Raw genomic sequence first — 70,982 nt, 5'->3', positions numbered from 1 at the left:
AACCATCCAGACGCAGGCCCTGGGGGAAACTGTTTACAGGTAGATCAGAGTGCACCAGTTATTTCAAATCCAATTTGTCTCATTTCTCTCCAAGTGTGAAGATTGTAGCCTTGTTCACAAAAGAACAAAACCAAACAAAAAATAAGTTTGTGCCAGTTCCCAGTTTTCTGATTGCTTATGAAACATAAATGAACGCAGATCACCCTCTCTGGGAAAACTTGTCTGTCTAACTTGAAGTGGGTCAGGCTTCTGAGGGGAGAGGGGGGGTTGAACTTCCTGAAGCAGGCTGGAAAGAGGCTGGAAGGAGGCTGGAAGGAGGCTGGAAGGAGGCTGGAAGGAGGCTGGAAAGAGGCTGGAAGGAGGCTGGAAGGAGGCTAGAAGGAGGCTGGAAGGAGGCTGGAAGGAGGCTGGAAAGAGGCTGGAAAGAGGCTGGAAAGAGGCTGGAAAGAGGCTAGAAAGAGGCTGGAAAGAGGCTGGAAGCAGGCTGGAAGGAGGCTGGAAGGAGGCCCTCCCGACCACCTGCATCCTGCTGAGAGACGTCCCTCTGGAGCAGCAGAATCACCAGGAGGACTTGACGACAAGGAGGACCTGCAGAGAGGGGAGTGCGTGTGTACATGTATGCGTCTATGCGCCTTTTCGTGCATGTTTGTGTGTAAATGTGTGTTTGCAGGGGGGGTATGTGTGTGTTTGTGTGTGCATGTGTGTTTGTTTGTATGTGTGTACGGGGGGTGCACGTGTGTGTGTATGTTTCCTAATAAAGGCCCTCCGGCTCATCACTCCCAGAATCCTCCTGGGTACTTTGTTATTGGCTGGGCCAATAAAGGAAGCACAGCACAGCTGTATGACATCATCAGCTGGTTAGTTCCTCCATGATAGATGACGGCAATCAGACAAACAGCCGGAGAGACCAACCATCAGGCTTTAATAGAGCAGGGATCCCTTCTCCACTGCCTGCTTGCCTGTCTCTGTCTGTCTGCCTGTCTCTGTCTGTCTGTCTGTCTGTCTGTCTGTCTGTCTGTCTGTCTGCCTGTCTGTCTGTCTGTCTGTCTGTCTGTCTGTCTGTCTGTCTGTCTGTCTGCCTGTCTCTGTCTGTCTGTCTGCCTGTCTCTGTCTGTCTGTCTGTCTGTCTGTCTGTCTGCCTGTCTGTCTGTCTGCCATTCCTAGGGATGAAGAACTGCGGATGACGAGGAGGGTCACAGGGGAGTCAGCAACACCCAGGGAAGCTGAGGTCCTTCTGCAGTCTGCCCCGGGGGGTGGGAAGGCGGCAGAAAGCGGGGGTGGGTGGGAGGGCACAGCTGTTCCTCTACCACAGCCCCCTCTCTGCATCCAGCCAACCCATGCTGTACTGAGCGGCTCCTTGGCAACATCAGAGAGAGAAGGGTAGGGGGGATGGCAGGGGTGAGATTGGGGAATGGGGAAGGTGAGGGTATGATTGTGAATGTGTTCTGGAAGAAAGGAACACCATCAGACTTATATTTCAAAGTGGAGCACAAAGTGTCCTCTACTCTCCCTCCTCTCCCCTCCACTCCTTCACCCACCAGCCCATAATAAAGCTATGCAACATGAAGAACATTCACACTCCCTCCCACCCAAAGAGTATAAGTGAGAAAAAGGCAGATATTTAGAGAGAGAAACAGTTCAAGACTGAAAGCAAATAAGAGACTGTTCGAGAACGAGTATTTAAAATAGCTAGATGTGGATGAAGAGAATGTTAAGATATGCAGAAACAGAGAGAGAGGCAGAGAGAGAGAGAGGCAGAGAGAGACATAGTTAGAGAGCAACACTCGTGGTCACAAGAGAGAGGCAGAGAGAGAGAGACCACAGAAGGAAGCTGTGAAGCTAGCCAGTGTTAGCTCTTGAGGCTGTGTAGCTAGCGAGTGTTAGCTCTTGAGGCTGTGTAGCTAGCCAGTGTTAGCTCTTGAGGCTGTGTAGCTAGCCAGTGTTATATTTAAATTACAATTAGTCATTTCGCAGACGCTCTTATCCAGAGCGACTTACAGTAAGTACAGGGACATTCCCCCGAGGCAAGTAGGGTGAAGTGCCTTGCCCAAGGACACACCTAATTTTTGCACAACCGGGAATCGAACCGGCAACCTTCTGATTAATAGCCCGATTCCATAACTGCTCAGCCATCTGACCCCAGTGTTAGCTCTTAAGGCTGTGTAGCTAGCCAGTGTTAGCTCTTGCGGCTGTGTAGCTAGCCAGTGTTAGCTCTTGAGGCTGTGTAGCTAGCCAGTGTTAGCTTTTGAGGCTGTGTAGCTAGCCAGTGTTAGCTCTTGAGGCTGTGTAGCTAGCCAGTGTTAGCTCTTGAGGCTGTGTAGCTAGCCAGTGTTAGCTCTTGAGGCTGTGTAGCTAGCCAGTGTTAGCTCTTGCGGCTGTGTAGCTAGCCAGTGTTAGCTCTTGAGGCTGTGTAGCTAGCCAGTGTTAGCTTTTGAGGCTGTGTAGCTAGCCAGTGTTAGCTCTTGAGGCTGTGTAGCTAGCCAGTGTTAGCTCTTGAGGCTGTGTAGCTAGCCAGTGTTAGCTTTTGAGGCTGTGTAGCTAGCCAGTGTTAGCTCTTGAGGCTGTGTAGCTAGCCAGTGTTAGCTCTTGAGGCTGTGTAGCTAGCCAGTGTTAGCTCTTGAGGCTGTGTAGCTAGCCAGTGTTAGCTTTTGAGGCTGTGTAGCTAGCCAGTGTTAGCTCTTGAGGCTGTGTAGCTAGCCAGTGTTAGCTCTTGAGGCTGTGTAGCTAGCCAGTGTTAGCTTGCGTAGCCATGGAGAGGTGATGGTGAGCAGCCAAGACCCTCCTGACTTCTTCATCTCCGGTGCCGGGGGAGAGAAGCCTCGTCTTGGCGGGACACATTATCAGCAGCTCTGCTAATTAGATTCAAAATATTGTTTAATACAGATGTGGCTTGGATTATGCTCACCATTGATCTGTGTGTGTGTGTGCGTGTGTGATAGAGAGAGAGATAGAGAGAGTGCCTGTTTGTGGGTAAATGTTTGTGTGAGTGGTTGAGTGTGTAGCTGAGTATGTGTTTGTGTGTCTCTAATACAGGGAGTGAGGTTGCAAGTGAGAAAGACAGAGAGAGCGAGGGAGAGAGAGAGAGACTAGACATGGTGAGGATTGAAGCCCCCTGTGGTTGTGGGCTGTAGGACTGCTGGATGTGTTTGTCAAACCGAATGGCACTTTTCCATCCTAAAACGTAAACAATTGTTATGCCCCACTAGGGAAGACAGACAGAGGGAGAAGAGGGACAGAAATAGAGGTTGGAGAGACGGAGAGAGGAGGAAGATAAGAGAGAAAGAGAGGGGAGGAAGATAAGAGAGAAAGAGAGGGGAGGAAGATAAGAGAGAGGGGAGAGATCGAGAAAGAGAAAGAGAGGGGAGGGATGGAGAAAGAGAGAGGGGAGTGATCGAGAAAGAGAGAGGGGAGAGAGGAACAGATCAGGAGTGGGGAGGGGGGAGGTAATCTCAGAAAAACACTGAGTGAGTGACAAAGCCTTATTGAATGTATTTGCCTGAGCTCTGTGTTGAGATGAATCTCATCTATTGTGTCTGACAGGGAGGGCAGATGAGAGAGGGAAGCGTCTCTGTAATAAAAAACGAGATTGTTCTACTGAGGAACATGAAGAACCTGATAAAGACCTCTCAGAGGGGGTATGCCCACACACACACACACACATATATACACTTACACACACATATACACATACACACAAACATATACACTTATATACACATACACACACACATATTCAGACCCCCCCCCCCCCCGCCACACACCCTCCTCTTTGTTGTCTGAGAGTGCTTATCAATACATCAGGTCAGAGGTCAGGGTCGTTGGTGTGTGCTCTCTGAACAGTCTGAACAGTCTGAATTGTTGTGTTTGGTAATTTCTATCGATTATACTTAAAACCAACAAAATGAAGAAGGGATGGAAGAGATCAAACATCTGTAGGCAACTCTCAGGAGCTAGAGAGGAGGAGGGAGAGAGAGAGAGGAGGAGGGAGGATGGGAGGAGGGCTGGAGAGAGAGAGGAGGAGGGAGGATGGGATGAGGGATGGAGAGAGAGGAGGGAGGATGGGATGAGGGCTGGAGAGAGAGAGGAGGGCTGGAGAGAGAGAGGAGGAGGAAGGAAGGCTGGAGAGGAGGGCTGGAGAGAGAGAGGAGGAGGAAGGAAGGCTGGAGAGGAGGGCATGGTTGATGCAGTCAGACACTTGAAAGTACTCATCCAGCCAAGGGTGAAACTACACAGCAATAACTCATCCCTTCTGCTTCCTGGTTTGTCACATTAGGTGACTCTCACTAACTCTCTCATTGGCCGGCAGATCTCCCAGGTGACAAGGTCTTTATTGGACAGAGCTCCAAGTGCAACAAGCTTCTGCTGCATTAACCTGTGAAGGAGTGAGTTCTAAATATTACCGACGCTTCCACCAGAGTGAGTTATTTTTTCAAAACGGAAGCTAGCTATCTTTAGTTAGCTTCCGTTACCTAGCAACCTAGCATAATACTCGTAGCAATGCTACTACCTGCTAGTGTTACTTGTTAACCTCCTAATTGTAAATTTTGAAGCCATACTATAGCGTTTGTCATATAGTTTTTGTCTATCGGAAAATAGTCGGTTGGAATGTTCAGAATCACACGTGTGACGGTACTCTGTGGGGCCCGCTTTCGAACGATCACATGTATGTGACGCTAATAATTAACAGGTTAAGACATTGTATTTATTTGTATGTTTATATTGTGTCTATTTTCATTTGATAAAAAATTATCAGAAGGGGATGGTGTTGATATATTGGTGGAGAACTGGAACAAATAACTAAACCCCTTTTACAAGGTCAGTTTGCACAGGAATACCACAACACACACACACATACCCACACATACACAGTCCCTTCCCTAAACACACAGTGGCAAACATGCCAAACTTGGTTTGTCTCTTCAGACACATTGCCCGTCATCTCATCTCCTCATCTAGAACAACGCCTGCAGATATCCATGGTTGCCGAGCAGCAAGCAGAGGATCAACAACATGTATCTTATTTAATGCTGCTGAGTGCTCATCTCCTTCAGGGGAGACGGGGACGATACGAACGTGAGAGAGACCAGCTGGCAGGAAACCAGCCGGCTCCACGCCTGCAGAGCCAGATTATCTTTGAGGACTGGAACATAAATCAACAAATCAGCAGCCTGGGGTTGTGCTGGGGAACATCTCCTTACTGCCCCCTCCCTGACAAGGTGTAAGAGCGCAGGAAGCCTGTAATGAAACAGTAAGACAGGTGAAACAGCCATCTGAAGAGGTGTTCATGCAGCCCTCAGGGAGAGAGAAGGAGGGGAGGAACCAAGGAGAGGAGGAGAGAAGGAGGGAGGACGAGAAGAGAGGAGGATAGGATAGGAAGAAGAGGAGGAGGAGAGAGAAGAGAGGAGAGGAAGGGAGGAGGAGGGGAGGAGAAGATGGAGCATGCTCAGACAGCAGACCTGGGTTTGATTCCTGTGATGGTCTTAACTATATGGAGGTAGTCACTGTACCTGATAGTCCTGTACTGACTCTGAGACCCCCCCTCCCCATTCAAAATGGCGTCCTCTCAGGAATGCGGCTGTCGTACAATGAGCAAACAAAAAAATAAATAAACATGTTACTTTAAATTACAGCTGGTGTTACTCTACCAGGAGACAACGCACTGGATGTATGTAAACCCTCTTCACTGAAGGCTTCCTGTTTCTGCGTGCTGCTCTTTCATGTTAAGCAGTCTGGGTCCTGGTCGAGGCAGTCTAAGTCCTGGTCGAGGCAGTTTGGGTCCTGGTCGAGGCAGTCTGGGTCCTGGTCGAGGCAGTCTGGGTCCTGGTCGAGGCAGTCTGGGTCCTGGTCGAGGCAGACACAGCTACGCCTTTTCAATCACTCTCATTTGAACCAATCTCACAGAATTCTAAATAATTCAATACCATGAAATGATCCGCTGGTGTTCACATGAATGAACCAATTAACACGCATGCACATTCACCACAGTCACAGTTACCAGACAGTCATGAGCGTTTCAGACGACAGCGAGATTCCCTGCTTCCCTGGGGGGGCAGGACGGGGGGAGGCGAGGAGGGCGGGGCTGGCTGGGGGGAGGGTGGGCGGGGGGGGGGAGGAAACAGCAGCAGACTTGGCAGGGTTGGTTCCTCCTCCTGAGACAACATGTGTGTTGGAGCCAGGCAATGAGGAAGATGATGTGTTTCTTTGTATTAGTGTGTGTGCTGCGTGTGTGTGTCTGTGCATGTGTGGGGATGCCATGGACTAGTCAGCAGGCTGGTCTCAGGTCAGATCTAACAGGCTGGTCTCAGGTCAGATCTAACAGGCTGGTCTCAGGTCAGATCTAACAGGCTGGTCTCAGGTCAGATCTAACAGGCTGGTCTCAGGTCAGATCTAACAGGCTGGTCTCAGGTCAGATCTAACAGGCTGGTCTCAGGTCAGATCTAACAGGCTGGTCTCAGGTCAGATCTAACAGGCTGGTCTCAGGTCAGATCTAACAGGCTGGTGATTCTCTGTCAAATCAATCGAGGGAATGATGACAGATAATGAATGTTTTCTCTGGACAGTAACTTTGTGAGGCTGTCCAGCAAGTGGAAGGGAACTACAGACCAGCTCAATGTGATGACAGACCTGTGGGGGAAACTGAACAGTATGCTCTTATGAAGTATGAAGACTCCTTCATTCATATTTGATATGACCGGAGGGGGGTGGAGAGGGTGAGCCAACAGGGGGAAACAGGGGGCCGGCTCCGGGACTCGGACCACCAACCTGGAGGGAAGGCTCGACAGTACGGAGGCTTGTTGATGGTGAATTAACATGCAGCTCAGCTTTATGCTGTTACATTTCAAAGGTTCTATTTTTCAGAAGTTTCATCACAACCCTTTAATCATTCATCAAAGCTATCTAATTTTATCCACCGCCACCATAAAAAAACTAAAACTTAGGGTTTTGATGCTGTGAAATATTCAAATAAAATATTCTTCATAAGTACTGGTTCTCTCTGAGGGGTCAGGAGACCTTTCAAGACCAGAACCCAGCACAACAGATCCCATGGCTGTGTCCGGGGGTTCTAGGAGGAACCTCAGAACGTTCTCCTGTTCTCCTCAAGAGGGGAAACGTCACATTCGCTGAGGTTTCACACACTACGCTTGGTGAGCTACGGTTGGGGGAAAGGCTTGACAGAAGGGAAACTCAAATGACCACCACAACCACAACTTAACCACAACCCTGACTTAACCACAACCACAACCCTGACTTAACCACAACCCTGACTTAGACACAACCACAACCCTGACTTAGACACAACCACAACCCTGTTTGAGGTAGTCCTACACAGCTACAGGGTTGTACTTTGTAAGCAGTGAATGTATACAGAGTTTTAAGGCTTTAAGATCCATTTCAGTTTTGTCAGTTCTAATGAATAATAATAATAATAATGTTATTTGTAACACACTTTACATTTGAAAACAAATCGCAAAATGCTACAGTTAAGATTATAAAAACAAGGTAAGAACATCAATATAAAATAGAATTAGATCATGAGGTTAATTAAAACTCTGCTAAAAATATAAATAAATTAGTCCTTCTGAGAGTCCTTCAGTTCTGGTTGTGAAAGACTCAGTAGGAGTAGAGATGAGTCAGCATTAATGACATTTCCTTGATGACACAGTCTCCTCTAGGCCAATCACATTGCTGGAAGGAAGGACTTCCTCTCCAATTAGCAGTGAAACCAAGGACCAGTTGATTCCCTCCCTCCCACCCTCCCTTTCATCCCTGGTACAGCAGGGGATGGGTATAGCTCAGTGGTAGAACATGGGGATGGGTATAGCTCAGTGGTAGAACATGGGGATGGGTATAGCTCAGTGGTAGAGCATGGGGATGGGTATAGCTCAGTGGTAGAGCATGGGGATGGGTATAGCTCAGTGGTAGAGCATGGGGATGGGTATAGCTCAGTGAGGGTAGAGCATGGGGATGGGTATAGCTCAGTGGTAGAACATGGGGATGGGTATAGCTCAGTGGTAGAGCATGGGGATGGGTATAGCTCAGTGGGGTAGAGCATGGGGATGGGTATAGCTCAGTGGTAGAGCATGGGGATGGGTATAGCTCAGGGGTAGAGCATGGGGATGGGTATAGCTCAGTGTATAGTAGAACATGGGTATAGCTCAGTGGTAGAGCATGGGTAGAGCATGGGGATAGCTCAGTGGTAGAGCATGGGGATGGGTATAGCTCAGTGGTAGAACATGGGGATGGGTATAGCTCAGTGGTAGAACATGGGGATGGGTATAGCTCAGTGGTAGAGCATGGGGATGGGTATAGCTCAGTGGTAGAACATGGGGATGGGTATAGCTCAGTGGTAGAGCATTGCGATAGGCATAGCTCAGTGGTAGAGCATGGGGATGGGTATAGCTCAGTGGTAGAACATGGGGATAGGCATAGCTCAGTGGTAGAACATGGGGATGGGTATAGCTCAGTGGTAGAGCATGGGGATAGGCATAGCTCAGTGGTAGAGCATAAGGATGGGTATAGCTCAGTGGTAGAACATGGGGATAGGCATAGCTCAGTGGTAGAGCATGGGGATGGGTATGGCTCAGTGGTAGAACATGGGGATGGGCATAGCTCAGTGGTAGAACATGGGGATGGGTATAGCTCAGTGGTAGAGCATGGGGATGGGTATAGCTCAGTGGTAGAGCATTGGGATGGGTATAGCTCAGTGGTAGAGCATGGGGATAGGCATAGCTCAGTGGTAGAGCATGGGGATAGGCATAGCTCAGTGGTAGAACATGGGGATGGGTATAGCTCAGTGGTAGAGCATGGGGATGGGTATAGCTCAGTGGTAGAGCATGGGGATGGGTATAGCTCAGTGGTAGAGCATGGGGATGGGTATAGTAGTAGTAGTAGTAGTGGTAGTAGTAGTAGTAGTAGCAGTAGTAACAAAACAATGTAACAAACAGATAGACGCAGGCAGACAGACAGACAGGCAGACAGAAAGAAAGACAGAGGCAAACCTGGATACCTCCTAGCCCTTAGACCCAGGCAGATAGCAAACACCGACAGCTTAGGTCATGAATCTCTAGTGGCTCCCAAGTGTCACTAGGGGCCACCAGGGGCCAAACACAGCCATGATGGCTCTGGTCCATCTGCTTTGGCAGCCAATTAGCTTACCCTCACAATCCATCTCCTGCATTCAGTCCCTGACTGGTAGCTGCGATCAATTCTGTAATTGAAAAAGTTTTTAAGGCTCTTCTTCCTAAGTGAGGGAGTGCTTGTTTTTCCGACAGCTCTTAAAAGTTACTGCTGCGACTTTAGAGCCTTGTCTGAGAGTGGCGCGGTGCATGTTAATGCTGCTCTGGTGAAGGAAAAATGGAGCGAGAGAGATGGAGAGAGAGAGAGACAGAGAGAGAGAGACAGAGAGAGAAGCAGAGAGAGAGGCAGAGAGCGAGCGAGGCAGAGAGAAAGGGGCAGAGAGGCAGAAAGAGAGCGAGGCAGAGAGATAGGCAGAGAGAGAGCAAGGCAGAGAGCGAGGCAGAGAGAGAGAGAGAGAAAGAAGGACAGAGGATGATCAAAAGAGAAAATTGAAGAGGAACCAGAGAAAATCCAGAACGAGGCAGACTGAGGAGAGATGGAGAGAGACAGAGAGAGAGAGACAGAGAGAGAGAGACAGAGAGAGAGAGAGAGAGAGAGAGAGAGAGAGAGAGAGAGAGAGAGAGAGAGAGAGAGAGAGAGAGAGAGAGATGGAGAATGCATGTTTGCACCACTCAGTTATAATTACTTGAGTGCATGTGTGGCATCACAGCAGGAAACAGAAACATTAGAGGAAAGCAATCGATATTCAGGCTCCTAATAAACACGCTACTGTGTTCAGCAGGCCTGCAGGCAGTGCTGGAGCCAGGATGCCGGAGCTCTCAGAGAGCCAGCCTGCTGGATCGGGTATCATGGAGAGGATGACAGGACGGCAGAGGGGACGAGCTGAGACGATCAGTGAGCATCACTCTGGCTGCTAATAGGACAGATCAATGGGATCCAGATCACAGCTGGGATCTTAACATGAAGTGGAGGTCTGGATGACAGGGCTACAGAGGGGCAGCACACCTGGGTGGAGTTATGCCCTGTTATTGACATGCGAGAATGAGATCGAGAAAGTAAGGGAGAGACTAAGACTAGCCTGCAGAGACGTTATTGGAGGGTAGTATGCTAACTAGCAGAGGAGACAGGAGAGTTGATGGTAGCTATATGCTATCTAGCTGAGAGATGAGAGAGTATATTATAGATACACTATCTGGCAGAGAGGAGGTAGCAGAGTAGATACTATGTACCTTTAGGGTTACCAGAAGCATTACCATGAACATGAGGACACTTGGGCCAAAAAGGAGGACAATCCCAAAAAGTTGTTAACCGAGGGGGAGGGGGGCCATTAGTATGAATTTAACACCACAACATTAGTTATTTTAGTAAGTCAACACTGTCTAAACTGCAGTCTAAACTCCTGTAAGAGTGGTGATGTTTCACAACATGAAATAATTTGGTCAGCTCAGCAGTGGTTGTTTTTTATCATCCGCTGTTGTTGTGTTCGGAGCAAAAAATGATGTTTAAGGAAGAGTGCCCATCAGAACTAGCATTACCCTTGTGCCGTTCTGTAGCTGCATGCCGCTCTAAAGCCCCTTTCCCCCTACTATTCACGTCTATGTCAATGCGACAGAGCTTACAGAAGGCATATTGATCTGTGCTGCTCTCAGTGGCAAAGTGGAATTCTGAACTCCAAGTAGGTTTGAAGGAGGTTGTTCTTTTTGGCACTGAAGCCCACGCGAGTGGTAAATTGTGATGGTGGGCAGGAAGGGTCAAAAAGGAGGACAAAAGGGCGAAAAGGAGGACACGCAACAGCGGTCCGGACTAAGGGCTGGAAAACCAGACTGTCCGGACGAAATCCGGACGTCTGGTCACCCTATGTTAATTCTAGCTTGCAGCGAGGAGGTAGCAGAGGTTGAACAGCTTTGGTTGGTGTGCTCTACTGCGTCGTTACTGCCAGTCTAGTAGAGCTGTCATGTCCTGCTGAGATCCAGACTGGTGACTGCAGGGAGCACTCACCCCAGGCTGTTGGGTGTAGGGGTTAAGCTAGACTGAGCTACTGTTGGATGGGTTAAGCTAGACTGAGCTACTGTTGTATGGGTTAAGCTAGACTGAGCTACTGTTGGATGGGTTAAGCTAGACTGAGCTACTGTTGGATGGGTTATGTAAGGTTAGGCTACTGTTGGATGGGTTAGGTAAGGCTGGGCTACTGTTGGATGGGTTAGGTAAAGCTAGGCTACTGTTGGATGGGTTAGGTAAGGCTAGGCTACTGTTGGATGGGTTAGGTAAGGCTAGGCTACTGTTGGATGGGTTAAGCTGGGCTGGGTGAGGACTGACTAGGCTAGTCTGCTGAGAGCTGTCTGATGCATGCTGGGACACGACCGTCGCAGGAGGAGTATTTGAGACGAACCAAACATCAAAGACCCAATCACTGGCTTCAGCTTCCTGCTACCATATTAGTCAGGATGATAAGGACCTCCACACTGTCCAACAACAGAGCAGATTAAATATAAAACAATCTTTTTCCTCACACAGAAACACAAGATCAATGTTTCTCTGTTCCTCCATGATTGAGGCATGGACCGTCCTTGACCATAAATAATATGTCTGACTGCCTTTTTCCCCTAATCTCTGTTCTCTCCCTCCCTCCCTCTCCCTCCCCCTCCCTCCCTCCCCTAACCCTCCCTCCCCTAACCCTCCCTTCCCTCACCCTCTCTCCGTCCACCCTCTCTCTCTTTCATGGATTCTCTGCTGCACTAATTCCATGTGTCTTCCCTGGAGAGTTAGCTACAGTTGAATATTTAGCACACAAATCCCCATTTTGATTTTCCGTTTCCCCATCAGAAGCTTGGCAGGCGTGGGGAGTTTCCATGCCAACGCGGCCCGGTGCCCCTCCCCTGAGAGCAGCGTCGTGGTATGAACCAAGCAGACTCTAGAGGAGGCATCAGACCATTGAGGGCTTACAAGATTAGTCCCCTAAATATCCTTATGGGTCCTGAGCTACACAACAAGCCAGATAGTTTATTTTCACACTTCCTAAGCCCCCTCTGCGCATACACGCACACACATGCACACACAAAGAGAAATGGTCTGAGTCTTAAGTCCTGTAGTTATCTGCACTGCTTAGCTTGACGCTATGATGGCCTGTGGGTCTCTTGTCTGTCTGGAGAGAGAGGAGGAGGGAGAGCAGGGAGGGGAGGAGGGAGAGGAGGAGGGAGAGGAGGAGGAGGGAGAAGAGGGAGAGCAGGGAGAGCAGGGAGGGGAGGAGGGAGAGGAGGAGGAGGGAGAGGAGGAGGGAGATGAGGAGGGAGATGAGGAGGAGGGAGAGGAGGAGAGCAGGGAGGGGAGGAGGGAGAGGAGGAGGGAGAGGAGGAGGAGGGAGAGGAGGGAGAGCAGGGAGAGCAGGGAGGGGAGGAGGGAGAGGAGGGAGAGCAGGGAGAGCAGGGAGGGGAGGAGGGAGAGGAGGAGGAGGGAGAGGAGGAGGGAGAGGAGGGAGAGGAGGGAGAGCAGGGAGGGGAGGAGGGAGAGGAGGAGGAGGGAGAGGAGGGAGAGCAGGGAGAGGAGGAGGGAGAGGAGGAGGAGGGAGAGGAGGAGGGAGAGGAGGAGGAGGGAGAGCAGGGAGAGCAGGGAGAGCAGGGAGGGGAGGAGGGAGAGGAGGAGGGAGATGAGGAGGGAGATGAGGAGGAGGGAGAGGAGGAGAGCAGGGAGGGGAGGAGGTAGAGGAGGAGGGAGAGGAGGAGAGCAGGGAGGGGAGGTAGGAGGGAGAGGAGGAGGGAGAGGAGGAGGGAGAGGAGAGGAGAGGAGAGGAGAGGAGAGGAGAGGAGAGGAGAGGAGAGGAGAGGAGAGGAGAGGAGAGGAGAGGAGGGAGAAAAAAAGGGAGAGGTCTGGAGGGAGAGAAGGAGGAGGGAGAGCAGGGAGGGGAGGAGGAGGTAGAGGAGGAGGAGGAGGAGGGAGAGGAGGGAGGGGAGGAGAAGGTAGAGGAGGAGGGAGAGGAGGAGGGATAGGAGAGAGGTGGAAGGAGAGAGGTGGAAGGAGATAGAGGAGGAAGAGGGAGGGGAGAGGAGGGAGAGAAAAAAAGGGAGAGGTCTGGAGGGAGAGAAGGAGGAGGGAGAGGAGGTTTGGAGGGAGAGGAGGAGGGAGAGGAGGGGAGGTCTGGAGGGAGGAGAGAGGAGGGAGAGGAAGGAGAGGATGAGAGGAGGGAGAGGAGGTCTGGAGAGAGAGGAGAGGAGGGAGAGGAGAGGAAGGAGAGGAGAGGAAAGGAAAAGTCTGGAGAGAGAGGATGTGTCTGCTCTACGCTGGCTGATACTGAACAGACAAGACACGCAGACGGACACAAGCGCACATACACCCATGCACACACACACACGTGCACACACACTCACGTGCCGTGGGTGACAGGACTGGAGTGCAGAGCAGATGTGACAGGTGTTTAGTTGTGACCTCAGGGTCCTGGTCAGAACCCAGACTACTGACACGACTGACACTGAAGGAGACCTTGTCCAGGGGTGTTTGTGAGTCTCCTTTCACTGGCACTGTCCCACTGTCTCGCTGTCCCACTGTCCCACTGTCTCGCTGTCATACTGTCCGACTGTCTCGCTGTCCCACTGTCTCGCTGTCCTACTGTCCTGCTGTCCTACTGTCCTGCTGTCCCACTGTCTCGCTGTCCCACTGTCCCGCTGTCTCGCTGTCTCGCTGTCCCACTGTCCTGCTGTCCCACTGTCCTGCTGTCCCACTGTCCTACTGTCCCGCTGTCCTACTGTCCTGCTGTCCCGCTGTCCTACTGTCCTGCTGTCATACTGTCCTACTGTCCTGCTGTCCCGCTGTCCCACTGTCCTACTGTCCTGCTGTCCTGCTGTCCCACTGTCCTACTGTCCTGCTGTCCCACTGTCCTACTGTCCTGCTGTCATACTGTCCTACTGTCCTGCTGTCCCGCTGTCCCACTGTCCTACTGTCCCACTGTCCTACTGTCCCGCTGTCCTACTGTCCTGCTGTCCCGCTGTCCTGCTGTCATACTGTCCTGCTGTCCCGGTGTCCTACTCTCCTGCTATCCTTACTGTCCTACTGTCCTGCTGTCCCGCTGTCCTACTGTCCTGCTGTCCCGGTGTCCTACTCTCCTGCTATCCTTACTGTCCTACTGTCCTGCTGTCCTACTGTCCCGCTGTCTCCACCCACAGCGACAGAGGGAGGGAGGGAGGGAGAGATGAGGAAGGGAGGGATGATGACTCTCCGAATCACTCTGTCGTAATGGGCCAGGTCCCAGACCTTGGGTGAAGGGGGAGGAGGGGGAGGAGGGGGAGGAGGGGGAGGAGTAGGAAGAGCTGGAGGAGGGGTAAAGAGGGAGGAGTAGGAAGAGAGGGAGGAGGAAGTTATGACATGTCATCTGGGCGTCTCATTACAGCAGCAGGAGGAGAGATAGAGGAAGAGAGGAAACTTCAGAAGATAGAGGAATGTTGTACAAGCCCAAAACTCGCCCTCTCCTTCCATCCTCCCTGAGCCCTCTCTGTAGACCAGGCAAGCAGGTGTGGGTGTGTGGAGGGGGAGTTATGGGGGAGAGGGGGAGTACAAGTTATCCGTCTTGGGTCGTCCTGTAGCAAGCCTTTCAGGCATTCATTATTTATTGGGGCTAAAAATACCTTAGAGGCAGCAGCAGCAGTTCTCAGAACAGAGCCAGCTACTAGAAAAGAGGCAGAACAGAGGCAGCTCCTAGAACAGAGGCAGAACAGAGGCAGCTACTAGAACAGAGGCAGAACAGAGGCAGCTACTAGAACAGAGGCAGAACGGAGGCAGCTACTAAAACAGAGGCAGAACGGAGGCAGCTACTAGAACAGAGGCAGAACAGAGGCAGCTACTAGAACAGAGGCAGCTACTAGAACAGAGGCAGCTACTCGAACAGAGGCAGAACAGAGGCAGCTACTAGTAGTAGCTACAGGATGTACAGTCATCTGCATAGATCCATGTTCCCCTACACAGACACAGTCATCATGATAAGGCTGCATTTCACTGTCATGAATACAGAAAGTCTAGTAACAGGCTTGACACACACTGGTGCTGAAGTGAGTAAGCAGTAAGCAGCAGAGGCAGAGGCAGGCCGGCAGAGGCAGGCCGGCAGAGGCAGGCCGGCAGAAGCAGGCCGGCAGAAGCAGGCAGGCCGGCAGAGGCAGGCCGGCAGAGGCAGGCCGGCAGAGGCAGGCCGGCAGAGGCAGGCCAGCTCTGGGCAGCAGCAGCAGCTCTCAGATCTGACAGTAATCTGCAGACTCACAGGCAGAGCACACAACACCTCAACACAATCACATTAAGAACCTGATGAGCCTCTCAGCCAGTCCCTACACCACTGGACTCCCTGGTGTGTGTGTGTGTGTGAGTGTGTGTGTGTGTGTGTGTGCGTACGACTGCATGTATTTCTTCCCCTGCCCCCTCTCCTTCGGTCAGAGGCGTCTGGGCTGGAAGCTGCTAATAGGAGATGTAGCCCATGAAATCAAACATCTCGCAGGTCACACATCGCAGGGCCCTCCTTGTTAATTGCATCAGGGACAGAATGTCAACTTAATTATTTCAGTCAGCACTGGAAATAATTCCCTGCAAATGTATTAGTCACGTATCCTATGCAAGTCATGTAGGTACCCCAACATGGAGGACACGGAGACCCAGGGGAGGAGGCGGAGAACAGACTACAACGTAAACAGGAAGTGAAGTGGTGGTCGTCTGCAACGCTGCCGGGGACTTTGAGGCTGGATGTGTAAATGCTAGAACAGCCGTCGTATTCAGATAGAACCACCTTCTCATGGGACTAGGACTCTTATCCAGGTAGAACCACCTTCTCAGGTCACTAAAACTCTTATCGTTTAGTCACGTTTGGGTTTAGTCATTTAGCAGACGCTCTTATCCAGAGCGAATTACATTAAGTACAGGGACATTCCCCCCAGGCAAGTAGGGTGAAGTGCCTTGCCCAAGGACACAACGTCATATGCACGGCCGGGATTCGAACCGGTAACCTTCTGATTACCAGCCCGACTCCTAACCGCTCAGCCACCTGACTCCCTTATCCAGATAGAACCACCTTCTCATGGGACTAGGACTCTTATCCAGGTAGAACCACCTTCTCAGGTCACTAAAACTCTTATCGTTTAGTCACGTTTGGGTTTAGTCATTTAGCAGACGCTCTTATCCAGAGCGAATTACATTAAGTACAGGGACATTCCCCCCAGGCAAGTAGGGTGAAGTGCCTTGCCCAAGGACACAACGTCATATGCACGGCCGGGATTCGAACCGGTAACCTTCTGATTACCAGCCCGACTCCTAACCGCTCAGCCACCTGACTCCCTTATCCAGATAGAACCACCTTCTCAGGGGACTAGATCTCTTATCCAGGTAGAACCACCTACTCAAGGGACTAGAACTCTTATCCAGGTAGAACCACCTACTCAAGGGACTAGAACTCTTATCCAGGTAGAACCACCTTCTCAGGGGACTAGAACTCTTATCCAGATAGAACCACCTTCTCAGGGGACTAGAGGAGCTGTGGTATCTGGGTTGGCTGGGTAGAACTAGGGATGTTCACCTCAATGACACCTATTAGCAACTAATCGCCAAGTGGCAGGAGTTAAAGTCTCTCGTCTTTCACGTATACACTCACAAACACGCACTCTCACACAGACAAACACATGACAAAACATGAGCACACACACACTAAGTGAAACCTACACATACACAGACACCCAGGCTACTGCAGTGTTTTCATCTCCAGTGACTCAGAGGTGAGAGGTCATCTCAGACTGAGCCTTCATGCTTCCTCACCTGAGCTCCTTCTGGAGGGTGCATGCACGTGTGTGTGTACGCACCCATTATGTGTTGCCGTAATGTGCCCGCACTGTGTGTTGTGTGTGCGCATGTGCGTGGTCTGAGAGAGTTGTAATCGTGCGTGCGAGTAGAGGAGATACGTAGCAGAGATTTGAAAATACATCAGAGGAGTCTGTCTTCCTCCATGATCCAGCCTCCAGTACAAGGCTGCTGCAGCCAGCCTACAGTCGTGTCTCAGAAGCAGCGAGCTCTCGCTGGGAGCAGCGCTACGGAGGAGCCCAGCGCAGGAGAGATGAAAACTTCAAAGCAGGAATGTGAGACGTCTGATCGCAGCGAGAGATCTACGCTGGTATCTCTCTCCTCTGAAGCACATGATGCCTCTCTCCCTCCTCCGTCACTGAACTCTGTCTACGGTGCCTTGCAGGAGTGTCTGATCTGAAGGGTTAGGGAGAGGAGGGTCTGATCTGAAGGGTTAGGGAGAGGAGGGTTTGGGCTGGGTGTGGTTCATTGTCCAGGTCTAAAACAGCAGGGTTGAGGTAACCAGGGTTGCAGTGATCTCTTACGGAGGAGTAAGCTGAGACAGAGGCACTAGAGGCAGTAGAGGCAGGGCCAGGCTGCTGCGCTTGTCAAGATGGCTGCTGTCTGCTAACAGCTCTGCTGCACAGCGGCCTGTTTATAACCCCTCCACCTCTCTCTCTCTCTATGTGTCTCTCTGTCTCTCTCCCTCTCTATGTCTCTTTCCCTCTCTATGTCTCTCTCCCTGCTGCCTCTCTGAACCCTGCCATCAGCTGTCCCTCAGGAAAACACACACACACACACCCCCTCCTCTCTCCTCCCTGTCCTGTGTAGATGTGCATTAAGAGAGATGTGAATAGAGGAGAACAACGCTCCACTGATCATCCTCCAGGGTGTGTGCTTAGACACACACACACACACACGTACCTATGTGCTTAGACACACACATTTCCCCAGGGCACGGACAAAAGAGGATAGAAGAATGTGTGTTATTGTGTATCTATGTGTGTGTATGTATATGTGTGTGTAAGTATGGGATGGGGAGGAAGAGAATAGAAAGGGAGGAGGTAGAGAGGAGGGAGGAGGCAATGGTGGAGGGAGGGGAGAGGAGGAGAAACAGGTACAGGGAGAGAGGGGGAGGGAGACAGGAGGAAGGAGAGGTGTAGGATATGAGAACAATTAAATTATATGTTATCAACCTTAAACCTGACTTTTTTTAATTTTTACTGAATACATCATATATGCCTTCCTTATCTCTTTCTGACTTCATATTACTCACCCACCCCACCCCACCCCTCCCCTCTTCTCCCCTCCCCTTCCCTCCCCTCCCTTCCCCCACAAGCCCCTCCCCTCTCCTCTCCTCCCCTCCCCTCCCCCACAAGCCCCTCCCCTCCCCCACGAGCCCCTCCCCTCCCCCACGAGCCCCTCCCCTCCCCCACGAGCCCCTCCCCTCCCCCACGAGCCCCTCCTCTCCCCCACGAGCCCCTCCCCTCCCCCACAAGCCCCTCCCCTCCCCCACAAGCCCCTCCTTCCATCCAGCCATCTCACAGATGTCGCCAGCAGGAAGAGTGGAGAGAATGTGATAGAGGAAAAAAAGATTGTCAGATCCATTGTCAGTCAAGGTCGATGTGCAGCTCAGTGCACCAAACCAAGTATTAACCCTCTATCACGGAGTAGTGTGTGTATGTGACTGCATGAAGAAAATGTAAATGTAAGACAGACAGACAGACAGACAGACAGACAGACAGGCAGACAGGCAGACAGGCAGGCAGGCAGGCAGGCAGGCAGGCAGGCAGGCAGGCAGGCAGGCAGGCAGGCAGGCAGGCAGGCAGGCAGGCAGGCAGGCAGGCAGGCAGGCAGGCAGACAGCTTCTTCAGAAACACAACCCTCAACCTAGGTCAGCACAATGAGCTGTTTATAGATGATTATTACGTACAACGCAGGTGTCACCGAGCACACCAAATGATATGTCGGTTTTGTTGCCATAGAAACAGGCCGCAAACACAACTTAGTTTAAACAGGGCGAAGATTTACTCTGAGATTAAGAGGGATTGGGACCGGTCATAGGAGGAGAAAGCCTGGTGAAGGTGAAAGACTGCAGGAAACACACACATTTTCTCCTTGAGGCAGACCTTAGTGAGCACAGCTCCTGAAACAGCAACACACTGTGATGGAGCTCTGTCACACTGCCCCTCCCCCTCCCCCTCCCCCTCCCCCTCCCCCTCCCCCTCCCCCGCTCCCGCTCTCGCTCTCTCTATCTACTGTCTTTCCCTCCCTCCCTCCCCCTCTCTCTGAGGCCCTTGCCCCGGGCCTGTCTGTCCTCCTAGAACCTGAACTCCAACGCCTCCAGGTTAGACTAAGACTACAGGTCAGTGTCCAGGAGGACAGGAGGGGAGGAGAGGAGGAGGTTAAAAGAGAGGAACTAGTAACGCCCTCTGCTTTCTCCAATAACACGTCAGTCCCAACCATGCTGCAAATGGCAGCACAGAGCTGGGGGTTGGGGACCTGGCATGTCCTCCACCTCCCTGACAGGAAGGTATGCTTGTCCAAACTGCTCAGCGTCAACACAGCAGACAAAGGTAGAGGCAGGGGCATGGGTAGAGGCAGGGCAGAGTACAGGCACCAGCAGAGTAGAGGCAGACCCAAGCTGGGACAGTCTCAGAGGTAGAGGGTGGCAATAGAACAGAATAGAAGTTGAGGTATTAGAGACAGGATGTGACAACGGCACACAGGTCAGACCGGTTTCTGCCTAATCGCCATGGTGATATAATCTTCCTGGTGATACTAGGCAGAGCAAACACATTCCTAGAATGTCATACAGAACGTTGTCTCCACCCTGGCCAACTCTTTTACAGTCAGTGAGTCAGTCTGTAAGACAGCCTGCCACACAGCCAGCCAGCCAGCCACCAGGCCAGCAAGGCTGGGTGACTGCTGCTAGCATGTACAGTGTTATCATGGTTATCTGGGTGGCTGTTGCCAGCATGTACGGTGTTATCATGGTTATCTGGGTGGCAGCTGCCAGCATGTACGGTGTTATCATGCTTATCTGGGTGGCTGCTGCCAGCATGTACGGTGTTATCATGGTTATCTGGGTGGCTGCTGCTAGCATGTACAGTGTTATCATGGTTATCTGGGTGGCTGCTGCCAGCATGTACGGTGCGTCCCTGAGAACTGTCGCATAACTTATGTTGTCTGTTTACATTTAGTCATTTAACAGACGCTCTTATCCAGAGCGACTTACAGTAAGTACAGGGACATTCCCCACGAGGCAAGTAGGGTGAACTGCCTTGCCCAAGGACACTACGTCATTTGGCATGGTGGGGAATCGATCCGGGAACTAGGGATGGGCATGATTAATCAACAATCGATTATTGATCATTAAGAATTTCGACGATGACATTATTTGTTCATCGATAAAACTAATGCGTGTTCTGTTGCGTAGTGTGAGTCTTGAGGGAATGCCATGGATTTCGCTATGTGGCAGCAATTAAACATATTACCAAACGAAGCCAATTTTGGAAAAGAAAACACCACAGGCCTATTCAGTTACTGGCGAGTTTCAATGTATTTCAAAAGTAAACATGAAGAGGTCATGGCGAAGTGTAGCGTAAGACCATTTTGACTTAAAAATTACTTTGTTCACTGCCAACACTGCAAAGCTGAGTATAAATACCAACTCCTCCACGACTCAAATGATGTACCACTTGAAGGACATACAGTGCCCTCCAAAAGTATTGGAACAGTGAGGCGAATTCCTTTATTTTTGCTGTAGACTGAAAACATTTGGGCTTGACATCAAATAATGAACGTGAGACCAGAGATCAACGTTTCAGCTTTTATTTCCAGGTATTTACATCAGGATCTGATGCACAACTAAGAAAATATCACATTTTGTTTGAATCCACCCATTTGTCATGTGATCAAAAGTATTGGAACAGATATACTTAAAACATATTTAAGTGAATAAGACTTAATATTTAGTTGCAAATCCTTTGCTTTCAATAACTGCAGCAAGTCTGTGACCCATTGACGTCACCAAACTTTTGCATTCTTCCTTTTTGATGCTTTCCCAGGCTTTCACTGCAGCCTCTTTCAGTTGTTGTTTGTTTTGTGGGGTTCCTCCCTTCAGTCTCCTCTTAAGCAGGTAAAATGCATGCTCTATAGGGTTTAAGTCTGGAGATTGACTTGGCCAGTCTAATACCTTCCATTTCTTGCCCCTGATGAACTCCTTTGTTGTTTTGGCAGTGTGTTTTGGGTCGTTATCTTGCTGCATGATGAAGGCTCTGCCAATCAGTTTGGTTGCATCTTTCCTTAAATTGGCAGACAAAATGTTTCTGTAGACTTCCGAGTTCATTTTGCTGCTGCCATCATGTGTTACATCCTCAATAAAGATTAATGAGCCCGTCCCAGAAGAAGCCATGCAAGCCCAAGCCATGACATTACCTCCACCGTGTTTCACAGATGAGCTTGTGTGTTTGGGATCATGAGCAGTTCCTTTCTTTCTCCAAACTTTAGCCTTTCCATCACTTTGGTAAAAGTTAATCTTTGTCTCATCAGTCCATAAAACTTTGTCCCAGAATTTTTGAGGTTCATCTCTGTACTTTTTGGCAAATTCCAGCCTGGCCTTCCTATTCTTCTTGCTAATGAGTGGTTTGCATCTTCTGGTGTAGCCCTTGTACTTTTGTTCATGAAGTCTTCTGCGAACAGTAGATAGTGATACCTTCACTCCTGCCATCTGGAGGTTGTTGCTGATCTCACTAACAGTTGTTTTAGGGTCTTTCTTTACAGCTCTTACAATGTTTCTGTCATCAACTGCTGATGTTTTCCTTGGTCTACCTGTTCGACGTCTGTTACTTAGTACACCAGTAGTTTTCTTCTTCTTCAGGACATTCCAAATGGTTGTACTGGCTATGGCCAATGTTTCTGCAATGGCTCTGATTGATTTTCCATCTTCTCTAAGACTCACAATTGCTTTTTTTTCACCCAAAGACAGCGCTCTGGTTTTCATGTTGTTTTCACCTCTGAATACAGTCTGCATAGACAAAACCTATCTTACCCAATCTGAACCTGAGTGTAGACATTCAGTGGTATTTATTGATTGAATAATGTATGTAATAGGACACACCTGGGCAACAAAACACACCTGTCAGTCACATGTTCCAATACTTTTGCTCACGTGACAAATGGGTGGGTTCGAACAAAAAGGTGATATTTTCTAATTTGTGCATCAGATCCTGATGTAAATACCTGGAAATAAAAGCTGAAACGTTGATCTCTGGTTTCACGTTCATTATTTGATGTCAAGCCCAAATGTTTTCAGTCTACAGCAAAAATAAAGGAATTGGCCTCACTGTTCCAATACTTTTGGAGAGCACTGTACATCCGACCCTGGTTAGTGGCGGTGCATCCTGCTCTCGGTGCTAGCACGGAGGAGCTGCGATGCACAACGAGCAGAGACAATTACCCAACGGATCTGCAAGTCTATCGAGATGGATATGCTACCCTTAAATATTGTTGAGGGTGAACGTTTTTTTGAAGCTTTGTAAATTAGCCGTTACAGAAATGGTTGTTCTTCTTGTAATTTCTACAGATCTCAATGCGGAAACACGCTTGGTTTTTCTATTTTCACTGCATTTCAATATAGCCTATAAATAGTGAATTTTAATATACATTTGTTCTACCTGGATAAGAGTTCTAGTCCCCTGAGAAGGTGGTTCTACCTTCATCAATAGGCTAGGCCACTGACAATTTACAATAAGTTGTTAAGTCAATTATTAATTGGCAGCATTTATGCCATTTAGAACACACTTTAAGGTGTCTTTAAGTATGCTAACTTTATTTCTTTAGGGGAAATAGGACGAAAATATGTGCAATATTACATTAGCTATGGGGGGGGGGGTTCAGACAGACCTGCCCCCACCGCTAAAAAACTCCTAGAGGAAACACTGCACACACAGACACATTTACATTTATTCATTTAGCAGACGCTTTTATCCAGAGCGACTTCTAAGAGAGAGCTTCACAAAAGTGCATAGACACACACACACACACACAGACCGACCAGGCTCTCTGAGGTAGGGCTCGTGTGTGTGTGTTAGTATGGTACAGTAGGGCAGGGTCGTAGTTCTGGTATTATAGTACCGCAGAGAGGTACAGAGCGGGGTTATCCAGACTGCTATCAAATGACTGTCCAGAGGAGAAAACACATAGATAATGCTGTTGTCAGGGAGGGTGAGGTGGTGGTTATCCTCCGACAGGTGTGGTAGTGGTTATCCTCAAACAGGGACATTGTTTCCTAACCTGGGCGTTGAGGCTCAAGCCTCGACACGCTGAACAAATAGAAACATTTTCAGACAGTTTCACAAGCTAACAAGCCCGTCCTGTTTCTCTGTTTGATGTGTTGAATTTAGTGTAAATCACAGTTATTACTGAAACCGATATTCTTTGTGGTTATAAACAAATAAAAAAATTAAAGGCTGGGGCTATGGAGGTCTCCAGCTGCTGTGTGTGTGTTTGTGTATCTTAATATGTGTGTAATTGTGTATCTTAATGTGTGTGTGTTTGTGTATCTTAATGTGTGTGCGTGTGCGTGTGAGAGTGTGTGTGCCATCGTGTTTGCGTCTGACAATCACAGATCAGCATGGTTCCCATGGTGACTTTGCAACATCACACACACACGCACATTAATCGGTATGTTTATTCGTGTGTGTGGGTGTGGGTCCAGCCCTCAGGGTCTGTGGCAGAGACAAGCCAGGAGGGATTACTCCAGATTACGTAACCTGTGAATCCCAGACACTGTCTCTGGACACCACTTCCTGTTGCCCTCGGTAATCCCACCCCGAGGCAGCACCGTGGGTGTGGATGTATATGTGGGTGGGTGTGTTTGGAATCGTCTATGTATGCGTATTTGGATCCATGTGTATGTCTGTGTGTGTTTACGTGTGTTTCCCTCTCATCTGACCCACAAATCTAACCTAATCTGTAGACAACCACAGTATCCTGCCTGTCAGTCAGTCAGCACCATAGGGGAGAGAGGAGAGACACGTTCTCTCTGGACCAGCAGAGAGAACTGAACGACAGTGATGAAGAGTGTCTGTAAACTCTCTCCAGCTGAAGGACTCTTCACCAGCCTGGTCTGTGGACGTCTCACGCCTAACACGAGTGTGTGTGTGTAAGCGTGCGCCTTGTGCCTTAATGTTTCACTGGCATTCAAACACACGAGTCCCCCACAGCCCCCCTCCGTACTATGTCTGCTCTGCCCTTTTCTGCTCTGCTATCTCCTGCCAACTGTTCTCCAGCCATCACACAGTACACACCTCTCTCTGCCCTCTCGGGGGGCAGAGAAACAGAGAGAGAGAGAGGAGAAATGAAGAGGTAGACAGAAGGAGAAGGTGCAGTATGGTTCTCTGATTAAGCTGTTATTGGTGTTGGGTGTTACAGAAACAGATTGATATTATAACAGCCCTCTTTCCTCACAAACTAACAAACCAGTCCTCATCCTCACTAACAGACCAGCCCTCATCCTCACTAACAGACCAGCCCTCATCCTCACTAACAGACCAGCCCTCATCCTCACTAACAGACCAGCCCTCATCCTCACTAACAGACCAGCCCTCATCCTCACTAACAGACCAGCCCTCATCCTCACTAACAGACCAGCCCTCATCCTCACTAACAGACCAGCCCTCATCCTCACTAACAGACCAGCCCTCATCCTCACTAACAGACCAGCCCTCATCCTCACTAACAGACCAGCCCTCATCCTCACTAACAGACCAGCCCTCATCCTCACTAACAGACCAGCACTAATCCTCACAGACCAGCCCTCATCCTCACTAACAGACCAGCCCTCATCCTCACTAACAGACCAGCCCTCATCCTCACTAACAGACCAGCCCTCATCCTCACTAACAGACCAGCCCTCATCCTCACTAACAGACCAGCCCTCATCCTCACTAACAGACCAGCCCTCATCCTCACTAACAGACCAGCCCTCATCCTCACTAACAGACCAGCCCTCATCCTCACAGACCAGCCCTCATCCTCACTAACAGACCAGCACTCATCCTCACTAACAGACCAGCCCTCATCCTCACTAACAGACCAGCCCTCATCCTCACTAACAGACCAGCCCTCATCCTCACTAACAGACCAGCACTCATCCTCACTAACAGACCAGCACTCATCCTCACTAACAGACCAGCACTCATCCTCACTAACAGACCAGCACTCATCCTCACAGACCAGCCCTCATCCTCACTAACAGACACACTCACAGATAGACACCCCCTCCTCTCAGGTAGCACACATTCACAGTTTCTTCACGCCGCATGAATGCTTATCTCCTGTGCAAGCTGAGCCGGTTTAGCACGCTGCAGGGAGCAGGCTAATTCAAACGTCCAGGTCCATTACCTGCCAGCGCAGCAGAGGTGACCCTGCCGGCTCCTGCTGCAGAGTCCTGGATTAAACCATATCACTCTCTATGAGAGGGTGGTTACTCTGCATAGTAAATACAGACTGTTCCTTGACTCTGACCACGGAAACACAGTCCTGCATTAAACACCACAAACAGAGCTGCTAGGAGTCTACTGAAGGGTCCTACAACATCTGTTTCAGTTTTTCCTAAATTTTATTTACAATATATTGAGTGTAATTTGGCCCCTGCACTGGAGATCTGACCTCCATTACTCTGGTCTGGGAATCGCGTAGCTCTAGAGATCTGACCTCTGTAACTTTGGTCTGCGCCTCGGGTTGACTGACCACTCACATGTCGGACAAGTTCCGTAGGGGCCTGGGGCGTTGCATGCAGACTCTGAAGTTGGTGACAGGGTCAGCTAGCTAGCATCCGACCTGCCTCAGGTGAAGTCAACAGTCTGAGACAGAGACAGACAGCTGAGTGACTCCGTCTGAACACATCTGCTCGGAGATGCAGAAGGCTGACACATCCCCCATGCCACTCAGGAGCAGAACTTTGGTGCGCTAGCACATGCTACACCGCTAACAGAGGTGGTGCGCTAGCACATGCTACACCGCTAACAGAGGTGGTACACTAGCACATGCTACACCGCTAACAGAGGTGGTACACTAGCACATGCTACACTGCTAACAGAGGTGGTACACTAGCACATGCTACACCGCTAACAGAGGTGGTACACTAGCACATGCTACACCGCTAACAGAGGTGGTACACTAGCTGCTAGCATATGCTACGTACTACAGCCCTGGGGAATGAAAGAGAGGTGGAGAGAGGACAGAGTTGGGAACGCTAGCAAGATTCTGTCAATCGTGACGGGAAAAAAAAACAGTAGAAACTGACAGAGAGATCATTCTAAAGGAAGAGAGGAAGGAAGGTAGGCAGAGATAATGACCAGGTCTGTTCTCTGAATTAAACTAGTCTTAAGTGTCTCTGCATCATGTATGTGTGGTTGTGAGTTGCATGACTCCCCAGAGCTGGCCTGAGATCAGGGCTACTGTTCCTGTCACAATGCAGTTTCATATGAGGGCTTTTAGAAGCAGCCTGGGTTTGGAAATGGTGAGGTTGTGCTGCTGTTTGTTATGTTCATTTCCTCACTGACCTTTTCTTCTCTCTCGCTTCTCTCTCTCTCTGACTCACCCTTTCTCTCTCTCTTACTGTGTTCTTGTCTCTGTGTCTCTCGATGTCTCTCTCTTCTAACTACCCTTAAGTGACCAATAATCCTAAATAACCCTACCTAAGTCATACCAACTCAAGCAGGAGCCCTGCTTCTTCTCAGTCCTTCTAGTACATTCCCTCCTCAACATAATGCTCTTACATCTTCACAGCTTTGACAGTAACAAACACCTCTCCTTCCTCATCCATACCTCCTTCCTCTTTCCTAGGCTGTGCTGGACACTGAGTGTCTGTGTGGTGTGTTAATGGTGTGTGTGTGTGCGGTGTGTTAATGGTGTGTGTGTGCAGTGTGTTAATGGTGTCTCTGTGTGTGGTGTGTTAATGGTGTGTGTGTTGTGCATTGCTGGAGAATATGAGCAGCACTAATTTGATTATGGTGGGACTAATGATGCTGGGGGCTGAGACAATATAGCTTCACTGTAGCCCCCCCACCACACACACACACACACCCCATACACACTTACATCATACAAATCTATACACGTCAGACACATTCACACATCATCATCATACATAAATTCACTTTCACGTGATTATATTTTCTATGCTTTGTGAACGTACACACACACACGCACATGCACACACGCTCACAAACACGCACGCACACATACACACGCACACATACACGCTCACACACACACAATGAGAGAACAGGGAACAGTCTCTGTAGTCATTCAATATTGAGCACATGCAGTACAGTTGGGATCGACTTTACATTAGTTTGTTTTCTAGTTTTGTCATGTCTTTCCCCTCCTCTTCCCATCCTCCTCCTTCTGTGTGTGTGTGTGTGTGTGTGTGCATGCGGTTCTAAACACCATCACATGTCCCGGTTATAAACACCATCACATGGTCATACACCATCACATGGTCATACACCAGCCTCTGGTCATACACCATCACATGGTCATACACCAGCCTCTGGTCATACACCATCACATGGTCATACACCAGCCTCTGGTCATACACCAGCCTCTAATCATACACCAGCCTCTAATCATACACCAGCCTCTAATCATACACCAGCCTCTGGTCATACACCAGCCTCTAGTCATATACCAGCCTCTAATCATACACCAGCCTCTAGTCATATACCAGCCTCTAATCATACACCAGCCTCTAATCATACACCAGCCTCTAATCATACACCAGCCTCTGGTCATACACCAGCCTCTAATCATATACCAGCCTCTAATCATACACCAGCCTCTGGTCATACACCAGCCTCTAATCATACACCAGCCTCTAATCATACACCAGCCTCTGGTCATACACCAGCCTCTAGTCATATACCAGCCTCTGGTCATACACCAGCCTCTAATCATACACCAGCCTCTGGTCATACACCAGCCTCTAATCATACACCAGCCTCTAATCATACACCAGCCTCTGGTCATATACCAGCCTCTGGTCATACACCAGCCTCTAGTCATATACCAGCCTCTAATCATACACCAGCCTCTAATCATACACCAGCCTCTAATCATACACCAGCCTCTGGTCATACACCAGCCTCTAATCATACACCAGCCTCTAATCATACACCAGCCTCTAATCATACACCAGCCCCAGCCTCTTCTCCTGCTCAGTGCTATTTCTTCTCTCAAGATGAAAGTAGCCAGGAAGGAAAGATGGGGGGGTGGGGGGGGAAGAGGGGGGGGAAGGGAGAATAGAGACAGTGTGAATGGGGGAAAGGCAGGACAGACCACAGAAGGAGAGGAAGCTCTTAATGAGGGTTTGTTGCTGGGGGCGCTGGGGCTGAGCAGCATAGGGGAGGCTGCCTCTGCTGCTTCTAACTGTGGAGCTCTGACATTGAGAGAGGCTGCCTCTAACAGGTGGGAGTGTCTGTGATTAAAAACAGCCCTCTGAAACAGCCAGCCAGGTACAATAGTTCCAACTGTGATGATGAACAGATGTTATTATCCAAAGCAGCGTATATACCGGGGGATTAGAACCTTCAACCCAGGTCTGCAGTCAGATGCTCTTACCACTGAGCTAGCCCTAACCCTGCCTGTCACCTTGTGTCTGACAGGTGGTGTGGATGACAGCAGGGCCAGCTGCTGGTGTGAACCTCCAGAGAGGGCTGACCCTCACACAGCATCTCCCCCCAGCAGGACCACAGCTTCTGTCTGTCTGAGCTGGGTCTGTCTGGAGCTGGGTCTGTCGGAGCTGGGTCTGTCTGGAGCTGGGTCTGTCTGGAGCTGGGTCTGTCTGAGCTGGGTCTGTCTGAGCTGGGTCTGTCTGGAGCTGGGTCTGTCTGAGCTGGGTCTGTCTGAGCTGGGTCTTTCTGAGCTGGGTCTGTCTGAGCTGGGTCTGTCTGGACCTGGGTCTGTCTGGAGCTGGGTCTGTCTGAGCTGGGTCTGTCTGGAGCTGGGTCTGTCTGGAGCTGGTTCTTTCTGAGCTGGGTCTGTCTGGAGCTGGGTCTTTCTGAGCTGGGTCTGTCTGAGCTGGGTCTGTCTGGAGCTGGGTCTGTCTGGAGCTGGGTCTGTCTGAGCTGGGTCTGTCTGAGCTGGGTCTTTCTGGAGCTGGGTCTGTCTGAACTGGGTCTGTCTGAGCTGGGTCTGTCTGGAGCTGGGTCTGTCTGGAGCTGGGTCTTTCTGAGCTGGGTCTGTCTGAGCTGGGTCTGTCTGAGCTGGGTCTGTCTGAGCTGGGTCTTTCTGGAGCTGGGTCTGTCTGGAGCTGGGTCTGTCTGGAGCTGGGTCTGTCTGAGCTGGGTCTGTCTGAGCTGGGTCTTTCTGGAGCTGGGTCTGTCTGAGCTGGGTCTTTCTGGAGCTGGGTCTTTCTGGAGCTGGGTCTGTCTGGAGCTGGGTCTGTCTGGAGCTGGGTCTGTCTCTTCTGGTCTCCTCTTCTCTCTGCTGGTCTCCTCTCTTCTCTGCTGGTCTCCTGTTCTCTCTTCTGGTCCCCTCTTCTCTCTGCTGGTCTCCTCTTCTCTCTGCTGGTCTCCTCTTCTCTCTGCTGGTCTCCTCTTCTCTCTGCTGGTCTCCTGTTCTCTCTGATGGTCTCCTCTTCTCTCTGCTGGTCTCCTGTTCTCTCTTCTGGTCTCCTCTCCTTGCTCTTTTCTCCTCCCTTCACCTTTCTGCTCCTGTCCTTCCTTCTCAGGTCCTCTGCTCTCCAAACCTCCGTGCATCTCCTTTCCTTCCCTTTCTAATCCTCTGTTCTCCTTCTCTCCAGTGGAACATATACAGCTGCAGTGTTTTTATTAAATGAGTCTGGTATGATTGTATTGAAGTCTGGAGAGGGTGTCTGTCTCTCTCTCCGCCAGGCTAGAACAGGAGGCCTCTGTACTACTGTTCTCTCTCTCATTTCCCTCCCTCCCTCTCTCTCTCATATTCTTCCCTCCCTCTCTCTTTTATATTCTTCCCTCCCTCCCTCCCTCCCTCCATCTCTCTCATTTCCCTCCCTCCATCTCTCTTATATCCCTCCCTCATTTTCTCCCTCTCTATTTTCTGGCATACAATCACAAACCTCTTTCCAATGACAAAGTGAGGCATGTCAAGAGAGATCCCCTTCCTGATCTGAGCAGTGCATTAAGGTGATTAACCCACATTCCCTCCACACTATCAGGCTGGCTCTGACACACATCCCCCCTCCATGAGGACATGGCTGCCTCTGACACACGTCCCCCCTCCATGAGGACATGGCTGCCTCTGACACACGTCCCCCCTCCATGAGGACATGGCTGCCTCTGACACACGTCCCCCCTCCATGAGGACATGGCTGCCTCTGACACACGTCCCCCCTCCATGAGGACATGGCTGCCTCTGACACACGTCCCCCCTCCATGAGGACATGGCTGCCTCTGACACACGTCCCCCCTCCATGAGGACATGGCTGCCTCTGACACACGTCCCCCCTCCATGAGGACATGGCTGCCTCTGACACACGTCCCCCCTCCATGAGGACATGGCTGCCTCTGACACACGTCCCCCCTCCATGAGGACATGGCTGCCTCTGACACACGTCCCCCCTCCATGAGGACATGGCTGCCTCTGACACACGTCCCCCCTCCATGAGGACATGGCTGCCTCTGACACACGTCCCCCCTCCATGAGGACATGGCTGCCTCTGACACACGTCCCCCCTCCATGAGGACATGGCTGCCTCTGACACACGTCCCCCCTCCATGAGGACATGGCTGCCTCTGACACACGTCCCCCCTCCATGAGGACATGGCTGCCTCTGACACACGTCCCCCCTCCATGAGGACATGGCTGCCTCTGACACACGTCCCCCCTCCATGAGGACATGGCTGCCTCTGACACACGTCCCCCCTCCATGAGGACATGGCTGTTGGAAGTGTACAAGTGTGACGACAAGCTCAGGTTTGACAGACAGGAAGAACAGACTGATTCACATGCAGCTTTTACTGTTCATATTATTATTGTTATTCATAAAGATTGTTATTTTCTCACATTATATAAACACATTATTGTATTCTAACATGTTTTATGATGATTATGTTACATAACCATGTTTACGGTTACACAGTAAAGATGTGATGTTATGTAATGTTACACATCCAGGTTGTGACCGCTGCTTTCGTTTACACCATCACAGGTCGAACTTACGAGATGCCAGTCAGCAGGGCCCCACCCAGAACACAGGGCCCCACCCAGAACACAGGGCTCCACCCAGAACACAGGGCCCCACCCAGAACACAGGGCCCCACCCAGAACACAGGGCCCCACTCAGAACACAGGGCCCCACCCCAGGGCACAGGGATGTTTTATTCACAGCACCTCCTACGTAGTTCAAGGAGATGAAGTGAGGCATGAACACATGCATGTTGTATTCAGCATGGAAGCCCCAGGCTCAAACTTCATATCACAGCATCAAAGAGCCATGCTGCATAAACAGTGTGTGTATGTGTGAGGGAACTCTTTAGAAGTCCAGACTGAAGTGCAGTAGAGAAAGCCTTTTCAGGTCTGCTTTATTTGGATCAATGGATGAGAAGAATAATGGCCTGCAGAAACTAGTCTCTCTCCCCCTCTCTCTCTCTCTCCCTCACCTTCTCCCCCTCTCTCTGTCCCTCTCCTCCCTTCTCTCTCCCCCCCTCTTCTCCACTTCTCTCTATCCCTCTCTCCCTCTCCTCCCCCTCTCTCCCTCTCTCCCTCTCCTCCCCCTGTCTCTCCCCCTCTCCTCCACTTCTCTCTATCCCTCTCTCCCTCTCCTCCCCGTCTCTCTCCCTCTCTCCCCCTTCTCTCTCTCCCTCTCTCCCTGTCCTCCCCCTCTCCTCCCAGGTGGAAGGTAAGACCCTCTGAAGGTGAGGTGAGAGAGCAGAGCATCCTGGGAAAAGCAGCGATGAACATCTGGTGGTGACACTGCAACCACGTCACCACTTCCTGGTAACACCCCCCCCAGCCCCCCAGGTCCAGCCTCTGCCACAGGAACACACACTCTGCTTCAATTATGTAAGTGGTGTAAATTAAACATGAGACCGACACACACACACATGGGTTAAATACACGTGTAGGATCACACAAACATACCAGAATCACAGAACAACACAGTTGCTGCCAGGTATGTGTAGTGTGTGTGTGTGTGTCTATGTGTGTGTGTGTGTGTGTGTGTGTGTGTGTTTACTGTGCCCTTTGTGGCAGCAGATATGTCTTAGCCTGACAGGCAGAGCGTGAGCCGTGACCTACCTCACAAACACACGCCAGCGTGACCAGCGTGGAGGCTGATAGAGGCTGGAGACCAGCGTGGAGGCTGATAGAGGCTGGAGACCAGCGTGGAGGCTGATAGAGGCTGGAGACCAGCGTGGAGGCTGATAGAGGCTGGAGACCAGCGTGGAGGCTGATAGAGGCTGGAGACCAGCGTGGAGGCTGAGAGAGGCTGGAGACCAGCGTGGAGGCTGAGAGAGGCTGGAGACCAGTTTGAGGTCTGTCTTGTGTCTGATGAGGGTGACGGATAATACAACCCCTCCCTCCCTCCACTCCTCCTCTCCTATGTGCCCTTTATTAATCATCCTTGGTTAGTGGGGCATGGAGAGTAAGTAGTGTAAGAAGCTCTGGGGCGTGCAGAACAGTAGGAACACACACACACACACAGTCATCAACAAATAAAACACACACATTCACAAATAAAAGCTCTCTCTTTCACACACACACATTGATATAACAAACAAAAAAGTGGCGTGCACATACACACACACACTGGGCCCCAAACACAGCTGCTCTTCAGGGCTCCTGGCCAGAAGCCCTCAGCTGCAGCTGATGTAACCTTTTACACAACCTCAGCTCAGCCTGGCTCACATAGGCCTCCTAACAGCACCATCCTCAGCCTGGCTCACACAGGCCTCCTAACAGCACCATCCTCAGCCTGGCTCACACAGGCCTCCTAACAGCACCATCCTCAGCCTGGCTCACACAGGCCTCCTAACAGCACCATCCTCAGCTCAGCCTGGCTCACACAGGCCTCCTAACAGCACCATCCTCAGCTCAGCCTGGCTCACACAGGCCTCCTAACAGCACCATCCTCAGCTCAGCCTGGCTCACACAGGCCTCCTAACAGCACCATCCTCAGCTCAGCCTGGCTCACACAGGCCTCCTAACAGCACCATCCTCAGCTCAGCCTGGCTCACACAGGCCTCCTAACAGCACCATCCTCAGCTCAGCCTGGCTCACACAGGCCTCCTAACAGCACCATCCTCAGCTCAGCCTGGCTCACACAGGCCTCCTAACAGCACCATCCTCAGCCTGGCTCACACAGGCCTCCTAACAGCACCATCCTCAGCCTGGCTCACACAGGCCTCCTAACAGCAGCATCCTCAGCCTGGCTCACACAGGCCTCCTAACAGCACCATCCTCAGCCTGGCTCACACAGGCCTCCTAACAGCAGCATCCTCAGCCTGGCTCACACAGGCCTCCTAACAGCAGCATCCTCAGCCTGGCTCACACAGGCCTCCTAACAGCACCATCCTCAGCTCAGCCTGGCTCACACAGGCCTCCTAACAGCACCATCCTCAGCTCAGCCTGGCTCACACAGGCCTCCTAACAGCACCATCCTCAGCCTGGCTCACACAGGCCTCCTAACAGCACCATCCTCAGCCTGGCTCACATAGGCCTCCTAACAGCACCATCCTCAGCTCAGCCTGACTCACACAGGCCTCCTAACAGCAGCATCCTTTCACCAAACAGGTTTGTACAGAAACTGCCTGCTAAGAGATAAAAGGACTCTGAACAGACAGCACTACATCAGGCATCAAGCCTGCATAACTGATACACACACCTCATACATGAAGAACAAGGTCATACACACACACAAGCAGCAGAAGGCTAAGTACAGAACACACACTATGGTCTCACACACACACAATGTGGCCTCACACACACACACACTTGTGACAGACCATTGTTTCACATCAACATCACTGTTCCTCCTGATGGACAACAGCCAGGAGGAGAGCAGGAGGAGAGTAGGAGGAGGGTTCCAGAGGACCCAGACGCCCCCCTCCCCCTCCCCCCTCCCATGACAGGGAAGTAGACATCCCCCTCAGCAACTAACAGCAGACCAGCCAATCCCATCACAGGACACAATCACTAGAGTGCTTGTTGATCAGCCATGAAGTATAAGGAAAAGTAGGGTTTTCAAAACTACAGCATTAAGCAACCATTTGTTCATATGGACATTAGTCCGTTCTAATTGAGAAATCCGGGCAAAACTATCCCAGATTATCCCTGATACAGAATAATGTAATAATTACCATGAATAGAAGAGAGGGTTTTTTAAAAGCTGCGTTAGCTATAGGCCAGAACCATTATGACTATTAAATGCTCTCTCTCTCTCTCTCTCTCTCTCTCTCTCTCTCTCTCTCTCTCTCTCTCTCTCTGAGAGATGGGTAGGAGAACAAATTATTATTGCTATAGGCCTTCTGGAATTGCCTGTTTAATGCTCTACGCGCATTAACAAGTGTTCGTCAGATAAGTGATAATGTGTAGGTAGCGTGTTGCTGACAGGAACACACTACCTGTGGACAAAAAGTGGAAACATGTCGCGTCATTTTTGATTGACACAAAACAGACACGGGTGTGTAGACAAGGAGAACACGTACCTGGTTTGACAGTCTTCAGACGGATAGGCTCCCGAAAGTGGCGAATGACGGCCAGAGTGTCACGGTTTGTAAGTCCACTAACTGGGGTACCGTTCACCTCCAACAGAACGTCTCCGTAGTAGGGCAGTTTACCGATGTGACACACCAGTACCTCGAGCTTCATCTGACCCAGGTACGGAAACTGTCCGAGCTCTGCTCCCCCCAGGACCTCCACCACGGAGCCGAACTCGCCCAGGTTCCCCCATGACACGGAACACTCTTGCACCTTGCTGGACCAGTGTTTCTTCTTTTTCAGCGTTCTGGACATGGTCAGGCCGTTTCCTGCGAAGATGTAGTCACTTTCTAGTTTCACAATCACGAAAACAGGAGAGAATATGTCCCAACAGACGCCTCGGAACTTAAAACAGCCATAGCTTGATTTATTGCAATTTGAGTTGTGGCGCACGAACGTGGGTCATGGATGGTGTGTCCCAACGGTTTTGTAGCCTATTTAAAAAAACAATTCAAATCCAACATCCAATTTTAACAACTCAATAATATTATTTACTTCATTCGCTGCGATTACTTCTGTTTGTATTCCAGTATACAGATTTATCTGTGCGTAATATATAAAACGTGACCGCAATGCTAGCATAGAACATGCGCTCATTTAATCACACCACGACTCGGTCTGACGCTTTTCCAGAAGCCTCCAGCAGCGAGTTGACAAACCCGGGAAAACGGTACACGACAGCGGGAGAAACCGACAAACCAGCTTGGCTGTTTGGAACCACGGCGCCTGTTTTAGTGCGTCAACGAAACACGCTTTATATAGGCTACATAACGAAGGCGACGCGAGCAGTTGTCTAAACGCTGTCTGAACGAAGGTAGGTTCTTCTCCGTAATGGTCGTTCTAGTGAATAATCCCAAGCATTTTGCTACTGGCAGATGCGACCGGTTCCCAACCGTGCTACAGGTTCAGTTTCCCGTCCACACCTGGCGCGCTGGCACTGTCAAGCGAGCCGCGCGACTGCCGCCCATCTATGCAGATGTCACTGCGCGCGACTCAACCTTTCCTCGACGTTCACGCGGGCTCCATCCCTCGGTGTGTCGAGGCGAACCGGCCATTACAATACTTTGGGTAAATACGGTGTGGAAGAACAAGGAAAATGGTTTCACTCTATTACACAGCTGTATTTAGATTACTTTCAGTGTGGCTTACTTGGACAAACGTTTTTTCTCACGTCGGTAATATAATTAGTATAAATAGTAGGCCTACCGTTTGGGAACGGTAAGGTAAATGTTGATGTACGCTTTTATTGAGTTAGTGAAAGATGGCACGCGCCAACTTTTCAATACCGTTCGCACTGTAGTCCAATTACAACGGCAACGAATGGTGCCAAACCTAATTGTGTCCGTTGGATTTCCATACACGTCTCCACAGCGCCACTCTCCGCCACATCCAAACCACTTCACCGCAGCCACGGGGTCGCGAGGTACACAAACACACTAGCATGTGTTCACGCAGTGCATTCAGCTAACACGTGAAACGTTCCTCACATCTGCATAGCGCGAGCTATCCGGGGTGTTTACGAAAGCGCGCAGTGTGGGATGAGAGATGACATCCAGGACATTGTGCTGAATAATTCATGGTGGGTCGGGGGTGTAGAGGTTAGTTAGTGTTGCCATGCTGACGGTCTTGATGTGTGTGTGTGTGTGTGTGGGGGGGGGGGGGGGGGGGGAGTCTAAGAGAAGTCTTTTTCGCACCCTGCCCTCCGGACTTCAAGGCCTCAGTAGCTCGTGGGATGATTACAGACCTGGGATGTAGTATGTAGGAGGTTCACTAAAACACATCAGTTCATTTGACTAAAATGTAATTGTCTGTATGAGGCACCCACATGACTGTGTAGGGAGTCTCTGGACAGTAAAGGACAACATATATTTATAAAATATGTAAATGTATTAAACAATAATGACAGGCCTAACTGCAGGACAGGAAGCGTTACTGAGGTGTGTAGCTGTTTAGGTGAGTGTTTGTTTGTGTGACTGTGTTTAGGTGAGTGTGTGTTTGTGTAGCTGTGTTTTAAGTGACACGGGAAGACTTACATTTTACAAACTGCTTTCTGGAATAAAATTGAATTATATTTACATGTTACACAACTCAGTTTATGCACATATTCAAACTAGGTGAATATTAAAATGTTGTAGAACAAGGCTGTTCTTATAGACAGCTACCTTCCAGTAGGCCTACGCTGATAATTAAACTGTTCTTATCAACAATATATAGATTTTTTCAATTGAACAGCGGTTATAATTAGGTACACTACCATAGTTGACGTGACAACGGCATGAGGTCTACAGGAAGGATGTTTGGCAGTTGTAGTCCACCCTCTTCTGGGCAGTAGATGGCTGGGTAGGATGGGTACCATACAGACTGAGCCCCCTCCCTCTCTCTATATCCAATACATTTCCTTTCTGTCTCAGTCTAATAAAGCCATGAAAAGGCCCCAAATATCTTAACATAGAAAACAACTTTATAAAATAATAAAGAATACTCACTTCTAGAACACTCCTACAGTTCCACATTCTGATGATAGCGTAAAACACAAACTACACTGTGTAAAAGATGGAGGGTATGTTTATTGTTATAATAATAGCTATATGTCAAGAAACATTGTTTTTACACATGCTTTACAGAATGTACACATTGTCAAGATACAAAAATACACTTGACAACAAAATTCAACTCATCTAACACTGACAACAAGCAGCACTTAAAATTGCCAGAGCATTACTGCCAAACTTTGGTTTGAAGTTTTAAAACAAACAATATATAAAAAAAAAAAAAGATATCAATAAAGACACCATTTAGCTGTGACGACAAAATTTTTTTTTTTTTAAGGCAAACTAATACGTTTTCAGGGACCTTTACGAGGTAAAAGGTAACCGTGCCAACAAGGACAGAGATTAGAAATGCACGTTATCTCATGATGTCAGAACCACAAGGCTACCATAGTGAGACAGGCTGTTCATATTATACACACAACACAGCAGCCAAACCTGGGCTGATAAGACAGTTGGAATGTTTGATTAGGTTTGGTCTGACCTGATCACTGGAGGAACATCAAGCCACGGACTAACTACAGTACCACACGTTTAGAGACACTCTGAATCAGGAAAAAACAAGGCAACTGTAATTGTGTGAAAGTGTAATGTGCAAATTCTGTAAAAGGAACGTACCACAGAGAACACCTGGCGGAGGAGACTGGAACTAAACAAGTCCTTTCTTGATCCGATGAAGAAACACTGTCTCGGGCTGTTAGGAGTACGAGACAAAGCACCCAGATGTGGCGGACTACGATGCTTCAACATCTGACAGGCACACTGCAGGAAATAGCTATACCACAGAAGACTAATATGGAAATTCATAGTTAAGCATTTCTGAAGTGCAATAATCATCATTTTCTTGAAGAGAATGTAAATAAAGCCAGGATTGGATCTGACCTGATATAGGAATGCTTACACAGTATATTCTAGCCAACATAGTCTACTTATGTACCAGTCTATAAAAAGGAGCTACAAAATTACCCTGAATAATTTGATGAATGATAAGACAAAAAGGCAATAAATCAACAATTTAAATGACTTCATAAAAAAACCACCCAGTATGGGTGTGATGTAATGTAGCGTTGAGGTGGACAAGCTTTGTCTCACCCCTCCACACTGCATCCTGTTCAATCCTGTTTCATCACTCATCAACCGCACAAGGTTATTCTGACTGACACATGCAGAAAGACGAGTTTGAAAACACTCAAGGGGGGAGGAAAAAAATAAAACTCCAGCTCAGAAACAGGATTTTCCACCACTGTCGTCGGGCTGGATAGCATTGAATAGATTAAGAAGTCATATGTACAAATACATACACACATATATGTTTAAATCCATACAGCACATTCTTCTTCACAGTCCCAAAACCTAATGTAATTCATAGCTTGCAGGGCTCTGCGATATGGACCCCAAAAGCTTTCTAGTAATTCTATAAACTAAATATTGTGATTTGAATTGTGATTTTGGTCGGCACATTTCTTTGTTTACACATGACCAGTGTTCCTTTTTCAAACATGTTTTCTGTTGTTTTAGTCTAGTACATTTTTTTGTCTAAAGTAAAATTATAACTGGGTCATTCCACAAAAAGAGGACATTTTAAATGTCGCTCCTCCGTGTTTAGAAGAGCTGGAGGTAGCGGTGCAGATGGTTTCGTCCCAGCGCCAACACCACCAAGCGGACAGCCCTTTCTGTACCTTGCTAGCTTGGGAAGAGACCTCTGCTATTTGGCTTTTATGTCTTTTACTTTTCTGGCAAATAAATACATACAAATGTCAAGCTTCTCAGTTGCGTAACCTGCAATAAAACCTGCAATAATTGTAAAAAAGAAGAAGAAAAGAACAACAAAAAAAGTAGCTTTTGCTGGTTTAGAAATCACACATGCTCATATATATGTATATATATATGATCAGTTGCACAGCTCTATAATTATGACTGGATCAGGACGGATCCCAGACACTCAGGGTCGTCAAGGAAACAGGCGTTTCAACTGCATCAACACGATCACTGGACGAACAGCCTCAGATAACCAAGGAGGACAAAAAGGAGGTAAAATTTGAGGAAGGAGAAAGATGATCAGTGCATATAGTCTGATGGGAACCATGACAACACATAGCCTGGCGCTAGGTTACAGAAGAACTCTGCTTGGCCAAGAACGTCCGAAAGACAATCGTTAACCGGGGAGGTGTCCTATGTGCATAGCGCACACGCGATCCTGACAACAGGATTTTGTTTACGACGTCTCTGACAGACAAACACAGACAGGACATCATCATCATCGTCATTCCGGATGCTTCTCCCAGTCTCGGGCCACAAGGCTGCCCAGGCAGGTCCAGATCCCTTCTGGGCGTGGCAGAGGGGGCGGAGCTCCCAACCTCGTACCTGGAGGGAGTCACAGACACCTGGCTGCACCCGAGTCTGTTTGCCCTGGATCCGCCCCTGGCCTCAGCCCCACCCCCAGCCCCCCACCCCCAGGGTCTGTATAGGTCCATGTCTCCTACTGCATGGCTTTCAGGGTCCTCCATGGCTCTGTGAGGCATACATTCATATCTCCCTCTAGAGAGGGGGGGGGGGGGGGGGGGGGGGGGGGGGGGAACGGCGGGAGGTCATGTTCATAGCCCATATGTCCATCCCAGAGAGACATCCAGGGAGAGGTCTACAGAAAGAGGTCCAGAGAGATGTTGTGTCCACACTGGTAGAGGAGGGTGTGTCTTGTCCACAGAGCGCTCCACACTGGTAGAGGAGGGTGTGTCTTGTCCACAGAGCGCTCCACACTGGTAGAGGAGGGTGTGTCTTGTCCATAGAGCGCTCCACACTGGTAGAGGAGGGTGTGTCTTGTCCACAGAGCGCTCCACACTGGTAGAGGAGGATGTGTCTTGTCCACAGAGCGCTCCACACTGTTAGAGGAGGATGTGTCTTGTCCACAGAGCGCTCCACACTGGTAGAGGAGGGTGTGTCTTGTCCACAGAGCGCTCCACACTGTTAGAGGAGGGTGTGTCTTGTCCACAGAGCGCTCCACACTGGTAGAGGAGGGTGTGTCTTGTCCACAGAGCGCTCCACACTGGTAGAGGAGGGTGTATCTTGCAGAGGAATGTAAACAGAGAGGAGTCTTTGGCAGAGTATTGGTGTGTCTTCTTGGAGGTAGAGGGGTAGAGAGCGGAGGGGGGAGCAGGGCATGTGTTTGTGTAGGGGGTGTGAGAGGAGAAGGGGCGTGTGTGGAGGGCGAGGGTTTGTGTGCGTGTGGAGGAGGTTTGTGTATGTGGATGGCAAGGGTGTGTGTGGGAGTGGATGTGGAGGGTGTGTGTGTGTGTGTGGAAGGTGTGTGTGTGGATGTGGAGGGTGTGTGGATGTGGATGTGGAGGGTGTGTGTGTGTGGAGAGTGTGTGTGTGTGTGTGTGGAGGGTGTGTGGTTTGTGGAGGGTGTGTGTGGATGTGGACGGTGTGTGGATGTGGAGGGTGTGGATGTGGTGGGTGTGTGTGAGGGGCTTATGTAGGGCAGGTCTCCTCCTTAGAGTTAGTCCTGTAAGAGGCACTTCTGTAGTATGTATTGGGGGCCGCCCCCCCCCTCCTCCTGCCCCTCACCACTGGCCAGTCCAGGTGGGGGGGCCCCGCGGGGGCCGGGCGGCTGGGGGGGGGCCTGCAGGGTCGGGTCACGTCCCTCCGCCCAGAAGGACCGTGAGGAAACTTCTGCCGAGAGAGAGAAGGAAATATGTGAGACCTCACCTCACCTGACCACCGTGACCTCACCTGACCACCGTGACCTCATCAGACCACAGTGACCTCACCTGACCACAGTGACCTCACCAGACCACCGTGACCTCATCAGACCACAGTGACCTCACCAGACCACTGAGACCTCACCTGACCACTGTGACTTCACCTGACCACCGTGACCTCATCAGACCACAGTGACCTCATCAGACCACTGTGACCTCATCAGACCACTGTGACCTCACCTGACCACTGAGACCTCACCTGACCACCGTGACCTCATCAGACCACAGTGACCTCATCAGACCACAGTGACCTCATCAGACCACTGTGACCTCACCTGACCACAGTGACCTCATCAGACCACTGTGATGTCAGGATGAAGCTCAGTTACACCTGGATGTTTCTATTCTCAGCCTGGTGCTCTACTCAGGAGGACAGCCCACGTATGGTAATGACTGTCTGACAATCAATTAAAGATCCTGTAAAGCACAACTGAAAATGTGTTTGAAGTTCATCACACCACAGAAGAATGTGTTGTTAACCACCCATCCAAATTCGAAAAAACATTGACAAGTTAAATTAGGCTTTGAAATTGTGAGCAGTCTTCTCTGCTTGGGACTGGGGGGGCGTGTCGCCTGAAGCTGAAGCTCCGCCCCCTCGTATTTATTGAATTAAGAAACAACAGCAACACTAGCTAAATCAATGACAGATGTCAGAACAGGCCTACCTGCAGTCTCTGAGTGTTTTATGTGTGAATTACTGTGTCTTTGTATGGTACCAGCTGAGTAACAGAATGCAGGTTATATAAACCGTCAGATCGGTTGGGTTTTGGCTCCGCCTAAACATAAGCTGTGCTGAAAACGGGTGAGAAACTGTTCAACGGTCTAACTCCACATTTCAGAGTGACAACGTTTTTGAGTTTTGCACATGCCTTCAGGAACTCATTTCACACATATATAATATACTGAGAAGCAAATCATGGCATTTGCTCTACAGCATGTTTAACCAATCAACGGCAATGAAAATCAATTAACCGCTCACTCAACCAAACGATTAAAATAACTAATTAAAATAACTAATTAATCAACCAACAGCATGCATCAACCAACCAACCACTCACCGCTGCAGCTGTGCTGAGGGTGCCCCCCGGCCCCCCCGGCCCCCCGGCACAGGGAGGGGTCCTGGCTGCTGTCTGGGGTGTGGCGGGGGGCGTGGTGGGGGCCCCCGGGGGGCCGGGGGGGCAGGGCCTGCTCCAGAGCGTCCTCCTCAGACAGGAAGGGGCAGGACTCACGAGGCCGGGAGTACATGCTGCCGTTATCGTAGCAGTCAGAGCAGGTAACCAGTGGGCCTGCAGCGCCCCCTGGTGGAGGGAGGCAGGAGAGGAAGAACAAATCAGATTATATAACGCATTTTACTAAAGTTTGCAATACAAGGTGCATAACAGTACAATGAAAGTACAACAATTCGGTCTACACAGTAGAAGAGTGTGTGTGTATGTATGTATGTATGTATGTATGTATGTATGTATGTATGTATGCATGTATGTATGTATGTATGTATGTGTGTGTGTGTGTGTGTGCGTGTGCGTGTGTCTCACCCCCCAGCCCTTCAGTCTCTCCAGGATAAAAGCTGCCCGTGAACAGAGAGCTCCCTCTGCTAGGCTCCGCCTCCACCTCGCTGCCCGTGAACAGAGAGCTCCCTCTGCTAGGCTCCGCCTCCACCTCGCTGCCCGTGTCTCCGTAACACACACCTGGACACACACACACACATGTATATATACACACACACACACAAACACATGGTGGTTTAATCCCCAGAAGAAAGCTACTCAATCTAGATCTATAGTCTAGTGAAACACTGTTCAGAGTATCAACACCCAGCCCATTGATCAAGAAGTGCATTTCTGTTTGTGTGTGTGTGTGTGTGTGTGTGTGTGTGTGTGGGGGGGGGTGATTGTGTGTGTGTGCATGGTTGTGAGTGTGAGCGTACCCACCGTCAGTGCCCTTGTGAGTGTGTGTGTTGGAGAGGGGGGGCATGAGCTGCTGGTGTGATCCGGCCTCTGAGTTGCTGTATCCCTCCACCGGCTCTGACAGAGTCCCCTGAGAGGACAGGTAGCTGGGGATGTCTGCAGGCAGGGTCAGCTCATCTGGACACACACACACCTCCGCTTTACACAAGCCTTTAGCTCCACACACACACACACACACACCTCCGCTTTACACAAGCCTTTAGCTCCACACACACACACACCTCCGCTTTACACAAGCCTTTAGCTCCACACACACACACACACACACACCTCCGCTTTACACAAGCCTTTAGCTCCACACACACACACACACACCTCCGCTTTACACAAGCCTTTAGCTCCACACACACACCTCTGCTTTACACAAGCCTTTAGCTCCACACACACACCTCTGCTTTACACAAGCCTTTAGCTCCACACACACACCTCCGCTTTACACAAGCCTTTAGCTCCACACACACACACACACACACACACACACACCTCTGCTTTACACAAGCCTTTACCTACATACACACACACACAGCTCTGCTTTACACAAGCCTTTACCTCCACACACACACAAGTCCCACCCAAACCCCCCTCCCGCCCACCTGTGTTGGTGATGCTGTAATCCTCTCCCCTCCTCCTCATGTGGTATATGACGATGACCCAGACCAGTGAGGTTCCCACCACACAGCTGACCACCACCATCACCACGATGCCCACGGTGGCCCAGCCGTCTGCATCCCCCGCCTCGCAGCCTGCCTGTGGGGCCACGCCCAGGTACACCTGCCCTCGCTCTGTCCCCAGCGTGTTGGACATGCTGCAGGTGTACCTGCCCGCATCCCCCGGGCCCGCCTCCACGATGATCAGCAGCTGATTGGCCGCCGCAAAAAAGTGGCGCTCCGTCAGGACCAATGGGCCGTCGTCTTTGGTCCAGTTGATGCGGGGAGCGGGGCTCCCCCCCGCGATGCACTGCAGCACGGCCGTCTCCCCGCGGGCCACCACCCTGTCCTCCAGGGGGCGCAGGAGGGACGGGGTCTCTGGAGGGAGGAGGGACACATTAGCACTTCAGAACAGAAACACTGAATACAGACAGGCAGACACGGGCAGACAGACAGACAGACAGGCAGCGTACCCAGCACAGTGAAGGTGGCGTTGGCAGACAGGCCGACAGGCAGACAGACAGACAGACAGGCAGCGTACCCAGCACAGTGAGGGTGGCGTTGGCAGACAGGCAGACACGGGCAGACAGACAGACAGGCAGCGTACCCAGCACAGTGAGGGTGGCGTTGGCAGACAGGCAGACAGACAGACAGGCAGACAGACAGACAGACAGGCAGCGTACCCAGCACAGTGAGGGTGGCGTTGGCAGACAGACAGACACAGACAGGCAGACAGACAGACAGGCAGACAGACAGGCAGCGTACCCAGCACAGTGAGGGTGGCGTTGGCAGACAGACAGACACAGACAGGCAGGCAGACAGACAGGCAGCGTACCCAGCACAGTGAGGGTGGCGTTGGCAGACAGGCTGCCTGCTGTGTTCTGGGCAGTGCAGCTGTAGACGCCCATGTCCTCCGTCTTCACGTTGGCGATGAAGAAGATGTCGTCATCGGGCATCACGTGCATCCTGCGCTCACGTGCGGCAGGGAAGTCCGTGCCTCCGTCCTTCTGCCAGGCGATCTGGGGCGCGGGGTGGCCCTCCGCTGCACACTCCAGCCTCGCCATGGTGCCCGTACGCAGGGTCAGATCCATGGGTGTCTTTAGGAAGGAGGGCAGCTCTGGAAGGGAGGGGGGAGGAGGTTAGACACACCCAGACCCTCCTAATCACACCCAGACCCTCCCAATCACACCCAGACCCTCCTAATCACACCCAGACCCTCCCAATCACACCCAGACCCTCCCAATCACACCCAGACCCTCCTAAATCACACCCAGACCCTCCCAATCACACCCAGACCCTCCCAATCACACCCAGACCCTCCTAATCACACCCAGACCCTCCTAATCACACCCAGACCCTCCTAATCACACCCAGACCCTCCTAATCACACCCAGAACCTCCTAATCACACCCATACCCTCCCAATCACACCCAGACCCTCCTAATCACACCCAGACCCTCCCAATCACACCCAGAACCTCCTAATCACACCCAGACCCTCCCAATCACACCCAGACCCTCCCAATCACACCCAAAACCTCCAAATCACACCCTAACCCTCCTAATCACACCCAGACCATCCTAATCACACCCATCCTCCTCACCGTTCACAGTGAGCCTGGCCCTGTTGGAGTAGTTGGAGCCAAAGTGGTTGGAGACGACACACTGGTACCGCCCCTCGTCTGTGAAGTTGACGTGGAGCAGGTGGAGGAGGGAGGAGTGGAGGAGCTGGCCGTCCTGGAAGCGAGCGTAGGTCTGCACCTCCGGCTCGTACAGCAGCTCCCCGTCCCTCCTCCAGGCCGCGGCCATGGGGGAGTCGCTGCTGCTGGCCGCCAGGCAGCTCAGGGTCACGTTGGTCCCTCTCAGGACGGTGGACGACTCTGGGTGGGTGGTGATCAGGGGCTTGGGGAAGTCGTCTGGGGGGGGGGGGGGGGGAGGACCAAGGAGAGGGGGGAGAGAGGGAGGAGAACAGAGGAGTGAGGGAGGAGGGGCAGGGGACAGGGGAAGGAGGGGAAATCATCAGCTAAACGAACACAGCTCTTTAAAGTGAGACGGTAGGGTTAGGGTCCAGACTGACCACAGAGCAACAGGCCTGGGGCCACCTCCAGCAGGCTCTGGCCCTGCAGGGGGGACGGGTAGGCACAAACAGCCCTCACAGAGCCTTGGAAGGGCTGGCCAGACAGCCAGGGAGACAGCCACTGCAGCAGACAGTCACACAACAGACTGCTGCTGTTCAGGAGACTGGGGGGAGGGAGAGGAAAGGGGAGGGGCAGGGAGGAGATAACAGGGGAAGGAGTGGGGAGAGAGAGAGAGAAGCAGGTCAAGGTTACACCAACATGATCACATCAGGGTCCCCGTGTGACTGTAGCCAGCAGACCCCAGGATGAGACAAGCTCCACTCACAACTCCTTCAGGTGCATGTGGGCCACAGCCTCCGGATGGATGGACATTATCCCATTCTTACTCAGGTCTCTGAGAGGGGGGAGAGAGAGAGAGCGAGAGAGAGGTAGAGAGGGAGAAGTAGAGAGGAAGAGAGAGAGAGAGAGGTAGAGAGGGAGAAGTAGAGAGGAAGAGAGAGAGAGAGAGGTAGAGAGGGAGAAGTAGAGAGGAAGAGAGGTGAATGCACAGTACCTTAAGTCTGACCAGCAAAACACTGTAGAACTATGTGCCTCAAGGTGAAAGAGTGCGTGTGAACGTGTGCGTGTACTGATACATACAGGTGTTCCAGCTCGTCCAGGCCGTCGAAGGCCTTCTTAGTGATGGACTTGATCTTGTTCTGCTGTAGAATCCTGCAGGAGTTAACTTTCAATTAGACAAAGAGAGTGCACATAGCTAGTCCTCCTAGTCCAGCTGCTGCCATACTTACAGGGTGGTGAGCTTCTTCATCCCTACAAACACACCAACAGAGTCCTCGATGGCCCAGGAGATCTCATTGTTCCTGATGTCTCTGGGATTGGAACACATCCAAGAGAACATAGAACACTCAGAAACAACTCTGGAACATTCCAGAACAGCTTTGTAGCCACATTCTAGAACCACTTGGTGAAAACAAACATTCTAGAACCCCCTCAATGGTGGAGGCGTTCTAGAAGGTTCTACTGTGATATCTACAACAAAATGATCTACAGGAGGATCACTAATGAGGTAGAAGGCGCACAGGAGAGTTACAGGAACAGTTCATGAAGCCAACGAGGTAGACTGACACAATAAAGATGAAAACACAAACGAGGAACAACAGAAACCTACTGTCCCGAGATGCCTTCGTCAGAATGCAGAAAACCACAAACGTGTTAGTTGCCGATTGTTGTAGGCTACACTCATTTGAGAATGACTGAATTGAGACTGTATTGTGTGTGCGTGTTCGTATGGCAGAAGTACACACATCCTTCACTCAAGTAGAAGTACAGATACTCATGTTTAAAAAGACTCTGGTTAAAGTTGAAGTTATGACTACACTTTTTCACTCAAGTTGAGAAGTTATAATTTTTTTTCATTTCTAAACACAAAAAAAAATACTTTCAAAACATTAGTTCAGAAATTCTTTCAACCTTTAAAAAAAGTTTAACAAACACAGTTCAAGGAGCGAACTTCGTGTAATAATAATACAAAAAATATATATATATTTTTCAACCTTTCAAAACTTTGTTTCCAAAACTTTTTTCAAAAATTCTTTCAACCTTTCTGAACCTTTTTGAAAGAGAGTGAGTGTGTGTGAGTGAGTGTGTGTGTGCTTACAGGGTGCGCAGGCTGGCCAGGCTGCTGAAGGCTCCTTCCCCCAGGTGAGTGAGAGCGTTGTCCCCCAGGTTAAGGCTCTGTAGTTGGGCCAGCCCAGCCAGCGCCGTCCCCTCCAGACGGCTCATGTGGTTGAAGGACAGGTCTCTGAGGACGACAGCACACAGAACACTCAGCACTGGGGCCAGCTGCTCCACCAGGCTGGGGGAGCAGTGTCATCACCAAGGACTACAAGGAAACAAACATGGCTGCCTAGTCCTGAGAGGGTGGAGCCCAGTGGAGGAACATTCAGCTGCACATCAACAGCTAACAGGTTCAAATCCCCCCCACCACCCTGCCTATACGTCACCTCTGAGAAAAGCGTCCACTAAATCAATACATTGCATAACAGTGCTGTCAGTTAAACACATTACTAACGGCGTTAACCCAAACCCATTTTAACGGCATACATTTTTATTTTGCGAGATTAACGTTTTTGGCCTAGCAAACTTAGCAGTTTTTTTTCAAATGCTGTTGCAACAATTACTGACGTTAAAAAAACTACAACACACCGGATCTAGCTAGACTGGAAACAAAACAACAGGCATGCCCCACACACTTGTGCAATGTTGTTTTCAATTAAAAAAAACATTTGCACCAAGCAATCCGATCCACTTTTCCATGTTGATAAGAGCATTAAAATGAGAAAAGATTATGGGACAAAAAGAAATCAAGGGACATTTAGAATTGATAAAAATGTGCAATTAATTGTGATTAGTCGTGAGTTAACTATGACATTAATGCGATTAAATATTTTAATTGTTTGACAGCACTACGTAATATACAAGGAAGTAACAAGACTTGTCCAAGTGGACCAGACTCAGTTAGCTGATGCTTTTATTCAAACAGAAAAAAGTATCTCACATGAGCTCCACCCATCCCAGTAGGATGTGGGTTCTGGGGTTATAGGTTGGATCAGTAGGTTGTGTGTGGGCGTGGGGAGAGGTTGTGCTAACACAGCTCCTCCAGGTTGTGTGTGGGTATGGGGAGAGGTTGTGCTACTCACAGCTCCTCCAGGTTGTGTGTGGGTATGGGGAGACTCACAGCTCCTCCAGGTTGTGTGTGGGTATGGGGAGAGGTTGTGCTACTAACAGCTCCTCCAGGTTGTGTGTGGGTATGGGGAGAGGTTGTGCTACTCACAGCTCCTCCAGGTTGTGTGTGGGTATGGGGAGAGGTTGTGCTACTCACAGCTCCTCCAAGTTGTGTGTGGGTATGGGGAGAGGTTGTGCTACTCACAGCTCCTCCAGGTTGTGTGTGGGTATGGGGAGAGGTTGTGCTACTCACAGCTCCTCCAGGTTGTGTGTGGGTATGGGGAGAGGTTGTGCTACTCACAGCTCCTCCAGGTTGTGTGTGGGTATGGGGAGAGGTTGTGCTAACACAGCTCCTCCAGGTTGTGTGTGGGTATGGGGAGAGGTTGTGCTACTCACAGCTCCTCCAGGTTGTGTGTGGGTATGGGGAGAGGTTGTGCTACTCACAGCTCCTCCAGGTTGTGTGTGGGTATGGGGAGAGGTTGTGCTACTCACAGCTCCTCCAGGTTGTGTGTGGGTATGGGGAGAGGTTGTGCTACTCACAGCTCCTCCAGGTTGTGTGTGGGTATGGGGAGAGGTTGTGCTCCAGGTTGTGTGTGGGTATGGGGAGAGGTTGTGCTACTCACAGCTCCTCCAGGTTGTGTGTGGGTATGGGGAGAGGTTGTGCTACTCACAGCTCCTCCAGGTTGTGTGTGGGTATGGGGAGAGGTTGTGCTACTCACAGCTCCTCCAGGTTGTGTGTGGGTATGGGGAGAGGTTGTGCTACTCACAGCTCCTCCAGGTTGTGTGTGGGTATGGGGAGAGGTTGTGCTACTCACAGCTCCTCCAGGTTGTGTGTGGGTATGGGGAGAGGTTGTGCTACTCACAGCTCCTCCAGGTTGTGTGTGGGTATGGGGAGAGGTTGTGCTACTCACAGCTCCTCCAGGTTGTGTGTGGGTATGGGGAGAGGTTGTGCTACTCACAGCTCCTCCAGGTTGTGTGTGGGTATGGGGAGAGGTTGTGCTACTACTAACAGCTCCTCCAGGTTGTGTGTGGGTATGGGGAGAGGTTGTGCTACTCACAGCTCCTCCAGGTTGTGTGTGGGTATGGGGAGAGGTTGTGCTACTCACAGCTCCTCCAGGTTGTGTGTGGGTATGGGGAGAGGTTGTGCTACTCACAGCTCCTCCAGGTTGTGTGTGGGTATGGGGAGAGGTTGTGCTACTCACAGCTCCTCCAGGTTGTGTGTGGGTATGGGGAGAGGTTGTGCTACTCACAGCTCCTCCAGGTTGTGTGTGGGTATGGGGAGAGGTTGTGCTACTCACAGCTCCTCCAGGTTGTGTGTGGGTATGGGGAGAGGTTGTGCTACTCACAGCTCCTCCAGGTTGTGTGTGGGTATGGGGAGAGGTTGTGCTACTCACAGCTCCTCCAGGTTGTGTGTGGGTATGGGGAGAGGTTGTGCTACTCACAGCTCCTCCAGGTTGTGGCAGAACTCCCAGGAGTCGGGACGGAGGAGGGTAAGGCTGTTGTGACTGATCCTCAGCAGGCGAAGTCTCCGCAGACCGTACAGCCAGCCCTTGTTGACCTCTGTCAGGTTGTTATGCTCCAGCTCTCTGACACACACACACACATCAGGACTGGGACTACATGCACTCCTCAGACACAGGTGCTTACACTACTAACTCCTTGTTTAAAGTGAAGCCACATATTTTGTATTAAAGGTCCCATGACATGCTGTTTTTGGATGTTTTTATATAGGCCTTAGTGGTCCCCTAATACTGTATCTTAAGTCTCTTTCCCGAAATTCAGCCTTGGTGCTGAATTACAGCCACTACGAGCAGTCCCACAATGAGCTTTCCTCAAAACGCACTGTTTCTGTGCCTCTGTAGCTTTAAATGCTAATGAGGAGGAGAGGGGCGGCAACATGCGCTATTGTTTACGACGGATGTAAAGCAATGGCTCGTAGCCCCCGCTGCTGTAAGATCTTACATTTACATTTAGTCATTTAGCAGACGCTCTTATCCAGAGCGACTTAAAATAAGTACAAGGACATTCTCCCCGAGGCAAGTAGGGTGCCTTGCCCAAGGACACAACGTCATGTGCAGCGGCCGGGAATCGAACTGGCAACCTTCAGATTACTAGCCCCCGATGTTCTACCAGCTCAGCCACCTGAGATGCCTCAAATTTGCCCATTCTCATCTGATCACCCTGGTTTGCAGAGGTGCACACTCATTCATTTCAATGAGGAGAAAGGCGGATATCGCGCGCCATAACATCAACAGCAGAACGGTTATCCAAATAACAAAGAAGTGTACAACACTCGCGTTACAGTGTGTGTATTCACACACATACTTGATGCTATCTACCTTTACATTAGCGACAGTAACTGAGCTGTTAGCTGCAGAGCTAATGTTACAGCCACATTCTAAGGGTAGCAAGCTAACCATTTACAGTAAAGCAACATACAAAACTGAAGTTGTGTCTCCGCATTTCCAGAGAAAATAAAATGAAGACACTGGTTTTTCAGAGGCTCGGATGAAGGAACTGTAAAAAGACTTGTTTTCATTGGTACATCCAAACACTGAGCAACTGTTATGCTTAGTTCGTTTGCAAGCCATGTCGTCTCTCAAAGAAAAAGCGATATGGCACTCGCACGGTCGTAGCTCAGTGTCTTATGGGCGGGCCAGATTCTCTGGACGGGCAAAGCAGAGAATGGGGAGGTAACTCCCTATTGTGACGTCAAACAGGGGTATTTTTAAGACCAGGCGTTTGAGCTCATTTTCTCAAAGGCGGAGAAGAATACCCAGGGCTTGGTTTACACCTATCGAAATTTCTAGCCACCATATTAATGTTATATAACCTCATGAAGTTTTCATGTCATGGGACCTTTAAGATACCTGACTGGCTATTATCTGAAACACACACAGGATCAATAGACCTCCTCGTACTGGACCAGCCCTAGTGGAACCAGCTCTACTGGAACCAGTTCTAGTGGAACCAGCTCTAGTGGAACCACCTCTAGTGGAACCACCTCTAGTGGAACCACCTCTAGTGGAAACAGCTCTAGTGGAACCAGCTCTAGTGGAACCAGCTCTAGTGGAACCAGCTCTAGTGGAACCAGCGCGGTACTCACAGCTCTTCGATGTTGTTGAGGCCGAAGAAGGCTCCGTCCATAAGCTTAGTGATGCCGTTCCTCTGCATCTTCAGAGTCTTCAGGGCCTCCATCCCTTTAAAGATCAGACTGTCCACCATCTTGATCTTGTTGCGCTTGAACTCCCTGGAAACAAGTTCAAAAGGTGCAGTTCATAGATGGCAACATAATATATTACATAAAAACAATGCGACTCAAACTCAACACAAAGATCCTAGGTCGCACACAACAAATTGCCTTTGCTCACTGCGCTAAAATGTTAAGATCTTGAAATTAAAAGAATGAAATGTACAACTTTTATAGCTGCTTTAACACTGACTATATATATAAAAATATTCAGGCCTTCACGTTGTATTCATTTATAATATTATTAGTGCTGTCAGTTTAACGCGTTATTAACGGCGTTAACGCAAACCCAAATTAACGGCGTCAATTTTTTTATCGCGCGATTAACGCTCTTTTTGGCCTAGCAAACTTTGTAGTTTTTTTTCACATGCTGTTGCAACAACTACCGAAGTTAGAAAAACTACAACACCACACCGGATCTAGCTAGACCGGAAACAAAACAACAGGCACGCCACACACTTGTTTGGCTTGCGATCCGGCTAAAGCGTAGTAGCAGAGCCCGTTTAAGGATATGAGACATTCTCTGGTAGTAGGTTAACGTTACGTTTTGAGTTGATGGCGAGCGCGAGACGCCGAAATGGATGCCAATAAGATTCTGAATGGAAAGTTTACTTTTAAAAAGTTGCCAAATGGTTCCATTGACAAGACCAAAGTGATCTGTGTGTTTTGTCGTTGTAAACTGAGCTATCATCGCAGCACGTCCAGTCTGAAATACCACTTGATGGCCAAGCACACAGATGATGCGAATTCTCCGCCCCCTCGTCAAAGCCAGGCGATTGCAATGTTGTTTTCAATAACAAAAAATATTTGCACGAAGCAATCCGAACCACTTTTCCATGTTGATAAGAGCATTACAATTTGAAAAAAGAATGGGACAAAAAGAAATCAAGGGACATTTAGAATAGATAAAAATGTGCGATTAATTGTGATTAATCGCGAGTTAACTATGACATTAATGCGATTAATCGCGATTAAACATTTTAATCGTTTGACAGCACTAAATATTATCAAAAGACAATACATGGAGGGTTTTACATTTACAGTTCTGCATTTCATTATTAATAAGGAATCAAATGAAACCATCATGATGTTGTGGTTTAGCGGGAACCTCCTCCAGACAGACACTCGACTCACAGCAGCTGCAGCCGCGGCAGCCTGAACACCTTGTAGGGCAGCAGGGCGATCCTGTTCCTGTTCAGCCTGAGGACCAGCAGGCTGCTAGAGATGTTGTCAAAGCAGCCGGGCTCCAGCAAACTGATCTTGTTGTTGCTCAAGTTCCTGAAGCACAAAGAGGGGGACGATCAGGAGGGAAAACAACAACAATGACAACAAATAGCATCGCCTGAAAGTAAAGACACAGAGCTACATCTCGGTAAAGACACAGAGCTACATCTCGGTAAAGACACAGAGCTACATCTCGGGGTGACCCGGTCCACATTCGATGTGTCCAGTCAGAGAGACAGCAGCACGACTCACAGATATTTCAGCTGCATAGATGGAAAAGCCCCAGCCTTGATCTCAGAGAGAGAGTTGGAGGAGAGATCCAGGGTTTCCAGGGACACGTACGGCTGGAGAAGAAGCGTGGCCAGCTCAGAGATCCGGTTGTGGACCCTGGGTGTTGGGAGGTAAAACACCCTTCATTTAGCAGACACTTTTAACCAAAGCGACATACAAATGTTGCATATAGAAAGTACAGCATTCTACTACATTGTTCTGCAGTAGAGGTTAGAGAAACATCGACATACAGCAGCAATCTGCATGGCTTAGGAAACAGGTGGGGAACATTTCCCTGGTGTCTACTGTGTGATCCTGAGGGTTTATTTCAGATAGTTCTCACTGGTATAAGGGATTGTGTACACGTTTCCCCCAGTTTGTAACACAGTGATAAAAAGGGTGGGATTGATGCAGACTTACAGACTCAGACTGGTGATGTTAGACGTCACGTCCCCTAAATAAGGGACAGCTATCAGGTCATTGTGATTCAACGATCTGGAAAACAAACGCATGTCATCAGGATAAATTGATCCGTCATCTTCAAGAAATCTTACAGTGCAAGGTACCTATATCTTTAATTAGTATGTATATTTGTACAAATATAAAAGTGTCACCAGAGTGCTAGTCTGATCCCAGTGCGTTGGAAAGTACACTTCCCTGCAGTGATTTCTTGCCACATGAGTTATCTCATCAGCTGGATGGCGAGCGGGGCAACTTACACATGAGTTATTCCATCCGGTAGATCCAGGGGTGGCACCGACAACTTTTTCCTACTGCAATCCAAGACATGGACCTCGTCAGATCCCAACCGACACGAACATGGAGGCGGACAGGACTCCAGTCCCAGTGCAGTCAGACTCATCAACGAGAAGACTAGTACGGCCTGGTGGACGGTCCAGCCTTCCGCCATCTTACTAGCTGAATGCTAACTAGCTTTGCTATCAATACGTGGCTATTGGTTAGCCAACAACAGAGTGACAAAACGTTTCAACGACACCAAATAACCCTTATAACTTGATATTAATCATATGTATACATGATGCTACAGAAGTCGTAAGGCCCATCGCTTGTTTTTCACCGTGGAACACATTTGTCCAACTTGCGAGCAGCATCACAGCACTGATTTCTCCTCCTTCCCTGCCTTCTTGGATCGCTTCCTTCCGCTTCAAATCTCGGAAGAACTCCTGAAGTTGCTAGCAGAGCTAACATTAGCTAACCTTCTTCAACGAAACCAAGCTGTCATTGTTTTTCACAGTGTATATTAAGTATGAGACTATCTTTCAGCCTGTTAAACCTAAATCGTGCAGTTTCATTTAAATCCTATGACTTTAGACATTGCATATCCCCGGGTAGCGTTCCTTCGGTGAAACAACAAAAGCGCCTTGCGTTGCTGACATGGATACCCCGTCCAACCCCCTCCAGCAGCTTGTTTACCGGTGTCCTATTGGTCCGTCTGCATGTTCGTCAAGCGAGCCCTCTTACCTGATTGGATTGACGTTTACTTGTGATTGACAGACAAGTTCCTGCAGGAACGTAAAAGCTCAGATGCTTTTAAACTTTGGGAAACCTACTAAACTATAACCTTAAACCTACAAGCTTTATTTTTTTTCCAACGATCTTGTGTATTTTCAGCTATTAAGCGTAACAACAATTGGTGTGTACGTTTTTGGTTTTGAGGCAACTTTTTGCGGCATATGCCAAGTGGTCCAACTATGGAGGAAGAAATCAGAGTGTGTGTGAGTGCAGACATCCCAAGTATCGCGGAAGTTCCGGAAGTCTCCCGCATTTCAATGGCGGCTCCCGGATGCCCGCAAATGCTGTAAAATCTCCCGGAATTCGGGAATTTTTTATTTAGAGCGAGTGCGAGTCTGTGCAATGGTCATTTGTGGTGGAAACAGGTGCATATCGCACGTCCTGGTAGCGTCCCGGGGGGGATTTTCTTTCTCGTACCCCCGTGAAATAAGGGCAGCACCAAAAAGTCAAGATTAGTTTGTGCCTACCGCCAAGAAAGATTGACTAGCCTAACCGTGGGTTAGCTTTCTAATAACCAGACTTTAGTTAACTGACAAGGTTATTCGGCAAATTATTCGATTAGAAAAGAAATGTACCATAGAACGCACATTCTGTCTAGGAGAACTAGCAAACCAGTCAGCCTAAAATACAAGCTACACTTTTTTATTGAGCTACAGCTAGCTAACTGGCGAGTAGCACTGTAGTGCATTTTTGTCCAATTTACAAGAAATGGAAAACATGTCTCACCTGTAGAGGTAAATGTAAGTCTAGGCGACGAGGTCCACCTCTATGGAGTTAGATTAGTTTCATAATTCAAACAAACGCAACACGATTCAAACAAACTTAACACGATCCAAACAAACGTAACACGCATGATACAAACATAACACGATTCAAACAAACAAATGTAACACGATTCAAACAAACGTAACACGATTCACAAATGTATTTCGTGATTCACAAATGTAATGCGATTCACAAATAAATGACCCTATTACATTCGTTTGCAACCTGACAAACACAAGTTACAAATCCCTGCATTCGTTGGTGTGAATCCTTGCATTCGTTGGATTCGTTCGATTTTTGGAACTTTCCTGACGCGCTTTGATCCACGAATGCATTTTTTCTAAAAGATATCCTCTGCAGCCTATCAGATGTCTCCAATTTTAGCCAATCACCGGAGAATGTCTAATATGGGTAGACGGGCTCTGCGTTAGCCTAGGAAACACGGAAAATGACTAAACATGAATCCTGCCATTCTCAACAATATTTAATCAGGTATGATCATCGGTTTAATAAGATTAACAAGCAATATTTCACCTACATACTCCCAGACGACATTGCTCGTGATCTGAAGGAGACGATGTCCGTCATTATGGCAGGTTGTTGAAGTCCACATAGACACGTTAATGTGATTGGCTAAAATTGGAAGAGACGATCTGATAGGCTGCTGAGGATATCTTATAGAAAAAAATGCATTTGTAGATCAGAACGCGTCAGGAAAGTTCCAAAAATCCACACGAACGAATGCAAGGATTCACACTAACGAATGCAGGGATTTGTAACTTGTGTTTGTCAGGTTGCAAACGAATGTAATAGGGTCATTTATTTGTGAATCGCGTTACATTTGTGAATCACGAAATACATTTGTGAATCGTGTTACGTTTGTTTGAATCGTGTTACGTTTGTTTGTTTGTTTGAATCGTGTTATGTTTGTATGAATCGTGTTACGTTTGGATCGTGTTAAATTTGTTTGAATCGTGTTGCGTTTGTTTGTTTGAATTATGAAACTAATCTAACTTCATACACCTCTTCCTGAAAAAGGTGTTGCCAAGTGGTATTCAACCCCTGGTCGTTGTCTCACCAATTGCGAAATAGATTGTCATGACGTCGGCTGACTCGTTCTACACTTTTATAGTCCACTTTCATTATCAGTAGGCTATAGTGGGGTAGGCTACCGCATTATTTTATCATAGAAAGACGGTGTACCGAGTTCCAAACCACCACTGATGTAAAACAGGACAGCAGGAGATAATAAACCAAAAAGGAGAAATTATCCATCAGGCACAATAAATGGGAACGGTTTTGATGTAGCCTAATACACATTTCTTGAAAAAGATTGATTTTGTGGGTTTGGCAATCAGCCTTTTTAATACATTGACAGAGCTGCCAACTCTCACGGTTTCGCCGTGTGACACGCATTTCAACCATTTCTCACGCCCTCATGCCACACCTTGTATATCTCACGCTGAAAAGGCAACGCCAAACAAGTAGCTAATCTAACATTGTAAACAGACGACGCGCAGGGTTAAGGGAGTGAAGCAACCATGACGCGCAAACAGCTGCACGCCCCTCGCACCAAATCTCACGCCAAGGTTTCTTTTAAAGTTGGCAGCCCTGAAATTATTTAATGGGCTTAAGTCTACAAGTCTGACACAAAAAAACAGTTGTGGACATCATGCCTCATGCATGAAACTGCAACCTTCCTGGAAGTTCAAGTCGACAGATTCAAAGAATTCAATTAAATGTCGTGGAATGTCTTCTTCGAAGTCTGAGTGCGTGTTCCAGCTCGTTCACCGAAGCCAGCTCTAGCCTACACCCATCTGCATCCAATTACAAACAGGACAATACTAGATAGCCTCCTTCTCATGAACTCATCTCCACAGCCGAACCCAGGTAAAAACATGAATTGTACTCAGAAGCAGGTTCAAAGGAGCGTGCTCCCGGAAGTTATTCAGAATGCTAAAAAACAGGTTGCTGAAAAAAAATATAGGCCAATGCATCGAACTCTCCGTCTTGACATCACAAAACCCGACCGCGCTGTTCACATCGCCGGCACCACGCTGAAGATTAACCTGTACAGGTAAGTCGGGAGGGGGAGGGAGGGAGACGGCTAGTCGGTTCAGTCTCAAGAATCTGTTCGCGGTTGTCTGTATTTTGTTTTATTATTTAAAAGTACTGGCTCCTTTCAATTTCCAGATTTGTTTGTTGTTTCTTTAGCATACGTAGTGCTTTGTCACGCGTAGCCATATTCCCCCAAACAGCGACACCTGCCCATCCCGAGGCTTCATTCCTATCTTAGACTGACACCAAATGTGTGACGGGTATGTAACAGCTGTAGCCACGCTCCGTCACGACAAGGCTCGTTCGCCACTTACTGGGCTCGAATGCACGACCTCCGACTTGCCAAGCGTGACCACTACCAGCTACGCCAAAGAAAAGCTAGCTCTTCTATGGTGCGGGTGTCCTGTTACATACCTGAGGAGCGAGTTTCACGCTCCGTTACACAAGCTCGAGGCAGCACGGTACCCTGCATGTCCACTACATCGGGACACGCAGCCTAAAGGACTTGCAGCGCAGAACAGCGCGAGAGCTCTAGGCTTCTTAACTTGCGACCAATCACCATCTCACTAGCTTTCACCTGCTCGTGATCAGCTGGTGCAGCAGCTTCCTGTGTGTCCGCCAGGACGGAGCAGAACGGAGTACTGTTACAGTAGGACTCTTAGCAGATAACCATGCAGCCACAGTCGCGGACGCTAAGAATTGAATATGGAAAAACCACGAGTGTTACATATGTTATTGGGACGGAAGTCACCGTGAACATAAACAGGTACTGTAGGCGACAATACAGTAGGCTATATGAATAGAGTTGTTGGTAACGTTACTTATGCTTATTAATTGAAACTTTTGAATTCGACTTCAACACTTTTGAAATACAATTTTGTGCTGTTGATTTCAATGTAATATTAAGTCTGCTGTTAAATTCATAAAGTTCATATTATGTATTTATACTATTTAATCAAAGACAAATTTGTTTGTCATCTTTCTGGTAACATAATTAGTCATCAGGGTCATTTGACTTGAGGGGAACAAATCTATCATGTTTCATTTTAATTACTTAAATCATCAAGTCATTCAAATGGAGTCCTAGGGTGCTGAGTGAGTGCTGAGGGCAGCAAAGAGAGAGAGAATGCTGTGTCAGGGTGTCATCACATGCCAGGGTCCAACTGAGGAGGTGGATTCCATGGTTACCAGCGGAGGCTGTCTCTGCACCCTCATCTCTGGACAGACCCTCTTTGTCGTCCCAGAGACTTGAACACATGATGCGGTCAGTCACTGCCGGGCCAGGACACAGATCTAGTGCTACAGGGTGGAGCAGATCTAGTGCTGCAGGGTGGAGCAGATCTACTGCTGCCAGGGTGGAGCAGATCTAGTGCTGCCAGGGTGGAGCAGATCTAGGCCTGCCAGGGTGGAGCAGATCTAGTGCTGCCAGGGTGGAGCAGATCTCGTGCTGCCAGGGTGGAGCAGATCTAGTGCTGCAGGGTGGAGCAAATCTAGTGCTGCCAGGGTGGTGGGGCTGAAGGGTGGAGACTGAGGCTAAACTGATGACCTGTGTTTCGCCAAACAACTTTCTTCAGAGAATAAGCACATTTCAGCAGGGTTTTTTTCAGCTTAGTTTGAGCTCACTTACATCTAATCTATACATCCATTCTATAAAGAAATAGTTAACTACCTCTTTCACTGTCGACCACATCCTGTAGGTTGGCAAAGAGAGTACTGGGTCAACTGGCTACAGGTCAGGTGGACTGATACACTCTACTGAATACTATACTGTACTACTTCTAACTAGACTGCACTACTTCATACTACACTACTTTATATAAACAACCATACTCCTACTAGACTATCTTACTACATACCAGACAACACTACTTCCCACTAGTAGGAGGAGGAGGTAGGTACAGGAGAGTTCCATCAGCCAGGTGTGCTGGACTAGACTGGACCACCACTGGATACAGTGTGGAGCAGACATGCAGCCTGGTGTGGCAGGACTTGTCCATGTCTCGTACAGGAGCCCAGCTGAAGGTGTTGTCAGACAAGCTTCAGATGAAGCAAGGCTTCTGGGTGTCGACACATTGGGCCCTGAAACAGGATCCTCCTTTGTGACACCTCTTCTACAGAAAGCTTGTGCTGCTGCCGTGAATCAGATCCTCTTTCACAAAGTTCAAATCACCTGACCTCATATGGGATTAGGAGGAATCACTTAGAAATTAGGAAATTAGGAAATTAGAATCTTAAATCAGACCGAAAGGAAAGCATGAGGGGAGCGAGGATAACCAATATTAACAAGCCTGGACCTGTACGTGTACCTGGACCTGTAACCCTAACCCTGAGAGGGGTGTGTACACCAGCCTTGAGAGTGAGATGGGTGTATTCCCCCTGCGGTAGTTCCGCATCACTCCTGACTGTGTGGGAATAGGCTTGATTATGGTTATGTTACTAAATATACAGCCCAATGCAGCTTGGATGATTCTCTTGTAACGTGTCACTGACTCACAGTAAGAGGTGTTTATAAAGTAGCCAAACATCCTGCAACATAGCTGCCCTGTAACTTAGTAACTGGCCCGGACATCTGTTGGTCCTGAAAATAGAAGATGGTGAACTTGTAGTGATTACACGCATACACGAATGTACACACACATGCACGCACACTTCATGCAGTTGATTAACAACGAGAGGTCAGTTTATAATTCCCATTACTGAACTTACATGGGTGTTTGCAGGACATTCAGTGTATATGCTTTGATATTGTCTGTAATGTGACATTGTGTGTTTTTGTTAGTAGTTTTTAACGCTGCTCTTCTGAGGACAAACATTGTGTGTATGTGTGTGCTCCTCCAATAGGAGTGCTCCTCCCAGCTCCAGGTTCTTCTCGGTGAAATGCAGCCCCAAGCTGCAGATGAGGATAAGCCCCTGCCCCTCAGACACTGGCCCCGCCCCCCTCAGGACCAGCTCTGTGTTGGTGTTCTGCATGGACTCCCCCAGCGAGGCTGTGAACGACAGCAAGGTAGCCCACCTCCCTGCCAGGACGCTGCCCAGAAGGGACGGGAGGGAAGATCTACAACAAAGTAGATTTTAGTCATTTTCTCCTCAGAAACGCTGAGGGTGAAATAATTCAATTAAACTGTCAACTTTTTTTCTCTGAGGGTAATTCAGAAGATCTTGTCAAACATCTAGATTTATATCTTGAGTTTTATATTCAAATGATCCTCTCTGAACTGGATCTCCCTGTCTGAACATGCCTGCACAAAATCAATTATGATAATTGATGGTGATAATTTATGATGCCTTGAATGTCATTGAAAGGAACGGAAACCAACTAGTATTCTACAAATCCAGGCCATTTAAATTCACAGCTTAGTACAGTGTTAGTAAGGCCTTCCTGGGATTCTAGAGAAAAGTACAGTGTGTGTTTACCTGTTTAACCTGTGACCTAGAAATTGAGACTAGGTGTCTAAGAAATGTACCTGACTCCAGTATGCCAGGTGTGTGTATACAGGTGCTAAGTAAAGGTTACCTGGGGACTTCCTGTACCTTGTCTGTGTGTTTTCAGGCTTGGTATCGAGTGGTACAAAGTACAACATCTTGAAGCCTTGTAGATCTTTTAAAACAGCTTCACTGGAAGCTTCGCTCCTCACTCCACTAGTCTCAACATGTCAGTCTTCTCTTCTTATCTGTCTGTGCTCTCTAATCAGACAGTTTAAACACAACTCTGTTGCTTTCATAGCAAACACACAGCAACATACTTAGTGAGTCAGCCTCAACTCAGGAAGATAAGGGTACATAAGAATCAGAATCAGGTTTATTTGCCATGTATGTTATACAAACACGGAATTTACTGTGGCAGGGAGGTGCAAAACACTAAACATAAACGAATCTTAAATGAAGTGAAAGTACCAAAGTTAAACTATTTCTAAGAACTAAACAATCTAAGAATACAACAATTTAAATATAAAATATATATAAAAATAAGAATAACAATTGAGTGGTCAACATGGTGCAATCGGATACTGAGAAGGTGGCTTATGCATGCCATTAGATGGACTTATAATAGTTAAATAAATGAATGAATGTCAGTGGGAGTCCTTGGCCTTGTTGAAGAGGCCAGTAGCAGATGGAAAGAAACTGGTCTTATGGCGTGAGGTTTTGGTCCTGATGGACTGCAGCCTTCTGCCAGAGGGGAGTATTAATACAACAGTATTAACATTCTGCAACTGAATATGTTCCCTTCGGATGGTTTGATTCATAAACGTGAGTAGGACTGGTGGAACAGATCTGCAGGTTTCGCAGAGGTCCACTTGATTGACTCTTGATTCAGATTTGTGTGAGTCAATTAGGAACCAGAGTGATCTGTTCATGTAAATGACTCTTGTTTTTCAGCTGTCTGTCATGTACTATGGGAAAAACAGCGAGGTCCTGGCCAAAGCTGTCCTGCACCTGACCTCAGTTGGTATGTGTCACTTGAACCTCCTTTCAATCCGACCGCACATAGATACTCCTCTGAATATATATTGTGTGGACTTTAGTACTGTATTGATATTACTTATCTGGGAATGGAGGCTAACCTTGATATGATGTGAGGTGATTGGGCACGTGTGTTTCTTCCAGAGATCTTTCTGGATGTGGATGCTGACAGCTGATTGGTTGTTTCTTTCAGAGATCTCTCTAGACGTGGATGCTGACAGCTGATTGGTTGTTTCTTTCAGAGATCTCTCTGGACGTGGATGCTGATAGGGACGGCGAGGTGGAGAGGAACAACCCTAACAAGGTGAACTGGTGCTGATGTGGTCCTTCTCAAACAGCTCACGGGAGACATGCACACACAAACACAAACACACGTACATGAGGAAACACAAAGACAGATGAATGAGATAGAGGTCATGCTAACATGCTATCATGCTAAAGATGTACAGTCACTAAAAAGATAAATACAGTTAAAAAGCGTGATCATGTTTTGGCCATTAAAAACCCTGCAGTGCAATAAGAGACTTCCAAACACAGAATGAAAATGAAATAGAACTAAGTATAACAAACAACTGAAAATCAACCAGTAATCTTCAGCTTTCAACTTCAGTGACCAGAGACATTTTTCTGCTTAAATATTTGATCTGAACATTTTTCTTCAGGTTATAATACTTTTGAAAGTCCCTCAGAGATGAACATGACCAGTTAATGCCAAAGCTGTGTGCTGAGGTGATATTTGATCCAGTTAATGCCAAAGCTGTGTGCTGAGGTGATATTTGATCCAGTTAATGCCAAAGCTGTGTGCTGAGGTGATATTTGATCCAGTTAATGCCAAAGCTGTGTGCTGAGGTGATATTTGATCCAGTTAATGCCAAAGCTGTGTGCTGAGGTGATATTTGATCCAGTTAATGCCAAAGCTGTGTGCTGAGGTGATATTTGATCCAGTTAATGCCAAAGCTGAGTGCTGAGGTGATATTTGATCCAGTTAATGCCAAAGCTGAGTGCTGAGGTGATATTTGATCCAGTTAATGCCAAAGCTGTGTGCTGAGGTGATATTTGATCCAGTTAATGCCAAAGCTGAGTGCTGAGGTGATATTTGATCCAGTTAATGCCAAAGCTGAGTGCTGAGGTGATATTTGATCCAGTTAATGCCAAAGCTGTGTGCTGAGGTGATATTTGATCCAGTTAATGCCAAAGCTGAGTGCTGAGGTGATATTTGATCCTGTTAATGCCAAAGCTGTGTGCTGAGGTGATATTTGATCCAGTTAATGCCAAAGCTGAGTGCTGAGGTGATATTTGATCCAGTTAATGCCAAAGCTGAGTGCTGAGGTGATATTTGATCCAGTTAATGCCAAAGCTGTGTGCTGAGGTGATATTTGATCCAGTTAATGCCAAAGCTGAGTGCTGAGGTGATATTTGATCCAGTTAATGCCAAAGCTGTGTGCTGAGGTGATATTTGATCCAGTTAATGCCAAAGCTGTGTGCTGAGGTGATATTTGATCCAGTTAATGCCAAAGCTGAGTGCTGAGGTGATATTTGATCCAGTTAATGCCAAAGCTGTGTGCTGAGGTGATATTTGATCCAGTTAATGCCAAAGCTGAGTGCTGAGGTGATATTTGATCCAGTTAATGCCAAAGCTGTGTGCTGAGGTGATATTTGATCCAGTTAATGCCAAAGCTGTGTGCTGAGGTGATATTTGATCCAGTTGCTCAGTGACAGAGAACAGACCCTCCTCACCTCAGGGATCCTGGACTTGGGGCCCGGACGGCCAGGGAGCCATCCTGTTGGTCAACTGTGACTCTGAACGCACCTATGGGAAGAGAGTGGACAGCGAGCAAAAGGATGTCACCAGAGTGTCAGGTAACCATGACAATAACAGACACCTCCTCGGGTGGGTCAGTCCTGCAGAGTTGAGTACCTGGAGGACATGTCTCTGTTGTCTCCTCCAGATCTGAAGGACATGTCTCTGTTGTCTCCTCCAGATCTAAAGGACATGTCTCTGTTGTCCCCTCCAGATCTGAAGGACATGTCTCTGTTGTCCCCTCCAGATCTGAAGGACATGTATGTTGTCCCCTCCAGATCTGAAGGACATGTCTCTGTTGTCCCCTCCAGATCTGAAGGACATGTCTCTGTTGTCCCCTCCAGATCTGAAGGATATGTCCCTGTTGTCTCCTCCAGATCTGAAGGACATGTCTCTGTTGTCTCCTCCAGATCTGAAGGATATGTCTCTGTTGTCTCCTCCAGATCTGAAGGATATGTCTGTTGTCTCCTCCAGATCTGAAGGACTTGTCTGTTGTCTCCTCCAGATCTGAAGGACATGTCTCCGATGTTGCTGCGGATCCGAGGCCCCCCCAGCCTGCCAGAAGGCTACAAGCTGGCCCTGCACGTCTCCCAGAGGGACGCCTGCAGCCTGCGCGTCTTCAGGACCAGGTCCACCGAGGACGTCCACCACAGCCTGAGTGAGTATTCAGCCTCAACACAGACGCAGGGCTTGGATGCCACTTCAGACTGTAGGTCCATGGACTTCTGGTTTATACTTTGTCCTAATGGGTAATGGAGTGTAGACAAGGCAAAATTGTAATTTTATCTATTGACAATGAAATGTAGTCGATAGATTAATGTCAATGAAATCAATGAAAGGGGCTGTATGTTGTGGTTGCTGCTTGGGCTGAATCGACATCATTACCTGTCATTGCAGTGAACCTGTTCTACAGTTCCTTTGTGAAGGACTACCCTCTAGTTGTGGGCAAGGAGGTTCTCTCTCAGGAGGTTCCTTACCGTGGAGGGAACTCAGAGAGCAAGTTCTACGTGGAGGGCCTCCGGTTCCCCGACAGTGACTTTGATGGACTCGTCCAGATCAACCTCAGTTTGTTAGAACCCAGCTCCAAGGTTTCTGTCTATCTGGTCCATCTGTTTGTCTGCCTGTGTGTCTGTCTATCCACCTGTCTACCTGATCTACCCTCTCTCTCTCTCTCTCTCTCTCTCTCTCTCTCTCTCTCTCTGTCTCTCTCTCTCTGTGACCCATGTGTGACTGCTTGCAGGGCTGTCCTGAGACGCCCATCTTCACAGACCGAGTTGTGTTCAGGGTGGCTCCCTGAATCATGACCCCCAACACCCTCAAACCTGTCGAGGTGTTTGTCTGCAGGTGAGACAGTGTGTGGAGGAGGACCCCATTAGGATAGCAGTATCGATGGGAAAGAATACTAGCACTGATGATGTTACTGTTTGGAACCATCCTGGTGGCTCCTGTCTAACACCAGTACTGTGTGTGATGGTGTGTGTGTATGATGGTGTGTGTGTGATGGTGTGTGTATGTGACCCCAGCACCTCTGACAATGCCCAGTTTGTGAAGGCAGTGAGAAAGCTGGTCCAGGACTATGGCTGCAAGCTGAAGATCTGTAGTGAGTTCAAGAACAGAGGAGACCGCTGGATGCAGGTAAGGAGATGGACTCATTAGACACAAGAGATTTCAATCAACATGCTATCTACAGAGGAGTTCTTAACATGTAGAGCTGCTTTAACACTAGGCATGTTTTAAGGTGACTTTGTTTAAAAAAAAGAGGGCACACTTTCTTTAACAAAAACAATTGAACATTTTCTTTCAAAAAGGTTTTTAGAAAATCTTCTTTCAATAACTTTTAGATTTTTTTTCTTCTCAAAAACCTTTTTAGAAAAAATAATTTCAACCTTTCATGGACCAGCCTCCTTTAAACACAGTGAGTGAAACTGAATAGAGTAAAGCAGCAGAGTACTAGAGTTCAGTAGAGTCGAGTGCAGTCGAGTTCAGTAGAGTACAGTTCAGTAGAGTACAGTGCAGTAGAGTCCCCATCAAGTATTCTTCAATAAGCAAAAACTTTGGTAGAAACTTTTCTTTAAAATGACAACAAATAATATAGATCATGCCACCAAATACAGATTAAAACTAAAGTAACGAGCCTGGCTTGAAAAATAAATAGTGAAGTAAATGTACTGATACCAGAAAAACTTAAGTACAGGAACAAAGTATTAGTACTTTGTTACTTCCCATCTCTGTAGTCCATCTACTCTCTGATAATGTGGTGTTACTGGTCATCTCTGTAGTCCATCTACTCTCTGATAATGTGGTGTCACTGGTCATTTTCGACATTCAGTGAGCTGGCATGATGTTCTCCTGTCCAGGATGAGATGGAGTTTGGCTACATAGACTCTCCTCACCAGCGCTTCCCAGTGGTGCTGGACTCTCCTCGGGACAGAGGCCTGCAGGACTTCCCCTTCGACGAACTGCTGGTGAGACCTACATCCCTGACCCTAACCCTACATCACTGACCCTAACCCTACATCACTGACCCTAACCCTACATCACTAACCCCACATCATTGACCCTTACCCCACATCATTGACCCTAACCCCACATCATTGACCCTAACCCCACATCACTAACCCCACATCGCTGCCCTACATGAATCTCCCTGCAGGGCCCAGACTTTGGCTATGTGTCGCGCCTGGCTAACTCTGAGGAGGTGACCAGCCTGGACTCGTTTGGGAACCTGGAGGTGAGCCCTCCTGTGACAGTGAACGGGAAGGAATACCCCCTGGGGAGGATCATCATCGGAGTGGCCTTCCCTACGTGAGGACCTCACACACCCCTCCGTTGGACCGCACCCACACACACACAGTGTCTCCCATCACTAACACTGTGGGATCATTTCTCCCTCTCCTCTGTGCGTGCGTGTGTGCAGGACGACCCAGGGTCGCAACATGACAAGGGTGGTTCAGGACTTCCTGTGGGCTCAGAAGGTCCAGGAACCCATTGCGCTGTACTCTGATTGGCTCACGGTGGGTCATGTGGACGAGTTCATGACCTTTGTTCCCGCTCCTGACAGGAAGGTAAACATCTCGAGTCACTTGCTCCTGTCTGAATGGACACACATTAGTACGGCTAGTGTTTGATAGATGTAATAATGCAAACATGGAATGTTATAGTAATATACAAATAGGTTACCTTTCATTAAAGGACTGACTTCACTGATACCTGATGCTCTGTCTGTATGTGTGTCTCATCCAACACGTGTGTGTGTGTGTGTGTGCGCGCAGGGTTTCCGCCTGCTCTTGGCCAGTCCTGAAGCAGGCTATAAGGTGTTCAGACGCCTACAGGTCCACGGACACGGACAGGCCAACATGTTCGACGGTACTGCTGCTCCTCTCGTCTCCCTCCCACCATCTCATCCAACACATACTGTGTGTGTGTGTCTCATCCAACACCTACTGTGTGTGTGTGTGTGTCTCTTGCAGGTCTGGGAGAAAAACATGAGATCAAAGTGGATGAGATTCTGGAAGATGAGAAACTGCAAGCAGACAATAACTTTGTCCAGGTGAGCGTCCTGGTCTCTGGTGCAGTACAGATCACCTGGACTCTGTGGACTAGAGCTGGGACTAGGGTTCAGACTAAGATGCTTTTTCTTCTGACCATGGTGATGCCTCCACACCCTCACAGGGCTGCATTGACTGGAACCGAGATGTTCTGAAGAGAGAGCTGGGTCTGGAAGATGAAGACATCATCGACCTGCCCATCCTGTTCAGACTGGACGAGGAGGATGGCCGTGCAGCAGCCTTCTACCCAGACATGGTACCTCTGCACACACTGCCCCCTGCTGGTCTGGCTGACTGACACTGTAGCTGAGAATATATCAAATGCACAAAGTTGCCACAACTGTCTCATGAGCCAAAACGCTAATCTGATAAACCTAACCTACCACCCTCCCTTCTCTCTCACCCCCTCCATCACCACTCTCACCTCCCCCTCACCCCCTCCACCTAACCCCCCCACTCACACACCAACTCTTCTGCCTCCCCTCTCACTCTCCCCCTCTACACCATAAACCACACACACACACACTCCTACCTCCCCCTCCCCACCCCAGGTGAACATGCTGGTGCTGGGGAGGACCCTGGGGGTCCCCAAGCCCTTCGGGCCCCGGGTGGAGGGCCGCTGCGTGCTGGAGGTGGAGATGACCCGTCTGATGGAGCCGCTGGGGCTGAGCTGCACCTTTATAGACGACTTCTCCACCTACCACCAGCTGCTGGGAGAGGTGCACTGTGGCTCCAACGTGCGCAGGGAGGCCTTCACCTTCAGGTGGTGGCACCTGCACATGTAGGAGGGGGGCCTGGGGGAGGGGGGTGCAGGAGGGGGGCCTGGGGGAGGGGGTGCAGGAGGGGGGCCTGGGGGAGGGGGGCCTGGGGGAGGGGGGCCTGGGGGAGGGGGGCCTGGGGGGGGGGGGTGCAGGAGGGGGGCCTGGGGGGGGGGGTGCAGGAGCCCTGACACACATAGAGAAGGAGGAAAGGGGGGTGTTAGAGGAGGTGTTCGAGGGTATAGGAATACTGATAAGAATCGTAGTTAAAATGTTAAAGTCAATAATCACACTTGAGTTTCATCTGCACTCACTTAAGTCTTTTATTTTTCTTGGCTTCATTTACAAAAGGGTGTAAAGCAATATTTACAAACAACACATCTGAATGAGCGCTTAAGCAGGGATTTAAACGAGAAGGGAAATACAATCATCCAAAATGAAGCACGTTGCAAGATGGTTGTATGCCTGGGTTCCTCTCTGGAGCACAGGGACAAGCAGGACACAGCAGCCAGCAGGTCACGGCCAGCAGGGACCACTAGAGGGCGCAAGCACACAGCGCTGCTCTATCCAGAGACCAGTGAGAACGTTTTGAGACAACGCTTCGAGCGATGAGTTTTGAATGCCTGCGATGCATGTCAGTACAGATCATGATGACGCCAGTGTTGGAGATTCCCTCAAACGCTTCACTTTAATCATGTTGAAATCTTCTAAATCTGGTTTAATCTAGTTTTGGGATCAAGCGGTGCTGTATCTGAGTGTGTGTAATGTAGCGCTGGTGTACTAATGCCACAGCAGACAAATCTATTCACAATCCAGTCCTGTCTACTCCAGCCTATAGTTTGGAAATAAAAATGCTGAGAACACATCGTTCATTGCAGTTTCTTTTCTTGATTGAAATTCAGAGAGAAACTCAAACTAGACTATTCCAGGGCGGTCCTCTGCACACACACGGACACACATCACAGATCTATATGATCCTGTACACACAAGCCTCAGATAAGCGTTTACATTCAAATTAGTTGGTGTTGCCTGGTTACAGACCACACCCACCAGGAGGTGCTCTGTCATGCCCTCAGGAGCTTTGACACAATCATTGACAAGGCAACTTCAAGACATGTCACAGTGAAAAAGATCTAATCCAGTAATGAATCTGATTATAAATGCAAAAAGAAAACAAGGTCAACAACCATATTACAATGTACAGCTGGGTTTCCCTAAAAGGCCTGTCACAATTGTTAAGAACTCACGTTAAAGCAAACCAGGAAATGGAGATATTTGGCTCTTGTGTAGGCATTGGGACAAGTTGACTGGTTCAAAGTTGAGACAAGTCACAGAACATCTCTACATACAGTATCCAGTTCATAATGGGGTTTAACATATTGACACCATGCACAACACAGCTGTATGTGCACTCACATCAAGTGTTGAACGCAACTCCAGGGCAGGGTTCAAACAGGGGTCGTCCCTAAGTGGGGGGGGGGGAGGGGGGGGGCAGTTCTCCTGTGTCAACAAGCTTGGACCCCTTGTGGCCTGTGAGTCTGAATAACTATAAACATGGTCTTTTTCTTTTCATATATTAATGCAGTGAAGAAAACTACATGACATGAATGTTTACTGTAGGTGGCCCCTCTAACTGAACAACTGCCCCCCCGCTTGGCCCCCCAGTTGGGATGGTGGCCCCCCAGTTGGGATGGTATAGAACCTCCCCTGCTCCTCTGCCAGGCTGAGGCTGCTTCTAGATGGGCTGGAGGGGGACTGAGACCAGACACAGCAGCTGATGAAGAGAGGCCTCTAGTTCTAGTAGAAACATGGAAGTGGTACTGAAACAGTCCTGAGAACAGGACTGAAGTGCAGGGTGGAGGGTTGGTTAAGGTCAACCAGGCTGGTTTGATCTGCAGCCACTCACAAACACAGCTGCATGATGGGAAATGGGTTTACAACAGATACGTCTGTCTTTCTGCCAGTGTGTCTGTGTGTGTCCTGTCTGTCAGTGTGTGTCCTGTCTGTCTGTGTGTGTCCTGTCTGTGTGTCCTGTCTGTCTGTGTGTGTCCTGTCTGTCTGTGTGTGTCCTGTCTGTCTGTGTGTGTCCTGTCTGTCTGTGTGTGTCCTGTCTGTGTGTGTTTTGTCTGTCTGTGTGTGTTTTGTCTGTCAGTGTGTGTCCTGTCTGTCTGTGTGTTTCCTGTCTGTCTGTGTGTTTCCTGTCTGTCTGTGTGTGTCTTGTCTGTCTGTGTTCTGTCTGTCTGTGTGTTTCCTGTCTGTCTGTGTGTCCTGTCTGTGTGTGTCTGTGTCAAGTTAGTTGCTCCTTTGTTGCTGGTGGAGAACAGGTCAGTCTGGTCTCCTGCAGGTCAGTCTGGTCTCCTGCAGGGGGCGGGGAGAGAGGGGAGGGGAGGGGAGGAGGAAGAGAGGGGAGGAGGAAGAGGAGGGGAGGGGAGGAGGAAGAGAGGGGAGGGGAGGAAGAGGAGGGGAGGGGAGGAAGAGGAGGGGAGGTTAGAGGAGGGGAGGGGAGGAGGAAGAGAGGGGAGGGGAGGAAGAGGAGGGGAGGTTAGAGGAGGGGAGGGGAGGAGGAAGAGAGGGGAGGGGAGGAGGAAGAGAGGGGAGGGGAGGAAGAGGAGGGGAGGTTAGAGGAGGGGAGGGGAGGAGGAGGGAAGGGGAGGAGGAAGAGAGGGGAGGGGAGGGGAGGAGGAGGAGGGGAGGGGAGGAGGAAGAGAGGGGAGGGGAGGAAGAGGAGGGGAGGTTAGAGGAGGGGAGGGGAGGAGGAAGAGAGGGGAGGGGAGGAAGAGGAGGGGAGGTTAGAGGAGGGGAGGGGAGGAAGAGGAGGGGAGGGGAGGAAGAGGAGGGGAGGTTAGAGGAGGGGAGGGGAGGAGGAGAGGAGGGGAGGAGGAAGAGAGGGGAGGGGAGGAGGAAGAGAGGGGAGGGGAGGAGGAAGAGAGGGGAGGGGAGGTTAGAGGAGGGGAGGGGAGGAGGAGAGGAGG

The 70,982-nt window shown here is 49.2% G+C and overlaps 3 protein-coding genes across 5 annotated transcripts; 2 read left to right on the top strand and 1 right to left on the bottom strand.

Annotated features, from left to right (window-relative positions):
• Nucleotides 1–26,791: 26,791 nt before the first annotated feature.
• On the top strand, nucleotides 26,792–28,698 carry LOC124471120. The gene is made up of 2 exons (XM_047025472.1): nucleotides 26,792–27,367; nucleotides 27,404–28,698. The coding sequence occupies exons 1-2, from the start codon at nucleotides 27,365–27,367 to the stop codon at nucleotides 28,364–28,366; spliced, it is 966 nt and encodes a 321-aa protein (XP_046881428.1). The 5' UTR covers nucleotides 26,792–27,364; the 3' UTR covers nucleotides 28,367–28,698.
• Nucleotides 28,699–40,561: 11,863 nt separating this feature from the next.
• Nucleotides 40,562–55,428, bottom strand: lrig2 (leucine-rich repeats and immunoglobulin-like domains 2). 3 transcript variants are annotated; one of them, XM_047024793.1, is made up of 18 exons: nucleotides 53,806–55,428; nucleotides 53,507–53,581; nucleotides 53,069–53,203; nucleotides 52,727–52,870; nucleotides 51,449–51,592; nucleotides 49,785–49,928; nucleotides 47,276–47,419; nucleotides 46,407–46,487; nucleotides 46,258–46,329; nucleotides 45,944–46,012; nucleotides 45,618–45,781; nucleotides 45,145–45,456; nucleotides 44,377–44,658; nucleotides 43,488–43,919; nucleotides 42,859–43,011; nucleotides 42,463–42,615; nucleotides 41,986–42,225; nucleotides 40,562–40,835 (listed from the first exon to the last, which is right to left on the bottom strand). In XM_047024793.1, exons 1-18 carry the CDS (start codon nucleotides 53,994–53,996, stop codon nucleotides 40,666–40,668), a joined length of 3,105 nt encoding a protein of 1,034 aa, XP_046880749.1. In that variant the 5' UTR covers nucleotides 53,997–55,428; the 3' UTR covers nucleotides 40,562–40,665. The 3 variants fall into 3 exon arrangements, with proteins under 3 accessions (XP_046880749.1, XP_046880748.1, XP_046880750.1); XM_047024792.1 differs by having other exon boundaries at nucleotides 40,562–40,838; nucleotides 53,806–55,427; XM_047024794.1 differs by lacking the exons at nucleotides 53,069–53,203; nucleotides 53,507–53,581; nucleotides 53,806–55,428 and having other exon boundaries at nucleotides 40,562–40,838; nucleotides 52,673–52,738.
• A 2,075-nt stretch (nucleotides 55,429–57,503) lies between these two features.
• padi2 (peptidyl arginine deiminase, type II) lies at nucleotides 57,504–68,059 on the top strand. The gene is given in 16 exon segments (XM_047024795.1): nucleotides 57,504–58,208; nucleotides 60,284–60,446; nucleotides 61,820–61,889; nucleotides 62,146–62,207; nucleotides 63,646–63,763; nucleotides 64,210–64,362; nucleotides 64,602–64,792; nucleotides 64,945–65,048; nucleotides 65,228–65,339; nucleotides 66,062–66,169; nucleotides 66,358–66,509; nucleotides 66,622–66,769; nucleotides 66,977–67,070; nucleotides 67,175–67,254; nucleotides 67,377–67,508; nucleotides 67,804–68,059. Coding segments are annotated over 16 exon segments (2,016 nt in total). The 5' UTR covers nucleotides 57,504–58,113; the 3' UTR covers nucleotides 68,038–68,059.
• The last annotated feature ends 2,923 nt before the right edge of the window (nucleotides 68,060–70,982 follow it).

The sequence above is a fragment of the Hypomesus transpacificus genome, chromosome 9 (genome assembly GCF_021917145.1).
Source record: "Hypomesus transpacificus isolate Combined female chromosome 9, fHypTra1, whole genome shotgun sequence".
NCBI lineage: Eukaryota > Metazoa > Chordata > Actinopteri > Osmeriformes > Osmeridae > Hypomesus > Hypomesus transpacificus.
The sequence above is the reverse complement of the archived record's forward strand: the minus strand, read 5'-3'. Positions and strand labels throughout refer to the sequence as shown.

What these genes read in the sequence shown, in the direction of transcription:
- lrig2 (XM_047024792.1), bottom strand. Translation starts at nt 53,996, where the DNA reads ATGGCGGAAGGCTGGACCGTCCACCAGGCCGTACTAGTCTTCTCGTTG. An exon ending in CGCCACCCTCACTGTGCTGG is followed by an intron (nt 43,920 to 44,376) that starts GTACGCTGCCTG and finishes TCCTCCCTCCAG; the next exon opens with AGACCCCGTCCCTCCTGCGC. An exon ending in AGAGACTGAAGGGCTGGGGG is followed by an intron (nt 42,226 to 42,462) that starts GTGAGACACACG and finishes TCCCTCCACCAG; the next exon opens with GGGGCGCTGCAGGCCCACTG.